Raw genomic sequence first — 72,089 nt, forward strand, 5'->3', positions numbered from 1 at the left:
TAGTACATTATTAACATATATTCACAATAATTGTATTGTCACAACCATTTCATTATAGCGAATGAGCAATCTTATATTTTATCTATATAAATATCTTATTTGTACATTGAATTTTGTATTAAAGACTTCACAATCATTAAAGCTATCAATTTGGCTTTAATACACTGACTTCAAATAGACTTAACAAATATACTATATTGCTAACACACAACTCAAATATTATATATATAAAATTAGTATATAATACAACAGTACAGTGCAAAACTATTTCTAATTTAGACATTTATTTTAAACTCTGAGATCTTTTACAACAACGGCAAATCATTCCATTTAAAAGGGTAATGGGTGAATTAACTCAATCAGTGTTGCCAACCTTAAAACATTTAGCCTCGAAATAAAAACACCTGTTAAATCTCGTTGTTGCTGGCAGGTTGTCCATTATTATTTTTGTAAATATTTATATTATTTCGTTCTGTCTTGCGAGCACTCTTGAGAACTATTTACACGGTAAATTATTACTGGTTTTTTAATAATTGCGTAGTGGTCCAGTCACAATTTGACTCTGTCATCTTATTATATTTTGAGTGGTTTCCCTATGTCAAGATATCGTATAGACTTCAAATACAAATCTCGTACTTCTAAGAAGTTTCTCGTACGGTTGGCAACACTAAACTAATTTTTGAGGCAGACAATGCTTTCTGCCTGTCTGTCATATGCATGTATTATAACATAATCATTAATATATATGTACCCCTTAATTTGAGTTTAAATTAATCTTTTAAATGGAATAATTTGAATAAAATTCACATAACAGTCCTAATAGGCTAACTCAGCTCCCCAAGGTCTGTATGGTTTCGAACTGTTCTGTGAGTACTGATGATGTGTTGGATGGTGAGGGTATGGTGCTGGGTAATGAGGAGCTGGTGGGGCAGGGTGCGGACCAGGGGGCGCCGGAGGACCTGGAGGAGCAGGGGGGTAATGTGGATAACTTGGAGGTGCTGACAACGGCGCGGCTATCGCTGTGGGTGCTGCAACCGTCGCTGATGCTGTACTGGTAGCTGTTTCCTGCCTATGCCCTAGTTCCGTATACCCATGCTGTGTCTGAGGTACAGGTGTCGAGGGATATTGAGGGTAGCCCCAATTGGCAGATTTGGCAGCCAACTCCCGCTGTGCCGCGAAACATTGGAGGTGGCTCATTAGCCTGAGCCGCAGAGGATCCTGAATGTCCAAACCCTCGCAGCTGACTAGATACCTGGCGACTTCCGCAGCACACTCCCTGAACCCGATGCTGTGGTAGTCCATGGCGTATCTCTGAGGGTCGTACGCGAATGTGTCAAGTCCTGTAACAAGAGAGACGGAAATATAAATAAATAGTCTTTCACCATCCAAGAATTTAAAAAAATACAATATTTTTAACGTGTATAAATGTCATATAAAATTAAACGATTAGAGTAATTATATTTTAGTCTTCTGGACTAGGAACGCATGAGTAGTATCGTATCACATGACAACGTGATGTCGTGAACGTGAACGTATATATATATATATGTATGTATACTAACTACTCGCCCCATATTCGCCTGGGTGTACATGTATTATATATATAAACCTTCCTCTTGAATCATTCTATCTATTAAAATCCGTTGCGCTTTAAAGATTTAAGCATACATACGGACGGACAGACAGCGACAGCGACTTTGTTTTGTACTATGTAATGATGACCAACAGGTAGGACGTAAGCTTATATGTCATTACATTAAAAAAATTGACTTGAATGAGAAAGCGAGAGACTGAGAGAGAGTGGTAATTTTGTATTTTCTGTGTATGACAGGTTTATGAAGCTACTCTGTCCGGAACAACAGTAGGTAGATAGTTGAAGAATTCTTCCAACATTTAATAGGTGGATAGACTATTGTAGTCCATTAATAAAAGCAAGTAAAGTTAAAGGGGCTACTAATTAATTTATAAAATATACAATAGAAGAATAAAAATGTAAGGGCATAAATATTATACGAAAAGGTCGAAATTAAAAGGTATAAATTGTTTCAAATTATTCACGTTTAATAAGTTTGTGTTCTTTTTTAACCTTAAAAAAGTTAGCTATTAGACTAGTATGTCTCTTGAATATACTATATTTACTACTTAATCTAGACATATAAATAAAATTGGAGTGTCTGTTTGTAATATTGAAATAACCGTTTTTACTACATGCATATGAATATACATACGGTACATACACCAAAATAACTTTTTTCTCAATTTTTGTCTGTCTGTCTGCCTGTCTGTATGTTTGTTATAATTACTTTACAAAGAATACATCCACGCATGTCGTTGAGATTTACACACACGCGACTTCGTCCATGTGGAAAGTAACTTTATTTTTCCAAAACAAAATAAATTTTCTAAAATAAAAGTAGCCTAAGTTACTCCTTATTATATCAGCTACCAGCCAACAAAAGTCCCGTCAAAATCGGTCCAGCCATTTTAGAGATTAGCCGGAACAAACAGACAGGCAAAAATTGTAAAAAATGTTATTTTGAATTTTTGTACCGTATTTATATTCATACGCGTGTAGTAAACAACGGTTATTTCAATATTACAAACAGACACTCCAATTTTATTTATATGTATAGATATTAAGGATACACTATAAAGACTTACAATAACTGCAGCCGTGATAACTTGTTTTTTATATGAACATATAAAATTTACAATGCAAAAACTTACACGACGTTACATAAGCACACGTCGCGAACAATGCAATTCAAGAAAACGAGACACCAACCATTTAGCCCTCGTGTTACTACCCTTACGCAACAAGTGTCAGACAGAGAGAGACACAGCTGTCAGAGAGAGATGGATGTTGACGTAACGGGATGCCCAAGTATCCGGAATTCTTGTTTAGGGACGAGCCAAGCCAAATAAGATGGGTCTGGCAATCCCTTCGTAAGTTGAATAAGATCATTCAAGAAATCCGACGTTGTGTAGTACATGAGAGGTCTAAGTTAGTTGGTTTTGAGAGTAGGCCACCGGGCCATATGTCGAAGGGTGAAGATGCAGCCATAAATGTAGTTATTGAAACTTTATTCCTTCTTATTGGTATTTTTATGAAAATTGTTATTCAATATAAAATATTTACAATTTTTTTTTATTATTTAAGTGTTAAACATCTGTTTATTATATTGAATTTAATGCTAAATCATTAGTACATATATATATATCATATACTAATCTATATATATAAATAAAATTGAAATGTCTGTTTGAAATATTGAAATAAACGTTTTTTACTACATGCATATGAATATAAATACACCAAAATATTTTTTTTTACAATTTGTGTCTGTCTGTCGGTCTGTTTGTTCCGGATAATCTCTGAAATCGCTGTACCGATTTTGAAGCCGGGGTGGGTAGCTAGTAGGCAATAAATTTCATGCCAGTGAAACTGTGAGTTAATTTTCACTTGTAGTACTGAGATCGGGTTGTGAGGAGAACAAGATGGTCTGTCCAGATTTTGGAGTGCGTTGCATGATTTATCTTTTGATTTTGCTTATACTGTGAATGAATTTGCTTGAACTGTAATGGAGTGGTTTGCAGCAAATGTTCAAATGCACTTTAATAACTGGTTATAAGTAGCAGGACAAACTATGACTCAATATTAAACTATATTTGCTATTACATAGAGGTTTTAGTTGAATGGTAGTGGCTCGATAAATTTTACGGAAATCAAAGCACACGTCTTGCTTACTTTGTGGCTCAGACGAGACTGCTGAGTACAGCTAGTGATTTATATATTTGAGCAATATTTGACTAGTATGTACTTTAAATTAGTACATAAAGATTTTACTTTAATAAGTTCTTCCGAGAGACTAATTGGGATAAAAAAATCGAATCATTTTAATGATAACACTTAAAAATATCTTAAGATACCATTGTTCGCCCCTTACTTCCGTCTTCGCCCAGTTGGTTGCAATGATTATGTATTTTTTCTAACGCAGGTGTGACAACCCTTGCTCAGAAGTATGTTCCGCTTCCGCTTGTCATTTGGGACAATAGAATCACGTGATCGGTGAATGCGAATGTAGATTAAGGCATTGGGACACTTTTTACTATTTACAAATGAAGTAAATTTAATTTGAACGCTTCAAATATGTTAATTTATTTAATTATATTTTATTTATATGTATACACATATAAATAAAATTGGAGTGTCTGTTTGTAATATTGAAATAACCGTTTTTACTACATGCATATGAATATATATACGGTACATACACCAACATAATATTTTTACAATTTTTGTCTGTCTGTCTGTCTGTCGTTCCGTTTGTAATGGCTAATCTCTGAAATCGCTGGACCGATTTTGATGGCACTGTTTTTTGGCAGATTAGATTAGCCATTTCAGTGCATTATTGGATGTAAAAAATGTTTATTTTATGTTTATTTTTTAATTATGGTAAATTAAGTTTAATTATATGTACATTTTATTTGCTCTTTTTTTTTCGTTTGTTGTTTATATTGTATTTTTTACATTGCACTAAATAAAATATTTTTCTTCTTCTTCTTCAAATAAACGTAGAGCGTAAAGTCAGTATATTGACAGCCATTTTGGTAAATTTATTTTTAAAATCTGTTAATTCTATCAAAACTGCTAGTATTCCGTTAAATAATATAAAATATTTTAAACAACATCAATTTACTTTTGGACCAGACAACAATGTAAACAATAGTTATTTCTCAGGTATCAACAAACTCAGGTTAATTGTCGATCGCTAACTACCTTAGCAAATATACTGCGATACAGTTATCTACACTATCAATCAGTTTACATCGGCGTTTATCAGTCCGTATGTTTGTCCAGGATAGCGTGGGAAGCGGGCGCCCTCCCTCGTCACACCCCGACTGTACGAGGGTGGTTTACCCTCCCGCAAGTCAATAGCTTACTTATTGTCCGTACGATATGATTTTACTGGTAGTATGTTTTTTTTTTCAGTAAATTTAACAATGTTGAAGGAATAAATATACGTTTTATAATAAAAAAGGTTTTGTTCGCGTTTCATTTGTTAGAGTATGTTATATTAACAGTATGTTAAATAAAGGCCTTGGTTGTATAACGGTTTAGCACAACGCCTTATGGTCGCGGGTTTGATTCCTCGCACGGCACAAACATTTGTATTCATGAGTATTTATTTATTTATTTAATTAACACAATATAAACTTACAGCTAATTGCCAACACGTTTATATTTTAAAACTATTATTACTACTTAAACTATATAATGATAAAAATATTCTTATTTTATTTATTACTAGCTCTGCTCCCGCGACTTCGTCCGCGTGGATTTTAACTTTATTTTTCCAAAATAAAAGTAACGTAAGTTACTCCTTATTACATCAGCTACCTGCCAAAAAAGTCCCGTCTAGCCATTTCAGAGATTAGCCGGAACAAACAGACCGACAGACAGACAGACAGACAGACAAATTTTAAAAAGTGGTTTTTTATGGATGTTTGTTGCTCTTTCACGCAAAACTACTGAAAGGTTTTTAATGAAACTTTGCAGTAGAATCAGAATAATCATAGGCTACATTTTTTATTGAAATTTAACGCGGGTAAAACCACGTGCGCAGCTAGTATACTATAATATAATAATTTACGTACAGAAGGAATATATATATAGTGCTGTTTTTTATATATTGTGTTACGTACGTAGTCATTTATTTGGTTTCTTATATATGCTCTATTTCAAACACTCCACATTGTAATGACAGAGACAACAAGCTGTCTCAACATTGTTCCATCTCCCTTATCTGTATCGCTTCCTGTGTTTTTATCGGCGCCAGGTGTCCGACTGTCTGTCCTACCTGGCTTAGTAACTGATACTCAGCTGATCGACTTTTAATTGTCTGGTCAAGTTTTTCTATCCATTTGCGGCCAGCCGATTGTAATTGAAAAAATCTTATAACATTAATACATTCAACTTTCTTTGTGGGGACTGGTCTGTTCGGGTTACGAACACTGATTAGACTATTTGCTTTTGCAATAGCATATGCTGGTGGTCACTCTATTATCCCAAATTTGAATTTCAAAATGAATCTGTATTATTGTAAACATGTACAACATTTATTTGAAAATAATACGAGCTGAGTTTCTTGTCAGTTCTTCTCATCTCGATATCATTCCGAACTGACGGTAGATTTGACATATCATAACTGTCTGCAGTAGACCTACATGAATAAAGATATTTTGAATTTGTGATACTAGCGACGCACCTCGGTTTTGCAGTATAGTTTCGGGTAAGTACTACATTAATGTATGAAACGGAGATGAAATGACTCTATGTACTATCTGTAACCGCGATTACATAGGTGTGGAATTAAATAATAAAAAATCTAAAATATAAGCAGCTTAAGATACTCCATATAATATTAGCTATTTGTGAGTGAAAATTCTATTAAAATCGGTACAGACGTTTCAGAGATAAACACGAACAAATAGAGACAAAAAAAATTATAATAAATTAATTTTTGCAGTAATTACCGTATATACTGTCATATTCCTTTAGTGAAAATCTGTTAATTTGAAATTACAAACAGACAGTTAAATTTAATTTATTTGTATACATATAAATCTATAAACTTTCAGGAAGAAATGTTCAAAATACTAAAAAGACACTCAAAAAAAAAAGAAAAAAATTGTAATTACCGTATCTGCATTTCATATTCATTTAGTGAAAATCTGTTAATTTAAAGTTACAAACAGACACTCCAATTTAATTTATTTCTATACATATAAACCTATAAACCATCAGGAAGAAATTCTCAAATCAATAGTGAAAACCGTTTCAGTCTGCCGCGTGGTCTGTAAACCGAAATTACGATGTTTGATGAATAAGATGGTCTGTCTCTAATTAAACCGGAAACCGGATATGTCCATACCATGTGGTTTCGGAATCAATGAACACGCGGTTAACGTGGCATATATACTATAAACTGAATCTGGTTTTACACAAATTAGTGCAGCCGATAGCCTTGTCCGGCAAAACCACTAATTGGGAACATCCTCGTGATTTTTTTCGGTAGAATAACTTCGGAAGGAAGAGAAATTAAGGTTTTTTCCCCCTTTCATATAAAACGTGCCACTATGAAAATTTTCTACAATAATTAATTAGAGACGATGAACTTATATCTGTAGTATAAAACAACTGACATAAACGTTATAGACAGATTTTCTTTAAACAAGTTTGTTTTAGAATTACACGTGTTAGAGTTCACATCAATATTGTAGAAAAAATCCGATATTTTAGAAAGATATTAAAAAAGGTAGTTTGTGTTTAGTACTAATGAAGTACCCAATGTAAGGATTATTACAAATATTGTAAATAGCGCCATCTAGTATTTATAGACCGACCTACTACATTGACTTCGGTCTATAGTCTATAAATACGGAGGTCGGTAGTTGAATAATTCTCTTTCGTTGGGTGATCCGCGGCATTTAGTCGACGAGCGCAGAGCGTGCCGGTTGTGTTTTGGATACTAAAATGAATTGTATTAGGAATGGGTTTATCCCGGTCTTAGTTGGGCCTGGGGGGAAGCTGTAAGTAGTGAAGGTGAGTTTTAATGGATTCCAAAAGGACCTTTTAAACCTACACCCGTGTCACAAGTCACGGGCGCTACTTGGGGTTTCCCTTGCGGTAGCCGGGTTCATAGCCTAAGTCGTCATGGTTTCATAGTGCTTCTTACACACGTAACTGAAAACCTCTATTTTCACCAAAAAAAAGGATCTATCTTAGTCTAATACGCAAGAAAAATCCAAGACAGTATAAAATTGAAAAAAAATATGCAATGTATAAATATATATAATGAATTTTAAGTATAACGAAAGAAATATCTTTATATTTACCGTAATAAATATTGCTAACTTCTTTCGAAATCATTACATAGTATAAAACAAAGTCGTAGCTGTCTGTCCGTCTTTGTCGTGTCTCGTCTGTTCTGTACTTTTGAGATATATACTTATTTGTTAAAAACTAAGTCCAGTCATATAAGCTTACTAATAAAGTTTAACTTACAAATAACTTTATAAACAGTAGTCTCATAATCGGGAATATTATTCCCAAATTCCAACATTCACAAATGTCGGATAAAAAAACGGGTCCACCTGTCGCGTAGACCCGGAAGAGAGACCCGCGTGGGAACTAGATCCATCAGGAGTAGGGTTGCCAACCACACTTTATAATAACGTATCCTACTTTATTTTTGGTAATTATACTTTATGCAAAATACTTTATTTTCAACCTTTACTGTGATGCGTAAAACAAAATACTCATTATAGGTACTTAACGATTTATAACTACTGAACGAAATGTTAGATGTCAATGTGAGTTGTGACATTTGTCGCAGCTCTAGTGTTAAAAGCCCACAAAAATACGTGTTTAAAGCAATAAAAACATGAAATTAAAATTATACTTTATTTTTTTCTAATAACTAACTAACTTTATACGTTTTTTGTCAAAGAAAGTTGGCAACCCTAATCAGGAGGCGCGTGACGCGGCGTGACGCGACGTGCTATATTACGGCACGTATGACATCCATGAAATGTCGTATTGTTTTTTTCAATATTGTATCTAAACTAATATTGCGAAGAGAAAATATTTTGATTTAAAGAACATAATAATAAAATATAAAATAATATAATAATCTCAGGACAATTCACACAGCGCTATCTAGACCCAAGTTAAGCTAGTTAAAGCTTGTGTTATGGGTATTAGATAACTGATACAAATACATACATATTTGACATCATATGGGCATGACATAATTGATACAAATACATAGATTTCTTTCATAAATACATACATATTATAGAAAACATCCAGACCGATACAAACAATCATGCTCATGAATACAAATGTTTGTGCCGTGCGAGGAATCGAACCCGCGACCATCGGAAGTAAGACGGCGCCGCGGCGTGCTACACCACTAGACCATCGAGGCGTCATGATATAAATCCCTTATTGTGTGATTATTTTATATGTATTTTTAATTATCTATATGGTAAATATATACATTTTATTTAAGCTTTTTTATTTCGTTTGCTTGTTTTTTATATTGTAACATTGTTGAAAAGCACTAAATAAATATTTTTTCTGTCTTTCTTTCTTTCTTAGTAACTCTTTTAATTTTTTTTACTGTAATAACCAACATACAGTCAGTAACTCATTATAAAAAACAATTATCAAATAACACAGCTCATCGCATAATGGTTAACAATCATAATGTAACAAAGACTTTTCTTTGTCCTTAACTATTGCATAGACAATTCTTATCTTAAACCGGGAATATGTAGTATGCAATTTCTTTTGTAACGTGTCGCCTGGCGTGGAGTTTATCGATATTCACCGTTACAATTCACTTTTAACGTTTCAAATGTTTTTTTTTAATTGCAGGAAACGGAAACGTGCAGTATAGAATAGAATAGAATAGAATAGAAAATCATTTATTCAAATAAACTTTGCTCAGTAAATGTGATTTAGCAGATGTTTTGAATTTATTTAAGGATAATTCCAGCCTTTGGTATGTTATTGTAAATTTTTATTCCTATTCCCATAAACGACCTATTGACTTTTTTTAAACGATACTTGGGGACAGCAAGTTTGTCTTTAAATGTAGAAGATAAGGGATAAAAAGTAGGTTCCTACCTTTTGAATGTAACATCTTCAAATGGTCAACAGTGAGTTGGAGAATCTCCGCTTTCTCCAGCTTGGCGCTGCCCTGCTTCTCACAGGCAGCGGGCACCAGCCGCTTCAGTTCAGTCAGCGAGGTGTTGATGCGGTCTCTGCGCTTCTTCTCTATCACGCCCCGCCGTCGCTTCCTCGTCATCAGCTGACAGGAATCACCACCTGGAGATCTGTAAAGTGAGACAGTTTAATAAAAATATAGAAAACTGTCCCGGCAAACGTTGTTTTGCCATATAAATTAATAACGCTATAAAAAAGTAGGGGTTGATGATAGAAGGGTGAAAATGTAAGATTGTATGTATTTTTGTATGTTGTATCATAAAAAAATATAAACTAAAAATTTTGCCTAAAAAATAATAAAAAAAAATTTAGGAGTGGACTACCCCTAACATTTAGGGGGATGAATAATAGATGTTGGCCGATTCTCAGACCTACTCAATACGCTCACAAAATTTCATGACAATCGGTCAAGCCGTTTCGGAGGAATATGGGAACGAAAACTGTGACACCAGAATTTTATATATAAGATATTTCATTATTTACATTATATATGTACATTACAATCATGTACATTATATATGTTTATGGATCTTACAATATATATGAGGCTCTATTTCCTTTTGTCACTGCATGATGCATGGACGTCTGGACTGATTTCGCTGATTCTTTTTTTGTTGTTTATTATTGTTATCAGAATAAACTTATGAAAGAACATAAAAAAAGTTGTTTTTTCATTATTTATTGTACAAGTTTTTGACGACCTCGGTGGTATAGCGGTCTAGCACACCGCTTTACGTCCGATGGTCGCGGGTTCGATTCCTCGCACGGCACGAACATTTGTATTCATGAGTATGATTGTTTGTATCGGTCTGGGTGTTTTCCATGTATAATATGTATGTATTTACGAAAAAAAAAATCTATGTACTTGTATCAGTTATCTAGTACCCATAACACAAGCTTTAGGTAGCTTAATGTGGGTCTAGATGGCGCTGTGTGAATTGTCCTGAGATAAAAAAAAAATATTTTAGAATAATATCTTTTTTTATTATAGCATAGGGGCTACAAACGAGCATGCGGCTCACCTGATGGTAAGTGATTACCGTCGCCCATGAGCACCCGCAACACTAGGAAAATTGCAAGTGCTTTGCCGGCCTTTTAAGAAGGAATAATGAAGGTTTCAATATCGTATTGATTCGAAAATAATATTGCTGGAAGGTGATTACACAATTTGGTTGTAGAGACTAAAAGTTCCATCTAACATACATACAACATTGTATTTCCATTTGATTACAGATTCCAAAGACAAATATTAATAATTTATAAGTACATATCAATTTATATTCAATATGTTTCGTAATTCCGTCTGTTATATATTTCCTCAAAATATTTGCGAAATCGGTTTTATATTATGCTCAGATTTATACAATGAATACTTAATAAGCAAAGTCTGAAGGTACGTAATAGGGGGGAATAGAATTGTTAGTAATGTGCACTTATGACCCCATTACTAGCAATGTACCATGTCAGGTTGACCTCCACGCGGTTCCCCTGGAAACCATCGTGATAAATTCCCCGTGAATTTGTCACGATGGGCTAACTGACCTGATTTCATGTTCATCTTATCATCCTGCACTGGTGCCCCGCCAGCGTAAACCGTTGGCGCAGGCGGGTGTACCATTCCATTATCATCCATATAAAAAAAAGGTACGTATTACATTTAGACTTGCAGTCAACCTTTAACATATCACTCGGCGCCGTCTAGAACAAACTAAGTGAACATGTACTAAACAACCGATAAAATCACCTAAATAATAATAAATTACTTGGTCAGTATGAACTGTAACTCTAATTCATAATACCGTGGAATTTCGAGAATCCTTCCCAATATTATTAATGCGAAAGTAACTCTGTCTGTCTGTCTCGCTTTCCCGTCAAAACTACTGAACCGATTTAAGCGAAATTTGGTACACAGATAGTCTAGACCAAGTAAAGCAAAAACAACAAGATGACCGCTTAAACTCCTTGCAGTTTGTCATAGACCCCTGGGGGTCGATATACACCACTTGGGAATCACTGTTCTAGAAATTTCTTTAATTTGTCTATTGCTGATTACTCGTAAAATAACACAAAATAGGGCCTTGACTAGTTGTGTAATTTTTGTGAACGTAACAATTCTTTGCCTTTAGTTTCCTTTCTCTGTAATTACTTTTGACATACATATATATATATATATACTAGCTTTTACCGGCGGCTTCGCTCGCGTTAATTTATCCCCATGGAATTTATCAACATCCTTTCTTAGGGGATGCGTACATCATAGTAGCTTTATGCATGCAGAGTCTCAGCCCGATCGGTTCAAAATTGACAAAGTTTCATACAAAGTTTCATACGCTATTTTATCCCCTTGGGTGTAGAATTAATCAAAATCCTTTCTTAGCGGATGCCTACGTCATAACATCTACCTGCATGCCAAATTTCAGCCCGATCCGTCTAGTGGTTTGAGCTGTCCGTTGATAGATCACTATGTCAGTCACCTTTGAGTTATATATATTTAGATATTATATATATAATTAGATATATATAAGATAAGTACATTTATTTTTATACATTGACTCGTCAAACTGCAGAATAGTTTGTTGGCAAGATATCGCTTAGTTTTTTAAATATTTACCTACCTATATCCATATAAATACACGTTTTTAGAAAGAAAGCAAGAAGTTTTTAGTAATTTAGCAATAATATATATATATATTTTTAAACTATCTAAATGTACACATTTTAATTTCGACTTCAGTACTGCTCTACTTAAATTAGAATTTCATTGTAACCCATCTAAATTAATTAAAAAACCCCATTGTTCTTTCCCCGTAATAATTGATAACTCTCGGTTAAACAAATTTACTCTGCGTGTTATTTCTCGTATTGTAGATATTTTTTAATACAATTCTAACATTTACCTATAGCTATAGTGTTTCGAGAAACTTTCACACCGCCACTTAGATATTTATTACATACTCGAAATATGTAGGCTCAATAACATGTCATAGTTAGTTAAAGGAGTCAGATCTCGGTGGTCTAGAGATTTAGCACATCGCTTTATTTCCGAAGGTTGCGGGTTCGATTCCTCGCACGGCACAAACATTTGTATACATGAGTGTGATTGTTTGTATACTATATATGTTTCTGAAAATATTTAACCAGACTGGAAGTGCATCATTCAATTGTATTATAGTAGACAATTATGTATTTATTTGTATGACGCGCGAGGTCCCACAACACGTGCTACGCGCCTACGCGTTACGTCATTACTACGAGACAAGATGACACTTGACTAATCAACCTGATCTCGTTCCATACAAAAACTGTATTGGCTGTCATATGAAACGACCAAATACAAGATAGACTGTTAGGTATGATAGTACGGGCTGTATTTACATTATTTGTTATACTGTATGTATATAAAAGTAGTGTGTATATTGAAATAAAAATTAATTACAGACATAAATAGTATGTAGAACAGTATAAAATAATTAAGAATTAGGAGCGCAACAATTAATCAGTATATCTGCAAAAGAAGCCATTTTGTAGTTTAAGTTTTTTAGTTTCCCGCGCAAACGTAATGCGTCACAGATACAGAATATTGCACGGCGCGCAGTCGCCGTAGGATGACGAGCGCGTCATAGCTGTATGCGGATGTTAATACTATGAGTATGTAATATTATGTTATCTGTGCTATGGGTATTAAACACAGATCATAATCTAAGCAATAATCGTGCGTTCAAAAAGTATGAAACAGCATGTATTATTAAAAAAAAAACAATTTTTTAAAACTGCATGTATTCAACTCCTTTCCACATAAAATTTAGTATCTTAATTAATTTTGCGTGTAACGAATAAATACATAGAGTAAGCTGAGTAGAAAGAAACATAAATCTTAACTACATATTTTCATATCTCAAATTTCACAGGAATGATAATGTAGAATCGACCTTCTCTTGTTTTATACAGATATGATTATTGTATTATTTTTTTAAATAGAATACGACTTATATTTATTTATTAAAAAGAGTTTTTAATCAATTATTTGTTTGACTTTATTAATACATCACAAAAAAAATCTTATTTAAAATAGAATAGAATTGAGAATTGTTTATTCAAATAAACATAAATTTAAGAGCTTAGAAAACTGTATGATTATTCAAGTCATTTTTTTTATCTACCGGAAAGCTGTCTCATCACAAGTCTTACTTGTGATGAGACAGCTTTCTGGTAGCGGTAGCTTCCGACTTGCGTGTTGCTCTCTTAAATGATTATTGTAATTTTATAATATTATTAGGTAATAATATTAGTTCAAAATGAAGTGCATGTCCTCATGTACCGGTCAGGGATAGTGTAGGTATAAAATGGCAATACTCTAACAAGATTCATATCGGAAACTTCTTGAAAATGCTAAACCAATATTGACAATGTCTCTTAGCTTTTTGAAATTCAGGTTGAAGTTTTGGAAAATTTCCTTTAGAAAACATTGTAGAAAAATATTGTTTGTATTATAAATGTTTCATATTTATTTTTGAATAAGTGTAGGTCATTTTTGCGGATACATATTATTTCTTATATGTACATTGTTGGTAAATTTAATATATTTAGTTTCTTGAAGAGATTACTGATGCTGGCAGCTTGTATAACATCTTTTAATAAACTTTGTATGTTTGATATGTCACTTTTGTCTTCGCTGTGAGCTTTTTTGGAAATATACACAATTATCACTATTATTCTGTTTTTAATAAAATAGTCGTTGTCGCCGCTTCAGTCACAATTACAATATTATACAATGTGTACTTACTGCGCATCCTTACTGCTTTCTTCTGAAAACGCGTCGTCCTCACTCTCCGAATGGGTTCTTTTATTCCGTTGAGCGGGCGGAGGTGGCGCAGGCGCTGGCGCCGGAGGTCCCCATCCGTAGCCCCACTGGGGCTGCCCCTGATGAGGTTGGAGTGATGAGCTGGACTCCATGTGACGGTGATGATATTCCATAATCACTATTTAATTAATGCCACCAATATTTATTTTCACCAATATTTAATTTATTTTCACCAATATTTAATTTATTGTCACCAATATTTGATTTATTGTCACTAATATTTAATTTATTGTCACTAATATTTAATTTATTGTCACTTGTTCGTTAACATAAGGTGCATATTAAGGCACATCTTATCGATGTCTTGAACACACTTCGGGTATCTGGAGGCGACACGTGCGTGCGTGTGGGCCGACGGCGCCGGAGTGTGCTGCCGCGTGCTAACCGTGTGCCGGCACCCTTAGCGCTCGCCCTGTGTATACCACACTTTATTTTTCCAAACATATCCCACACCCATTTAAACGATTGTGATATTTATTCCTTTGTAATAACGGTTATTAAGTACGCTATATAAAAGTTGCAAATTATTTTTTACACAGATTTGGGACTGCAATTCTAGTGAGCGAATTTATACTTTATTATAGTTGTGTTTAAGGTTATTTAACTGAAATTTGGGGGGTCAAACGCCACATTAACTATTACGAATGTTTGTTCCTATACCGCGTATTACATTTTAATATTTATACAGTAAGAAATAGGGTCGATAATGCAGATTTTTTATGATACTGGGTGGTTAATACTGCCGCGTGTCGGGCGTACGGTGGGAAAATGAGTAACAATTAGGAAATGCAATTTTATTCGCCGGAGTGTATGTGTGAATGTTATCTCCATGAAGGGGTGGATTGAGAAGCGTGGGACCAACTGTAGGTATATTGGGATTTACTGACTCACTGAGTTAGTACCTAACGGTTTATTCATATTTCGAGTACCCCTATATACTGACTGTTTTTTACTAATGACGTATAAACTTACAACATTGTTAATATTAGGTTATACTCTTTTTGGAAGTTCGCAATATATTTAATAATAGCTGTTCCCGCGACTTCATCCTCGTGGAAAATAAAAGAAGCCTAAGTTACTTCCTTTTACATCGGCTACCTGCCAAAAAAAGTCCCGTCAAAAACGGTCCAGCCATTTCAGAGATTAGCCGGAACAAACAGACAGACAGACAAAATTTGGTGTATGTAGCGTATATATATTCATATGCATGTAGTAAAAAACTGTTATTTCAATATTAGAAACAGACACTTCAATTTTATATATATAGATAATAATCTAGTAGAAGTTCGCAATATATTTAAAAAAATGTTATTTTGGTGTATGTAGCGTATACATATATATTCATATGCATGTAGTAAAAAACGGTTATTTCAATATTAGAAACAGACACTTCAATTTTATTTATATGTATAGATTATTATATTATTATAATATTTAATAATGAATTAGTACTACTTGGTAGTTTGTATTCTCATATTTCAACATAAAAATGTAAAGTTACAACATTAAATTATTTAAAAGAGCAACACACAATTTTCTTGCTCGTTCTTCTTGCGATGAGACAGCTTTCCGAATGAGCGGTAGAATAAAAAAAGTAATGACTATTCTAAAGTGCTTCAATGTAAGTTTATTTTAAAAAAGCATTTTCTATTCTATTCCATTCTAAAAGCGGAAAGTAGTCTCTCTCATAAAACATAAACTTGTATATTACGTTGACATTAAAAAATAAAGAAATATGCTATTATACAATTTGACAGGCATTGCAATATGTTCCCGAATATAAGAACATTATAACTGTTTCAAGTATATGTAAGTAGAAAAAAGTTTTTGCTTCTTCAGTATAAAACAAAATCGCTGTCGCTGTCTGTCCGTCCCTACGTATGCTTAAATCTTAATTAAACTACCCAACGGATTTTGAAGCGGTTTGTAATAGATAGAGTGATTCAAGAGGAAGGTTTATATATATAATACATTGACGACCTCGGTGGTATAGCGGTCTAGTACACCGCTTTACAAAAATCACACACGGCACAAACATTTGTATTCATGAGTATGATTGTTTGTATCGGTCTGGGTATTTTCTATGTATAATATGTATGTATTTAGGAAACAAAATATGTATGTATTTGTATCAGTTATCTAGTACCCATAACACAAGCTTCAGCTAGCTTAACTTTGGTCTAGATGGCGCTGTGTGAATTGTCCTGAGAATATTATTACTATTATATTAGGTACAACCGAACGAAGCTGGACGAGTAGCTAGTTCTTTATATGAAAACTTAAAAGGAAGCTTGGCGGTAGAAATAGTCGAGACTGACAGTAGACAGATGTCTTTGTACATACTCTACCTTAAGTTAATTACATTAATATCAATCTATTCGACAAATAATCACAATTGTCGGGTGATTTTTTGCATAAATCGAATTACCCCAACTGTAAAACATGTTTAGTGTGGTGGTTATCCTCACCACTTAGCGTTATATATGTTGTGATGTGATGAGGTGTCGCTATTTAATATATTTTTGAAAAAATTGTCGAGCGATTGTTGCACACGTCCAGCATACGCCCCGGAAGTGGTTGAATACCGTTGTCCCGCCGCGCCGCCTTGCGTTGTGCGGCACAAACTTCAGAATACTTAAAATTATCTTTGTTTTATATATGTGTATTATATACATGATAATAATTATTAGTAAAATAATATGTACCTATTCTAATATGACAGTATGACACATCCTGTACAATAAAATCGTGTTTTAAGCTGCACCGTCAGCTATAAATTCTTCCACATGCAGTTTCACTGACGATGCAGCACTTTCTTATTAAATGTGAAAGTATATTTTAATATAATTATAAGAATCAGCCTCCATCGAGGAGCTGCCATTGGTGTAGTAAGTGTAAATATATTGTAATAAAATTATATTTTTAGAGACAAACGAACTTGCTGCTCACGTGATGGTAAGTGATTACCGCAGCCCTTGAGCATCCGCAATACCAGGGGAATTGCAAGTACGTTGTCGGTCTTTTAAGAAGGAATAAGCTCTTTTCTTTAAAAATATTGTATTGGTTCGGAAATACCACTGCTAGAAAGAAGGTGATTCCACAATGTAGGATGCGTGGCAAAAGGTTTGAAAGCCGATTTTCTTAACCATCATATAAATGATAAATGTGTATTTACAGCCTCGGTGGTCTAGTGGTTTAGCACACCGCTTTACTATCCGATGGTCGTGGGTTCGATTCCTCGCACGGTACAAACATTTGTATTCATGAGTATGATTGTTTGTATCGGTCCGGGTGTTTTCTATGTATAATATGTATTTATTTACAAAAAAAATGTATCCATGTATTTATATCAGTTGTCTAATACCCGTAACACAAGCTCTGCTTAGTTTGGGACTAGATGGCGCTGTGTGAATTGTCCTGAAATATTATTATTATATCTGTTTGTTACAATTTAATGAAAGGGCTGAATAAATTTTAATGAAATTTTATGTAGATTTTATCTCTAGATAGGACTTGGAAAACGAAGAGAAATATGGACTGAAAGTTTATGCAGGTAATTATAACCTAAAAATGTATCTGTTATTATTATATACATCTAAATGAATGGAATATACCATTCGTATTGTAAGAGTTCTCTATCTATTATAGTTACCTATGCATTCACAAAAAAATGTACTGTATAATTAAGTATTTATATCAGTTGTCTAGTAACCATAACATAAGCTCTACTTAACTTGAGACTAGATAGTGTTGTTTGAATTGAACTGGGTCATATTTATTTAAAGATTTATTTTAATCCATCAAGTATTTGACAGTATTTTATTAAAAATTTTATCTTCCACACATATCAATGCCTTACAAGATCTCGTAAGATATGCTATATGTAGAGTACAAAAAGCTGCCGAAAGTCATGCCTCGCTTGTTTTGCGTGCACACATACGTTTTTAACAATATGTCTTTTAACAAAAGTGTCGCGTATATACTTCAGAGGTTTAATCCCATCAGATTTGTTGTTAAAAGAGTCAATCCTATAGCAGGCATTGTACCGGCAGTAATCCGTTCAGAGCTATCGTCTTACGATGAAGTTAGTAAAAAGTGCCGTTTTGTTGGCTCATAATGGAAGCATTGTCAGCGATTTTGAAGCATTATTTGTGACAGAAGTATATTTTTGTTCCGCGACTTTGTTCGTGTGGAATTTAACTTATTTTCTTTTTTGAAATAATTCACTAAAATAAAAGTAATCTAAGTTAATCCTTATAATATTAGGTATATGCGAGAGAATGTCCCGTCAATAAGATTAGCAAGAACTATCAGCTAGATAGACAGACAGAAAATATTTTTTTTTCATTATTTTTTTTTATATAAGTACTGTATACTCTTCCATATGCATTTAGAGAGAAGCTGTTAATGTGATATTACAAACAGATACTTTAATTTTATTAATTTGTATAGATTTGACTCGGTTTCAAAAAGAAGGTTTTCGTTTCATAGTATAAAACAAAGTCGCTGTCGCTGTCTGTCCGTCCCTATGTTTTAAACTACGCAACGGATTTTGAAGCGGTTTTCTTTAATAGATAGAGTGATTCAAGAGGAAGGTTTATATATATAATACATGTACACCCGTGCGAAACCGGGGCAAATAGCTAGTATTTGTATAATTCAGAATCATTATACATACTGATTAGGTCGCAGGGACTGACTATACAATAGAAACACAGCTATGTATGTATTTCTGAATTATAGCGCCACCTAGTCCCAAGCTAAGCAGATCTTCCGTTATAGGTACTATACAACTGAAGGATATACTCAGATGTTTTGTTTTTGTAAATACATATATAATATACATAGAAAACAACCAAATCAATACAAACAATCAGATTCATGCAAGGAATCGATACCGCGCGAGGAATCGAACCCGCCACCATCGTAAGTGCAGCGCTGTGCTAACCCGCTAAACTACATGAGTTGTTGAATTTATTGACAGTATTTTAGCTCCAGGCTGGTAAGCCACTGTTGGTACCATAAACAAGCATCGCTTAACACAATCTACTTGAGGATACAAAAAGTTAAGGGCTTTTTTTTTATATTTAACCCGTTTTTTTGTGGGCGTGAGAAGAAACGGTGGGATACTGGGACAGGTGGTGGCGGACGGCACCATTCATTGTGGTATACCATTGTTCACGTACGTGTCGCGAAATTGTGTGCCACACTGGTTTTCTATGCGAAAGGAAACCTTTGTTAGTTTATGGGAGTTTGATTAGCATTCGATGTTTATGAATCTGCCAATCTTTATTTAATATTATGGAGAGGAAAGATTATGCTTTTTGTATGTTTGTTTGTTGTAGTTTTATTTTATAAACTATCTGTACCCGCGACTTCGTCCTCGTGGGAGATAACTATGTTCCGTCGGGACTGTACGCCTATTTCCCGCTCTTCTTTCATATCGGAAAAGATAAACCACTTCCCACTTCTAATTTTTTGTAAAGCGATATACCGATAGCGACATACCGATTAGTACAAATTCAATTAAATAATCAATAAAAACGCACTAATTTATTAGAGTCAAAATGACTGAGTAACTAAATAAGACTAAATAATTTAGTACTAATACTAAATATTTAGTCTTATTTAGTTACTCAGTCATTTATGTGTATTTAATATTTTGACTCTTGTTTTTGTATCCAATTTAAACTTCTCAAAACCATGCTCGCCTCGAAGTATCTCAAACCAGTTGTGAGACGAGTTAAATTCAGTAATATTATAAACAGTTGAAATAGAAAAGAATAGAATTTATTAACTCGTTTTTACAGTAATAACATAAGAAGTACAAGAATAATTTACACATTAAAAAACGGAGTCAATGTGGACCACACCACAGCATAATGCTGGAAATAGTTTCCAGCGCTGATTTTCAGTTGTACCCTCAGTAGGAACATATTACAATTAAAAAATACGTATACATAAATTAAAAAATACGTATATATTTAGGACTAGAAATAAAAAAATATCAGAAACCCTCTTTATCTAAGATTATTTTATACGTGTCAGCTTTATTAGAAAAAATAAAAAAAGTTATTTTAAGTTTTTACCTTATATTTTACCTTATAAGTGTGTAATAAAAAGACATGGCAAATGACAGGTATGTATAAAAAGTTATAGTTTATTCGTGAGTTGTTTTTTTCTGTGTTAATGTCTAGTTGATAACCTTAACTTTTGTACTAAATAAATATTCTAGCAAAATAATATAAATAAATTACGTATAACTTGTTACAAATACTAGCGTACTATATATAGGACAGTAGGATAATATACATGATTTTAGTACAATAATACAACTTTTTCTTTACAGACCGTTAGCTGCGCATGAAATTTTAGATGCTTTAGAAAATGTTTTTGATAATGAAGAAGATTATAGAGAACGACTGATATGTATTCTACCTCCTCCTGTTGATCCTGAATGTCTCACTGACGAAGATTCGGGTGAAGAAGATAATGTAACTTTGAATAATTTGCCACGAAACATTCTGCTTCAACCGGCTGAAGTAATGATTCAAGGGCAGATTATGGTGAGTGATACAGAAGAAGAACCTTCTGATTCATGGAGAAAACGGGACTTGGCAAAAAATCCCGTGAATTGGCCAGATGTTCAAGGCGCTTGCCAAGATAAGCGCCCAATTGAGTGGTTTGAAAACTTCTTAGATGAAGATGTTATTTCGTTGTTGGTGTCAGAGAGCAATAAATATGCTGTCAAAAAGAATTTGAATGGAGACATAACCACTGAAGATATGAAATGTTTCATCGGCATATTGTTGGTTAGTGGTTATTCACTACGTAGAAGAATGTATTGGGAGTCGATTACAGAACGACACATGACAACACGTTCATTATTGCTAAATGGCATGACAATAATATATTCAGTATTGCTTCAAATGCTGTAGGAATAAAAAACAATCTGCCAAACGCTTCTCACAAAGTGAAAAGAGAAACATTCTCATAGAAGAACCACATATGGTGTCCATCTATAACAAATATATGGGAGGAGTGGATCGGTCTGATGAAAATATTTCACATTACCGAATTGGTATACGAGGTAAGAAATGGTACATGCCGTTGCTCACACACATGATTGATCTTGCAGAACATAATGCATTGCAGTTATATAAAATAAATCATGGAAAACTGGATCATCTTGGCTTTCGCAGTGTGACAATTGCTTTGATTGAATCAAACAGAAAAAATGCCAAAAGAGGGCCTAGCCGACCCTCCGATCATGAACATGCTGATAGTCGTAAAGACCAAATGAATCATCTGGTTATTCCTCAATCGAAGCAAACACGCTGTAGTCAATGTCAAAAAAATGTTTGACACGTTGCAAGAAATGTGATGTTGGAGTGTGTGTCAAGTGTTTTGAAACATATCATTCATAAATAGTGTTAATCTAGTAAATTACATATAACAATGGGTAATATAATCAATAGTTATCTAATAAACTACACTTTTTGATTACATTCTGTTTTGTCATAAATGGTCTTTTATTTCCTCTTATTAACTGTCCTACATATAGGACGGCTGTTTTGAAAGCCTTTTAGTTTTTTTTCATAATTTTTTTTATTTATAAGATCTAATAAACTAAATAATGTAACTTTTTTTCAAAATTTTCAGAAAATTTTAGTTTCCGCATGGTTAATAATTGATATATTATACAATTAAAATAAAAATAATAATATCAAGAGAAAAAGTATATAAATAATGAAAAGTAAAATTATAATAATCGTAAAACATTATATACGTAATGGATAAAAGAGAAAATAAACAATTATAAAGAAATAAAAAAAAGAAAATACCCACAGTGATGCAGCACATTTCAAATAAGATCGTAATATTAAAATAAAAATATCCATAACACTTGCTTTCTGGTACCAGCAAATAGTTTCAGCCAAGGAAAATGTCGCCACCCACGCGATTTTATCGTTATTATCAATTATTTTTATATTCAAATGTAGTAAAAAACGTGGTTATTTCAATATAACAAACAGACACATTCGTTTTTATCCTTCATATGTATAGATGACTTTGTTAGAGTTATTTTAAATTATACATCAAGTATTATCATTAATTCGAGCCTCAAACAAATGCACAATGCACTATAAAAAACATTACGTACACATTACTGTTTGATTTCTCGAAAACAAAGTCATTATTTACGACTACATACCACTTTATAACAAAGTATTAGGGTGCAATTTTGCTGTTATCGATAGTAAAATGTTTGTGGCGTATTCGGTAGGTTCCCGTGTGACAGCGGGGTGGATGCGGCGGCCCATTGTGGGGTAACTTTATCATTTGCTCCCGTATTTATCAATCACTTTAATTTTTATTTCAACCGATTAAACAGTAACTTTGTGTAATTAAATATAGAGCAGTCTGTATAAGTCCAAAAAAGGGAACAAGTTTAAATTATTTGTCAAAGCAATGGAATTTAGCTTTTACTTTGTTTTACAATTTACTTTGTTTTATATTATTTTACAAGCTGTACCTTCGACTTCGTCCGCGTGGAATTTAACTTTATTTTTCTAAAATAAAAGTAGCCTAAGTTACTCCTTATTACATCAGCTACCTGCCAATAAAAGTCGCGTCAAAATCGGTGCAGCCATTTCAGAGATCAGCCGGAACAAACAGACAAGAACTGTAAAAAATGTTATTTTGGTGTATGTACCGTATTTATATTCATATGCATGTAGTAAAAAACTGTTATTTCAATATTCCAAACAGACACTCCAATTTTATTTATATGTATAGATGTAATACTAGACAACTGATATGAATACTTAGATACAATTGTTTTTTAGAAATACATAGAAAACACCCAGACCGATACAAACAATCATATTCATGAATACAAATGTTTGTACCGTGCGAGGAATCGAACTCGCGATCATATAATGTAAAGCTGTATGCTAAAGCTGTCGTAATTATTATGTATTCTATTATATAATTATTTTGATTGATCTTTCTATCAACAAATACAAAAGGAAAACGATGTCAAAGTGAGATTTATTTATTGTTATGTACCTACCACGGGTAATAGGATATTCAAGTGAAACTTCTATATCGGCGGGGTGTGTTAGGATTTTTCAGTCACGAAAAAGCGGTACTATCGCGAGGAGAGCTGGTGGTGGCAGAGAGAGAACTTCGGCAGCCGCGAGGATCGGACAGCGGAGAGTCCGCCATCGTGTTGTGAAAGAAAGAAACTTGTCTGTTGAAGTTTTTTTTTAATTGACTTGCTACTCGCCCCTGCTCGCACGCGTGTACATGTATTATATATAGAAACCCTCCTGAATTGAATCTTCTCCTCCCCTCTTCTCCTTCTCATCTCCTCTTGGATTCCTCTGTCTATTTAAAATTTGTTGCGTAGTTTTAAAGATTTAAGCATACTTAGGAACAGACAACGACAGCGACTTTGTTTTATACTATGTAACTAGCTACTCGCCCCTGCTTCGCCCGGGTCGTCAGCTACCTGCCAAAAAAAGTCCCGTCAAAATCGGTGCAGCCATTTCAGAGATTAGCCGGAACAAACAGACCGACAGACAGACAGACAAAAATTGTAAAAAAAAATATTTTGGTGTATACATCGTATCTATATTCATATACATGTAGCAAGAAACGTTTATTTCAATATTACAAACAGACACTCCAATTTTATTTATATGTATAGATGTATAGATGATGGTGGTAAAGGAATTTTGCACCCGCCTTGATCATTGGTTTACGGTGGCAGGTCGTCTAAATATAAATAAATAAATTATGTTACAATTTATTTATATAAAAATCCTTCAAAGCTCCACTCGTCAAGTTATAAGAACGGACAATACCTACCTAATACATACATCTCGGACATGTACTTGTGACGTGGGTGGATGCTGCAAGCCGTCCCACGCCGTCTTTCTAGTTTGCCTACACGTGCTCCACGTCTTGGCATAATGTATATTTCTAAAATATTTACCCTGTAATAGACAGGACAGAGATGTGTCAGCTCGAGTTGCGCATAATTCGAGTTAACTCGAGTTGGAAGAATTCAACTGGTAAATGAATGAATCAAGTGAAAGAGCGAGAGCATGATTCTGTCATCGAACAGACAATGACATGAAATTATTCGATCATTACATATCATACAATTTTCTCTCGTCACAAATATTGCGCATAATTCGAGTTAACTCGAGTTGAATTCTGCCAACTCGAGTTGGAAGAATTCAACTGGTAAATGAATGAATCAAGTGAAAGAGCGAGAGCATGATTCTGTCATCGAACTGACAATGACATGAAATTATTCGATCATTACATGTTATACAATTTTCACACGTCACAAATATTTCAATATTGATTTGAGGTTGTTTCATCATTTTTTTTCGCATATTCATCCGATTGTGTTATCACAGATAACACGAGTCAACTCGAGTAACCTAAATTTTAACTCGAGTTAACTCGAGTCATGTTTATTACGAGTTAGCACATCTCTAAGACAGGACTCACAGGATTACTCCCTCGTATCCTGTATCACAGAAAATATAATAATAGCCCGTTTAGTAAAAGAATTATAATCGAGTTTCTGACCAATTCGTTTTGGTTGTCACTATTTTTTAGAATACAAAGATTGAGTCATACTTGACATATATATGACTGTATAATTTAGTAAATAAAAATCTCTTTGACAGTTTCCACTTATGCCAATAGATGGCGTTACTATGCAATTTAAAACGCGCTATTAAGATTTTTTTTGTGTTTTTATATAGTCAAACGGAATCTTCGACCGCCCCCGGGCGCCCCTCCGATTGATCCCCCGTCCATTTCAAACGGGGATCGAAATTACGACGGCGTGAGCCGAGGTTCGAACCCCTAGTAGTGCCCTCAGACTAAAGTCGTATCCGTCAGGCAGGAGTTGACCTTCAGCCGCTTCATTAGGCCTTCCGTGGGTTTCCAAAGTCTAAAGCGTCTGACAATAAAAAGTATACATATATAAATATATATACCATTATTATCATTATCATATACATTATACTATAGCGGGGAGTCTATGATACAATTATAAATAAATCTCCACATAATAATCGCTTAACAACATATCAATTTACCACCTTATCATTGTGTTATCTCAATAAATCTTTTTGTTATGTTTAAGATAATTCTTTGTTGTTTGCGACGTTTGCATGACTTTTACTTTATTAATATATATAAATATAAATAAATATGTTTACATATATATTTATTACGATATTTTCAGGTATCTAGTTCTGTCTAGTAATAGTTTCTAAAATGGTACATTAGTATCAATAAAATTACAAGTCTTTGATACAAAATGTCATTTTATAGTTTTTTTAACATTTCACACAACTCCCTCTAGTCCCAAGTTAAGCTAGCTAAAGCTTGTGTTATGGGTACTAGATAACTGATACAAATACATAGATATATTTTTTATGGTAAATATAAAATATACATAGAAAACACTCAAACTGATACAATAATACTCAAGAATACAAAATGTTTGTGTCGCGACTGGATTCGAACCAGTGATCATCCGATATAAGACGGTGTGCTAAACCACTAGACCACCGAGATCATCGTTTTCATCAAGTGAATCTTTACTGTAACTCGAATACGTTTAAAATAGATGGGTACCTAAGGCTAAAATTGAAGATAGATGGATGGAAAATGATATATGAGATGGGAACGCTTGACAGGAGATAATATATTGCGTCGGCCCCAATTAATGTCACGAGATCGGAGTCATGGCGACGATGATCTTGCAAAAAGAATTCGCATTTGCCAAGAAAAATCTTTAAACTTCTGTGTTTAGTGTACATTATTTAAAGATAAAGAATGAATAAAGATAAAGAATCAATACATTAGAGGAAGTATGAAAGTGGCACCAGTGTCAGAGAGGTTGAAGAGTAATCGTCTATCATGGTATGGACATGTAATGCGTAGGAACGAGGATAATATTTTAAGAAAGGTGTTACATATGAATGTGGATGGTTATAAGGGCAGAAGGCCGAAAAGAGATGGATGGACTGTGTGAGAGATGATATGGTAAGAAAGGAAGTAAAACGCGATGACTGCGAACAGTGATGAATGGAAGCGAAAAACATATTACGCCGACCACAAATAAATGGGATAAGGAAGAAGCAGATGATGATATTTAAATATAACCGGGTCTAAACACGAATAATTTTATAGCAAATAGAGATATTTACACGTTACTCGACGTTTCGACTAGGTAGCACTAGCCGTGGTCACGAGCTGACTGGAGTAACAGCGACGTCGATGTAGATAGGTGATAGCAGTTTTTTCTTCATCTACCGTCACTAGATTGTTCAACGAAAGTTTGCGACACAACACTCACGGTATCCGTGACATTACATCGCTGTTTGCTAACCTTTCACGCAAAAACTACTGTATGGATTTTAATGAAACTTTACAATAACATAGCTTATACATCAAAATAAAATGTAAGTTACATTTGGGGGTGAAAACGCTAGTATGAAATAAAGTTTAATATTAAAACATCTTTATAACCTCATGGTACAAGTACCTACATGAATAATTAATAATAAAACATTTTTTTTGGCAAATAATGAGAATAACAGATTTAATTATTTATATATATTTAGTTCTACCGTCGACTCAGTATTGTTTACTAACTAGCTACACTCCCGACTTCGTCCGCATGGAATTTAACTTTAAGTTTCTAAAATAAAAGTAGCCTAAGTTACTCCTTATTACATTAGCTACCTGCCAAAAAAAACTCTGACAAAATCGGTGCACCCATTTCAGAGATTAGCCGCAACAAACAGACAGACAAGAATTGTAAAAAAAAATATTTATATTCACATGCATGTAGTAAAAAACGGTTATTTCAATATTACAAACAGACACTCCAATTATATTTATACGTATAGATGTGGCTGTAATCGTTACACTATCCTACTTTGTAAAATATTATTTTTGAGTTCCAATTAAGAAATATAATATTGTATTATATTAGAATTTCACGCAGGATCCCAGTAGCTGTACCTAACAATAATAGTAAAATTTCACGGCGACTCATTCCCCCACCGAGGCGTGTCCCCTCACAAGGCACAAGGATGCGACGCGTGCGCAGCGCGTGTGAGTGCGGGCGCGCGTGTGCTCACACGCCGCCACAATTGGTAGGAAATCGTTTTGTTTACCTCGATGACGTATGACAAGGCGACAGGTCATTTAATGTATTTAAAAAAACCCTCATATAATATATTAAACTATATTATATGACGACCTCGATGGTCTAGCGGTCAAGCACACCGCTTTACGACCGATAGTCGCGGGTTCGATTTCTCGCACGTCACAAACATTTGTATCCATGAGTATGATTGTTTGTATCGGTCTGGTGTTTTCTATGTATAATATGTATGTATTTACAAAAAAAATATATCTATGTATATGCATCAGTTATCTAGTACCCATAACACAAGCTTTTGCTAGCTTAACTTGGGTCTAGATGGCGCTGTGTGAATTGTTCTGAGATTATTATTATTATTATATGAGGGTTTTTTAATGAATGATAATGAAATGATGCACCTCCCTGCGCTAACGGTATATGCTAGTGGATGAAACACCAGTGGATGAAATGAAATGAAATGATTTTATTTTGCGAGAAATGTGGTGTGCACAGATGTTATAGATGGATAACTTCCACAAAGTTAATAATAATATAAATAATAATATTTATTTACTGCCAGAACAAAAGATATACATACATTTGAGTTCGTACAGTTTGTTGAACAAAAACTATATAAAAAAATGAACCTCTTAAACTACGTATAAAATAGCAACAGTAGTACCTCATACTGCGTATTCTGGACAAAAGGGGCTGACTCAGCTGACGCTGTGTGACTCTTATTTCAACTAAGTTCTCGTTTAATTTGGGTATCTAGTAATTCTCGTTTCAAACTATATTTAAAGTCAAGTGATTGGACATCACTTGGAGTAGAGTGCATCACTACAGCAGAAAGCGTCGCTTATTGTGTACAATCGAATAGTTCATTATTATTATAAAGAATCACTGCTTTTTTCACTACAATTATAATTTTTAATCACTATGAATTAGTCAGTTAGCCCATTGTGATGAAGTCGCTTAATTTATAGAGAATACCGCGTGATACATAGCTAGTCTGATGTAGTATTTTTATAATTTACTACCTACTCGCCCCGGTGTACATGTATTACATATATGAACGTTCCTCTAAAATCACTATATCTATTAAAAAAAACCGCTTCTAAATCCGTTGCTTTAAGGATTTAAGCATATATAGGGACGGACAGACAGCGACAGCGACTTTTCGACTATGTAGTGATGATGATTGACAATCTCTTTCCCCCACGGTGATTTGAGTGTTCGGAAGGGGTTAGACCCAAATGAAATTAGTTCATACTTATGACGGCTTCGATAGTCTAATGGATTAGTAGATACCCGCTTTAGTCCCGAGCGTAGTGCGTTTGATTCTGTATGTATTTACTAAAAATGTATGTCCAGTAATTCTACCAGCTGTATCGTACTCACAAGCTTACCGGGGGGAAGGGGATTGATAGTAATGGGAACTAGGAGTTACTAGTTCCATTGCTAGCAATGTTATGTGTACTAGATAACTGATACAAGTACATTTTTTTTATTCGTAAATACATACATATTATACATAGAAAACACCCAGACCGATATAAACGATCATATTCATGAATACAAACGTTTGTACCGTGCGAGGAATTGAACCCGCGACCATTGATGGTGTGCTAAACCGCTAGACCACCGAGGCCGTCAAAGTTATCTATAGTCGTATTTTTAATTAGACGAAGCTAGCTGACAGTAGCTAATGTCACATTGTAAAATAATGTTGCCATATTTAAAGTAATAGTGATGCGTTCAGTTCTCAGTTAGATGAATGAACAATGAGTGTGAATAGTTAATCATTACAAACTACAAAAGAAAATTGTATAAAGATTTTTATAATACTAGTAACTACAATTATTTTTTTTATTACAAAAAAGTGCCAACACAAATCAACGTCGCGAGCGTTTCGCCATTTTGTTCGTAATTCGGCTTTAACCTCTGGTCTGAGAGCACCAATGTTTTTTTTTGCGCTCACGCTGTTTTATTAAGTTTTTCCTCATGTTGTGTTTGTGGTAATTGTTGGGTATATTGTATATTTACTATATGGTTTCATACAAACAATATGGATCCTCAACCAAGCACGTCAAGCTAAAGCTTGTCTCCAAGAAAGACGTTACCGAAAAGCTTATGATACACAACGTCTACAAATACGTATTTGAGAAAGCTGCTTCACTATTACCTATTGAGGCTCCCAAAAAAACAAATGTATTTCGAAAACAGCTGACATTTTGGGAATTGGTGTGACCTCAGTCTACAATGTATTAAAATAATACAAAGTGAACAATTTCAGTCTCCGGAGAAACGTGGAGCGAAACACTGTTTCAAAGATAAATTATTATCAATTTTTAGACAGATTTATAATTAATGTCACTGAAAGCGACAATGATTTTTTTATCTGATGATGAATAAAAACAAATTTTGTAATAAGCGCAGTTTTTTATTTTTATTATAACTATATTATGTTATATATTGTTATATTTTGTACATCTATAGATTCAATTACATTATGAATTGTAATTAGGACAGTCTTAAAAGTTTCACGCAATTTTTTCTTTACGTTTAAAATACTCGGTATTCAGTATAGGTAGATACAATGAACATAATCGTCGTAAACTCGTTGGTATGTATAAAGCACGGCTAAAATTCAAACCCCGTACCCGATATCGGCAGTTCGGCACATATGATGAACTATTCACTAGACGATCGAGGAAAATTCCATTAATTCAGGAGTTTTTTCAATGATTCACTTTGTCACAACACTATTTTTATTTCATCAAATACTGACAACACAGTAAACGTCAGTTGACTTCGTCTAATTAAAAATATGACTATAGCATTACACTACGAACGATAGGAACAGAGCAGCAATGTGAAAATATTGCAAAATGGAGGAAAATGTGACATATACGAATAGTCGAGTCAGCTAGTAAAAAATGAAATAGATTTTTATATACTTTATTTTATTCTTTTTATACAAAAATTGTAAACAATCACTTCCGTTTCTCTATTCCTTGCAATTATTTGTCGTGGCTTGATCTCGAGTGTAGTATTTATCATGAAGAATGAGAATGAAGAATGAGAATGAAGACTGAGAATCATTCTCATTCGTCATTCTCATTCTTTATTATATTTCTTCAGTCTCAGTCACCATTCTCATTCTTCAATCTCATTCTGAATGAAGAATAAGAATGTTGAATGAGCATGAAGAACGAAGAATATGAATGACGAATGAGAATGAGGAATATGAATGACGAATGAGAATGACGAAATAGAATGAAGACTGAGAATGATGACTGAAAATGAAGACTAAGAAAAAAGAATGAGGAGGATTAGGATGAGAATGAGGTGAGTATGAGGATGAGGATTCTCATTCTTCATTCTCAGTCTTCATTCTCATTCGTCATTCAGAATGAGATTGAAGAATGATGACTGAGAATGAAGAATGAGAATAATGACTGAGAATGAAGAATGAGAATAATGACTGAGGATGAAGAATGAGAATGACGAATGGGAATGAAGAATGAGAATGAAGAATTCCTTGTCCTCCTCATTCTTAGAGAATGAGGAGGACAAGGAATTCTTCGTTCGTCATTCTCATTCTTTATTCTATTTCTTCAGTCTCAGTCATCATTCTCATTCTTCAATCTCATTCTGAATGAAGAATAAGAATGAAGAATGCGAATGTTGAATGAGAATGAAGAACGAAGAATAAGAATGAGGATTGAGAATGACGAATGAGAATGAAGAATGAAAATGAAGAATGAGAATGACGAATGAGAATGAAGAATGAGAATGAATAATTCCTTGTCCTCCTCATTCTCTAAGAATGAGGAATATGAATGACGAATGAGAATGAGGAATATGAATGACGAATGAGAATGACGAATGAAGATGTGTATGAGGATGAGACTGAAGAATGAAGACTGAGAAATGAGAATGATGAGGATGAGGATGATTTTCATTCTTCATTGTTATCCTTCATTCTCATTCTTCATTCTCATTCTCATTATTCAGTGTCATCCTCATTCTCACCTCATTCTCATCCTCATCCTCCTCATTCTTTTTTCTTAGTCTTCATTTTCAGTCATCATTCTCAGTCTTCATTCTTATTCATCATTCTCGTTCTTGTATGAAGAATGAGAATGAAGAATTCCTCGTCCGTTCGTCCGTCCGTCCGTCGAAATTCTCGCTGTTTGTGTATGAAGAATGAGAATGAAGAATTCCTCGTCCTCCTCATTCTCAGTCTTCATTCTCATTCTTCATTTTCATTCGTCATTCTCATTCGTCATTCATATTCCTCATTCTCATTCGTCATTCATATTCCTCATTCTTAGAGAATGAGGAGGACAAGGAATTCTTCATTCTCATTCGTCATTCTCATTCGTCATTCACATTATTCATTCTCAGTCATCATTCTCAGTCTTCATTCTCATTCTTCATTCTTATTCATCATTCTCGTTCTTCATTCTCAGTCCTCATTCTTATTCGTCATTATCATTCTTCATTCTATTTCTTCATTCTCATTCTGAATGAAGAATAAGAACGAAGAATGAGATTGTTGAATGAGAATGAAGAACGAAGAATAAGAATGAGGAATATGAATGACGAATGAGAATGAGGAGGATGAGGAATTCTTCATTCTCATTCTTCATTCAAATTCATCATTCTTATTTTTCATTCTCATTCGTTTTCTCATTCATCATTCTCATTCGTTATTCTCATTCTTCATTCTCAGTCATTATTATCATTCTTCAATCTCATTCTAAATGAAGAATAAGAATGAAGAATGAGAATTTTGAATGAGAATGAAGAACGAAGAATAAGAATGAGGATAGAGAATGACGAATGAGAATGAATAATGAGAATGAAGAATGAAAATGAAGAATGAGAATGAAGACTGAGAATGAAGAATGAGAATCCTCATCCTCATTCTCACCTCATTCTCATCCTAATCCTCCTCATTCTTTTTTCTTAGTCTTCATTTTCAGTCATCATTCTCAGTCTTCATTCTATTTCGTCATTCTCATTCGTCATTCATATTCCTCATTCTTATTCTTCGTTCTTCATGCTCATTCAACATTCTTATTCTTCATTCAGAATGAGAATGATGACTGAGACTGAAGAAATAGAATAAAGAATGAGAATGACAAATGAGAATGATTCTCAGTCTTCATTCTCATTCTTCATTTTCATTCTTCATTTTCATTCTTCATTCTCATTCTTCATTCTTATTCTTCGTTCTTCATTCTCATTCAACATTCTCATTCTTCATTCTTATTCTTCATTCAGAATGAGATTGAAGAATGATGACTGAGAATGAATAATGTGAATGACGAATGAGAATGATGACTGAGAATGAAGAATAAGAATGAAGAATGAGTATAATGACTGAGAATGAAGACTAAGAAAAAAGGATGAGGAGGATGAGGATGAGAATGAGGTGAGAATGAGGATGACACTGAATAATGAGAATGAGAATGAAGAATGAGAATGAAGAATAACAATGAAGAATGAAAATCATCCTCATCCTCATCATTCTCATTTCTCAGTCTTCATTCTTCAGTCTCATCCTCATACACATCTTCATTCGTCATTCTCATTCGTCATTCATATTCCTCATTCTCATTCGTCATTCATATTCCTCATTCTTTGAGAATGAGGAGGACAAGGAATTATTCATTCTCATTCTTCATTCTCATTCCTCATTCTTATTCTTCGTTCTTCATTCTCATTCAAAAATCTCATTCTTCATTCTTATTCTTCATTTAGAATGAGATTGAAGAATGATAATAATGACTGAGAACGAAGAATGAGAATGACGAATGAGAATGATGAATGAGAAAACGAATGAGAATGAAGACTGAGAATCATTCTCATTCGTCATTCTCATTCTTTATTCTATTTCTTCAGTCTCAGTCATCATTCTCATTCTTCAATCTCATTCTGAATGAAGAATAAGAATGATTATGAATGACGAATGAGAATGACGAAATAGAATGAAGACTGAGAATGATGACTGAAAATGAAGACTAAGAAAAAAGAATGAGGAGGATTAGGATGAGAATGAGATGAAAATGACGATGAGGATTCTCATTTTTCATTCTCAGTCTTCATTCTCATTATCATTCAGAATGAGATTGAAGAATGATGCCTGAGAATAAATAATGTGAATGACGAATGAGAATAATGAATGAGAATGAAGAATGAAAATGAAGAATGAAAATGGATAAATGAGTTTGAAGAATGAGAATGACGAATGAGAATGAAGAATGAGAATGAAGAATTCCTTGTCCTCCTCATTCTCTAAGAATGAGGAATATGAATGACGAATGAGAATGACGAATGAAAATGAAGAATGATAATGAAGACTGAGAATGAGGAGGACGAGGAATTCTTCATTCTCATTCTTCATTCAAATTCATCATTCATTCTTCATTCTCATTCGTCATTCTCATTCGTCATTCTCATTCTTCATTCTCAGTCATTATTTTCATTATTCATTCTCATTGTTCATTCTCAGTCTTCATTCTCATTTTTCATTCTCATTCTTCATATTCATTCTTCATTTTCATTCGTCAATTCATATTCTTCATTCTCATTCATCATTCTCATTCGTCATTCACATTATTCATTCTCAGTCATCATTCTTCAATCTCATTCTGAATGAAGAATAAGAATGAAGAATGAGAATGTTGAATGAGAATGAAGAACGAAGAATAAGAATGAGGATTGAGAATGACGAATGAGAATGAAGAATGAAAATGAAGAATGAGAATGAAGACTGAGAATCATTCTCATTCTTTATTCTATTTCTTCAGTCTCAGTCATCATTCTCATTCTTCAATCTCATTCTGAATGAAGAATAAGAATGTTGAATGAGCATGAAGAATGAAGAATAAGAATGAGGAATATGAATGACGAATGAGAATGACGAAATAGAATGAAGACTGAGAGTGATGACTGAAAATGAAGACTAAAAAAAAAGAATGAGGAGGATTAGGATGAGAATGAGGTGAGAATGAGGATGAGGATTCTCATTCTTCATAATTATTCTCATTCGTCATTCTCTATCCTCATTCTTATGTTCTTCATTCTCATATTCATTCTTCATTCTTATTCTTCATTTAGAATGAGATTGAAGAATGATAATAATGACTGAGAATGAAGAATGAGAATAACGAATGAGAATGATGAATGAGAAAACGAATGAGAATGAAAAATAAGAATGATGAATTTGAATGAAGAATGAGAATGAAGAATCCTCATCCTCCTCATTCTCATCGATTCATATTCCTCATTCTTATTCTTCGAGATCTCATTCTTCGTTCTTATTCTTCATTCAGAATGAGAATGAAGAAATAGAATGAAGAATGATAATGACGAATAAGAATGAAGAATGAGAATGACGAATGAGAATGAAGAATAAAATTAAGAATGAGAATGAAGAATGAGAATAGTGACTGAGAATGAAGAATGAGAATGAAGAATGAGAATGAAGACTGAGAATGATGACTGAAAATGAAGACTAAGAAAAAAGAATGAGGAGGATGAGGATGAGAATGAGGTGAGAATGAGGATGACACTGAATAATGAGAATGAGAATGAAGAATAAGAATGAAGAATAACAATGAAGAATGAAAATCATCCTCATCCTCATCATTCTCATTTCTCAGTCTTCATTCTTCAGTCTCATCCTCATACACATCTTCATCTTCATCCTCCTCATTCTCATTCTTCATTCGCATCCAACATTCTCATTTCTCAATCTCATCCTCACTTTCATTCTTCACTCTCATTCCTCATTCTCAAATGAGGAATGAGAGTGAAGAATGTTGGATGCGAATGAAGAATAAAGAACTCATTCCTCATTCTTCATTCGCATCCAACATTCTCATTCTTCAATCTCATTCTGCATTGTTATTCTTCATTCTCATTCTCATTATTCAGTCTCATCCTCATTGAGAATGAGGATGAGACTGAATAATTCATTCTCACCTCATTCTCATCCTCATCCTCCTCATTCTTTTTTCTTAGTCTTCATTTTCAGTCATCATTCTCATTCGTCATTCATATTCCTCATTCTTATTCTTCGTTCTTCATTCTCAATCAACATTCTCATTCTTCATTCTTATCCTTAATTCAGAATGAGATTGAAGAATAAGAATGAAGAATGCGAATGACGATTGAGAATGAAGAATGAGAATGACGAATGAGAATGAAGACTGAGAATGAAGAATGAGAATGAAGAACGAAGAATAAGAATGAGGAATGAGAATGAAGAGAATGATCATTCTCATTCTTCATTCTTATTCTTCATTCTCATTCTTCATTCTTATTCATCATTCGCAGCCTTCATTCTCAGTCTTCATTCTCATTCTTCATTCTCATTCTTCAGTCTCATCCTCATTCATATCTTCATCCTCATCCTCCTCATTCTTCATTCTCGTTCTTCATTTTCATTCTTCATTCTCATTCGTCATTCTCAGTCTTCATTCTCATTCTCATTCTTCATTTTTAGATAAGTTTTCATTCGATTTAGATCATTATCTCTAATACCATAATGTTCGAACTCTTACAAGTGTTTTATGATCTACGCAATCAAACGCCTTCGATAAGTCACAAAAAACGTCGAGAGATCCTGTGAGTTCTCCCATGATTTGAATATATGTGTAATAAGCGCTACACCTGCATCAGTAGTAGACTTGCCGGCAGTGAAACCATATTGCTGACTGTGAAGCAGTCCGTTATCCCTGAAGTATTTTATCATTTGATTAAACACAATGTTTTCAAATACTTTACTTAGAACTGGCAAAATAAAAATTGGTCTATAGTTGCCTAGCTCAAATCTATCTCCTGATTTCATTAAGGGGGTCTTCCTATGTGACGGCCTGTTTTTTAGGGATATTTTAGGATTTTTTTTCTACGACCAGTAAATATTTAGAGCTTCAAGTTTTTTATCATTTATTAACACATATTTGGACAGTATAAATATAAAATTTCAGCTAAAAATATTCAGTCTTCATCTGAACACCCCCGCCTCACTTCCTTCACGATTCCGGCTGATCGGCTTATCTGAAAAAAAAAAAAAACGGCGTTTTAATTTGTAGACCTATAATCAAATGAATATAAAAAAAATTGGATTTTTGATAGACATTTGAAATAAAAGTTGCAAATTAGGCGTTTTTTTTTTTTGTTTTTTGGTATAAAAAAATCGAAGTTTTGAAAATTTTCGTTTGATAATAGTTCATTCCTTGCATTTACATATATTGAGTGTGCCCTGTAAATTTCAAGTAATTCGGTCCAGCCGTTTCTGAGATACAATGGAGGAAAGTTTGAAAAACACAGTTTTGAGAAAAACGCGTTTAAAGTTTCAAGTCCGTTAAAAACTATTAAAATATCAACTTACTCTCAATCGGCGATGCCTGGTCCATAGAGTATTCCTTCCTCTTCCTCGTGAAACTCTTTTAAAGCAGATTGTTCAGCTCTTGAGTCAATCCTGGATTTAACGACATCATTACGCGCCGCTCTAAGATTCGCTTTTCATAATGTCTCAACATACTTGGGCTTCACGACCAACAGGGCATCCCATAATCGACATAACTTTTAAAATATATGAAAACCTTCATTAAAGATAATAACTGCTAAGTAGCTAGCAATTTCAACAACTTTGGGACCAGAATGAAGATGTTTAGGAGCGAAAGTCCAAATCAAAGAATTCAAAGATTCGTTATTGTTTTGTGTCTCTGCTCCTAAACAACGAATTAATAATTCGTCTTTCGATAAACCATATTGCTGACTGTAGAGGTGGTTTATCGTGATGAAATTGGTCCAGTTCAGCTTCAGCCGCCATTTACACCAACTGTTTCTTTTTTTACTACGACCAGGATGAACATTTTAACATTTGATTAAACTAAAACAATGTAAAATTTTCAAATTTCTGTTTAAGTCTGTAGAAACGTGTCTAAACTTGTATAAACAAATATATTAATAAAAAAAATAAAGCCGTCTATAGTTGCCAACTCAGCTCGAATCTATCTCCTGATTTAAAACGACTTGGAATTAAAATTTTACTACCGTATTCTAGAATTTCAATTTATGAAAAAAAAAAAATCGATTTTTTCAACCCATCACATAGGAAGACCCCCTTAATTGAAGAAACACGCCATTATCAACACATTTATTGAAAATAGTAGCTAGATAAGGAGCAATAATATCTATGAATGAACTAACTACTTTAACTGACATGCCCCAGAGATCTTTCCTATTTTTTGAATTTAACTGTTTGAATATTTTTATTATATGAAAAGGGCTGACATGTGAAAATTTAAATGTTAAAGAGCAAGGGCTGACATTAGCCTCCAGTAATGTTTTTGCTCGAATTGGAGATTGAGTCTAGAGAAAATGTAATATCAATCGGAATATTAGCAAAAAATCTTGGAAAATATGAACTATATCTTTTGTTGTTATTAACATATTGTCATAATTTAATGAGAATTGATTGCAGGCTTTTTCGGACCTTCCAGTTTCTTTGTTTATAATTCCCCAGATGGTCTTAATTTTGTCAGAAGACTGATTAATTTGTTTATTTATATAATTAGATTTATCTGCAATACAAACTTGTTTGAAAAATTTTAATAATTTCTCACATAAGTCGTAAATTTGTCATCAAATCTATATTTTTTTTGATCATATAAATCAAATAAAATGTTTCTACTTTTAAGTATTCCCACTGTTGCCCATTCTGTAAATTTAGATTTAACACAATATTCTTTTTTCATGAAAATATTCTGTTAATATAATAAAAAATATTCTTTTGACAAAAGACTAATTAACTTGGTGTAAAGAACTACACCAAGTACTATCGCCCGTGACACGGTCTCGGCAATGGAATGTTATGATGTACTGTATATATTTGTATAATAATCATTTCACATCATTACGTCTTTTCATGACAACTGGCCGCTTACACACATTCCATATTTCACCTATAAAATATTCTCACTTGCCTTATACAGCTCTGTTCCATATATATATATATTTTCTTCAAGATAATTTATTGTTAATATTATATTCTTTTCAATACACTAATTATTAGTTGAGGGTCTATTTTATTTGTATATTTATTCTTACCGACCCCACAAGCATTACGCTACGAACAATAGAAACAGAGCAGCAATGTGAAAATATTGCAAAATGGAGGAAAATGTGACACATACGAATAGTCGAGTCAGCTAGTAAAAAATGAAATAGATTTTTATATACTTTATTTTATTTTTTTATACAAAAATTGTAAACAATCAGTTCCGTTTGTCTATTTATTGCAATTATTTGTCGTGGCTCGATCTTGAGTCTAAATCGCTAACGGTGTCGCGTTGTTCGTGCATCTCCAACTCGAAGTCATCAACCGCCATTGGGGTATCTGTAATACATAACATGTTTTAGAAATTACTTAAAAGGTGGTGTCAGTGTTGCCAGGTTTCTTTTTTCCAAATTTTCTTTAAAATTTAGAGTTGGAAGAAAAATCACAAAAATGGGAGATAAATTTTCAATCTGCCATTACTGAGTGCGGAGGCGACCTAATTTGGTTGGGTGATGACCTAGCGTGGTGATGTTGAGGTTTCAATTGACTTCTATGTAGTAAATTCATTTTATTTTGATACAAATAAATCGATCATTCAAGTGTCATGTGTGTCACGTGAGTGTTGGGGGCGGGGTTGTCTATATAATACGTGGTTACGCGAGTCACGCTAGCACGGCGGGCGTTGTCATTTATGTATCACGTGCACACGTGTGTTACGACGTCACGCGAGCGCGGCGGACAGACATGCCACGCAGGTAGGCGGCCGAGTCTAGGACTCTGCATTGAGTGACGCGGCGCCGGCACGCGGGCGGCCATGCCGCGCAGGTGACGGCCGGGACCCTACACTGACCGAGGTGCGCGAGCGTGACGCCGGTGGCGCGGCGCAGCGCGGCCCGGGTGGCGAGCGCGGCGGGCGGCACGCGGGCGGCCATGCCGCGCAGGTGACGGCCGGGACCCTACACTGACCGAGGTGCGCGAGCGTGACGCCGGTGGCGCGGCGCAGCGCGGCCCGGGTGGCGAGCGCGGCGGGCGGCACGCGGGCGGCCATGCCGCGCAGGTGACGGCCGGGACCCTACACTGACCGAGGTGCGCGAGCGTGACGCCGGTGGCGCGGCGCAGGCGCGGCGGCAGCGGGCGGCCATGCCGCGCAGGTGACGGCGACCCTACACTGACCGAGCGCGGCGCGGCGGCGAGCGCGGCGGGCGGCACGCGGGCGGCCATGCCGCGCAGGTGACGGCCGGGACCCTACACTGACCGAGGTGCGCGAGCGTGACGCCGGTGGCGCGGCGCAGCGCGGCCCGGGTCGCGAGCGCGGCGGGCGGCACGCGGGCGGCCATGCCGCGCAGGTGACGGCCGGGACCCTACACTGACCGAGGTGCGCGAGCGTGACGCCGGTGGCGCGGCGCAGCGCGGCCCGGGTCGCGAGCGCGGCGGGCGGCACGCGGGCGGCCATGCCGCGCAGGTGACGGCCGGGACCCTACACTGACCGAGGTGCGCGAGCGTGACGCCGGTGGCGCGGCGCAGCGCGGCCCGGGTGGCGAGCGCGGCGGGCGGCACGCGGGCGGCCATGCCGCGCAGGTGACGGCCGGGACCCTACACTGACCGAGGTGCGCGAGCGTGACGCCGGTGGCGCGGCGCGCGCGGCCGGGTCGCGAGCGCGGCGGGCGGCACGCGGGCGGCCGACCGAGGTGCGCGAGCGTGACGCGGTGGCACACCAGCGAACGTTGTTGGCGAGCGCGGCGGGTCATCGGGCGACCATCGGAAGTGAAAACGATACATAGACCGAGGTGCGCGAGCTGACGCCGGTGGCGCGGCGCAGCGATGTAAATCTATTCGTGAAAATTGTAATAAGCGCAAGGGCGTTACCTGTCTCTCTGACGGCCTTCTCCACACTTGACCAGCGAGTTCGTGACGTGTGCTTGCAGCGCGGCCGGTGATGCGAGCGCGGCGGGCGGTAGTCATGCCTGCAGGTGACGGCCGGGACTATGTCCTCTTCCACGTCGTTCGGCGCAAGTCCACATCGAGCGCAGCTCGGACAACGGCGGCCATGCCGCGCATGACGGCCGGGACTTTAGTTTTAGATATGTCCTGGCGCGGCGCAGTTTATACTGGCGAGCGCGTTGGGGAAACGGGACCAAAGCCGTCATTACCGATTCTCACAACAATAAATAAGTTTATGTGCTATTCTGATGTATAAACTACTACCACTTCATGCCGTTTATAAAATAGAAACCAAATAATTACGTTTTCTTCTTTGGGCGATGCAGCTTCTGATTGTTGTTTCCTATCAGGTGAAACATTGACCGAGGTGCGCGATGTCGTAGAAGAGATTCCACGGTGAGCGCTGCTGCAAAACGCAGCATCCGCGCTCAGGCGGCCTGGCCCGTCTCTGATCCGGCGCTGTAGATGACAATGAGAATGACAGTCTTTGTTCAAAACGTTATTATATAGATATATAGACAGTAAAACTGCTTATTGGCTAGTACCGAAAAATACACAAAAGGTAATAAGTCAAGTAGTGACGTCTCTCTGCTCCTTCTCCATGGAATATTAATGTTGGTCTCGAACCGGCGACCATTGCTGAATAAAACTATGTTCAAGTTTCCACGTCGTTCAGGAAGTCCACATCGATGCCCAGTTCGGACAACGAGCGCAGCTGCTCTATGTCCACTTTAGTTTTAGATATGTCCTGAAAAGGGTTAGTTTATACTTAGAAAAGTTGAAAACGGGACCAAAGCTTAAGTCATTACCGAATTCTCACAAAATCTGCAACATACAACAATAAATAAATTTATGTGTTATTCTGATGTATAAACTACTACCACTTCAAGTTTATAAAATAGAAACCAAATAATTACGTTTTCTTCTTTGGGCGATGCAGCTTCTGATTGTTGTTTTCTATCAGGAAACATTGCTTCCATGTCGTAGAAGAGATTCCACGGTGAGTCTGCCGCAAAACGCAACATCTCCTCATTGCCCTGGCCCGTCTCTGATGCTGTAGATGACAATGAGAATGAAAAATTCTTTGTTCAAAAGTATTATATAGATAGATAGACAGAACTTTTATTGGCGTAAAAGTATACACAAAAGGTCATACAGTGTGACGGCCTCCATGGAATATTAATATTAGTATCGAAGCAGCGACCATTGGAATAAAGCGATGTTCAAGTGTTCAACAGCTAATCCACCAAGGCAGTCAGGTAGGACGATCTCTATGTACAAACATTTGAATTTTACGAGCATAAATATTTGTATGTACGAGGAATTGAACCCGCAACCATCAGATGCAAAACGGTTTGCCAAACCGCTAGTTAGTGTACTTACGTAAAGTGTGGTATAAGAGATGCGACTCCTCCTTGGTGAGCGTTCGAAGGTTTGTCGTAGGAGGGCTTTTAGTAAATGAACGGACCGTAGTTTTGTTCACACCCTTGGACATTTCAATAAATAATCTTGAATGAATGAATGAAAGTATTATCATTGTATCATACACATTGTTGATATACCGTATTTAAGGCTGTCTGTGAGAGATTGCTGCAAACGATAAGACCAAAGTTAATAATGTTATATTAATATCTTATATATAAAATTCTCGTGTCACAGTTTTCGTTCCCATACTCCTCCGAAACGGCTTGACCGATTCTCATGAATATTTGTGAGCGTATTGAGTAGGTCTGAGAATTGGCCAACATCTATTTTTCATCCCCCTAAATGTTAGGGGTAGTCCACCCCTATTTTTTTTTATTTTAAGACAAAACAACGTGTGGTATAGTGATGCAAATCAGCACGTTCAGTAAAAGATTGTGCGAGTGTACGTTTTGTATAACGACACGTAGGTCACGCAGTACCTCATATATATAGTTTATGTAATTAGTGTAAGCTAGAGTAATTCAAGATGTAACAGTTAATATACAAGTTACACCCTACTGTGTGTGTTTACTCTCACCACCGCTCCTGTCATCACAAACGTTTGCCGGGACAGCTAGTTATTTAATAACTTTTATCCAAGGCCAGTATTATCTCTCAATTTTGAAAAACTATTAAAAAAATTTTCAATGTATACTTGCATATTACTTTATTCAATTATATAAAAAAATCTATATATTAATACGTTAAGCAAAAACTTTTTAAACCTTGTCTTTAATAGTCGTACTGAACGTTAAATTTATTATGGTCAAATGTCGACCACTGTGTGACCAAACGAGATGCATCTTATTTTTTTCTCTCCATTTCCATTTGATATTCATTTTAAATTCTTTCTTTATGACATGCTCTTTGCTTTATTATTTATTATTGTTATTTTTTTTTTATATATATTATATATCTCCCTTTGATGGGGTGTTAAACTTATCATTGCGGTTGAATATCACCAAACAATGACAATTATAAAAGAAATGATTACGATGAGAAAAATTTGCGGAATATTCTACAGGTGTTTAGAATTACTGCTTTTTGGAGAAGTATGAAAGTAAGTGGGTGAAGCTGTAATATTCTGAGGCTAGAGTGTAAGGATTTTGGAATTATTATTATTATTATTATTTTATATAACACAGGGGACAAACGAGCAAGCGGCTCACCTGATGGTAAGTGATTACCGCCGCCCATGAGCACCCGCAACACCAGGGGAATTGCAAGTACGTTGTCGGCCTTTTAAAAAGGAATAAGCTCTTTTCTTGAAGGTTTCAATATCGTATCGGTTCGGAAATACCATTGCTGGAAGGTGATTCCACAACGTGGTTGTGCGTGGCAAAAAGTTTCTAGAAAACCGCACTGTGGAGGACCACCACTCATCCAGATGGTATGGTATGGTATTTTGGTTTCTGGCGGGTGGTACGGTGGTGAAACTCAGCAGCTGGTATTAATCCGAACAATTCCTCAGAACACTCCCCGTGATATATGCGGTAGAAAATGCACAGAATTGCAATATCTCGCCGCAAAGCCAATGGGTCGAGTCTGTCACATAGACGTCGATTACCAATGAATCTGGCTGTTCGGTTCTGAATGCGGTCAAATGGATGTAGCTGGTATTGTGGTGCTCCCGCCCAGAGACGAGAACAGTATTCCATATGCGGCCGGGTCCTTGTATAATGATGTATCAGTTACTTTTAAAACTAAACTATGTCTGATTAGCTGTTCACCCTCGAGAAATTTACAGTCTATCTGATATTCTGATGTATAACCTATTATTATTGTAAACTTTTGTAAAAATCCATTTAGTAGTTTTTGCGTGAAAGAGTGACAAATATGTATCTAACAGTTGGAACCTGAAATGTTATATGTGGTACTAACTATGCAATGAGCCGGTGCCCTGCGTCAGCTTTCCGATGTACCGGCCCAGGGTGAGGGGCTTCTCCTCAGCAGTCGCGTCCACCGTGTGGGTGACCAGGCACAGTGTCGTTTTACCCTCAGAGTCCATACGTGGGAATGCTGAAATTAGTTTAAAAAGGCATTAGAAGTGTTTTAGAAAGATAACAAAAACAGACTAGATGGTCTAGTGATTTAGCACTTACACACCGCCATACTTCCGATGGTGGGCGGTTCGTTTCCTGGGCTGCAATTAATTAAAATAGTGTTTTAGAAAGATAACCAAAACATAGACTCGGGGTGTAGTGGTTTAGCACACCGCCTTACTTCCGATGGTCGCTGGTTCGATTCCTCGCACGGTACAAACATTTGTATTCATGAGTATGATTGTTTGTATCGGTCTGGTTTTCTATGTATATATAAAAAAATGTATCTAAGTATTTATATCAGTTGTCTAGTACCCTATTAGCTGTTAATCTAACTGGGTGAATTGTTCAGGATTATTATTATTTTTATTTATTTATATAACTTTAATGCACACAGTACAAAAGTACAGTACATTTGGCGGACTTAACACCATGCGGTATTTTCTACCAGTCAACCATAGGCAGTGCAGAGAAAAATTGTTGGCGGTGCAAAAATAATCATAACAAAAAAATCAAGGCATAAAAAGTGATATAGTAATATTTATACTATTACATTTATAATAATACATAAATATATACATATACATAGAAGGAATATATAATATGATATACAAATACATACTTATACACAATACATACACAACTATATGAATACATACCAAACCAATCTGACAGTTAAACAACAGAGAGTAAAAAGAAAAATATAAGGTAAAGAGAAACAAGAGAAAAATAAAAAATAAACAAACTTACGAATTCAGATAGGGTACTGGCACCAGTAGTCAGCCTTTTAGTGGTAAGTCTGGGTTCAAACTTATATAAGAAAATATTAGAAAGAGTAAATTGAAAGTCTTTTGTATAATTTAACTTACTTATTTATTAAACTTTGTTACAAAATTAACAAAAATTACAAATTTATCCTTTAATAAAGTGAAAAATACTTTTTAACAAAATAAGGCACTTTTCACCAGTGCTCAGCCGCCAAAAACTAGTTCATAACCAGTGGTCAGCCTCTCTTAAGATCAATAGTTTCAATTAAAGATTAAGAACATTAATAAATAATTAGTCCGGTCATAGAACCTAAAAGGACTTAACTGTGCCCTAACAATCACAACAATCAAATACCTATCTAACTTATATTTAAATCAGTCGGAAACTTCTTTAGTAACATCAGTATTTAAAAAGATTTCAAGTTCTTCTTCTTTCTAACATGCGATTAACAATTTTTTTGGAGCTTATCTTCCTTACAGGTCCTTCTCCTTCTGTGTCAGGAGTTTCAGGATATAGAAGTATATTACTGAGAATTTTAATTTTATTTTGTTTTGAAATCCAATAAATCACACTCTGTCTTTGTGCATTTTACGCTCAATTCCTAATTATAATCATAATTTTTCTTCTTTATAGTCTCCTTCACTTTACTTTTGGTAGAATCTAGACTGCTTTTTTTTCTTTTTTTGTATAAAAAACTATATAAAAAACAATTTAAATATGGACGGTTGAACACTGGGTCTACTGTCACCAGTACTCAGCCATGCAACAAACTCTAACTATTTAAGTGGTGTATTGGGTTTTTGACAAACAGCGTTAAAACCAGTAGTCAACCAGGGGTGGTTGATATATATATATAAAAATGGGACCCAGTAGTCGGCCACTTCATTATTTAATAATTCATTAAGAAAAACATGATACTTTTCATTGATTACAATGCCAAAACTATTAATTAATGTAAATTTTAATACAATGTGGCCTAAAATTAACAAAATAATGAAATAAATTACCGTTTCTGTGAACGCTTTCACTAATAAAAAAATGGCGCGCAAATCGCCTCGTCAGCCGATGACGTCGAAATAGATTCATATTTAATTCGCAGCCACGTAGCTATTATATTGGATTTAATTATAGCAATATATTCATAGAAGCTATTTAAAATAATTTGATTAGGTATTTTCTATTATAGCGCTATTCCTATTGGTTTTAAACCGAAAAAGGCTGAGTACTGGTGCGGGGCCGACTACTAGTGCCAGTACCCTACTAGTCCCACAGTTTACGTTTAAAATAAAATCTACTCGTGGCGGTCTTGATATTAAGGGGTAAGTCATTCCACAGTTTAATAGCCTGAACGGCGAAGTAATAGTGGACGAAAGCAGAGATGAGCTGGGATATGAAGTAAGAATTTTCGAGTTGAACGAATATTGGTGTTGTCCCAAAGGAAATTAAATCATTTATTATCTTCATTTAAGAAGCTTTGAACACGTTTAAAAGTTTTAATCGCGTTCAGTTCGAACTAAACGCGACCAGTTTCTTTGGTGCAATCCAACCTAAGTCGTTTCAAACTTTCAGTGTCAGCTCACCTTTCTTGGCAAGTCTGCGCCGGTGCTGCTCCCTGGCGGCCTCCATCTGTATCTTCACGCTATCCCCTGAGTCTTGACGATCCTGTCCATCCGACGCCACTTCCGCCTCCGACCCTCCACTCTTGAGAGGACTGCTGCGTTTTAACACCTTGTGCTGTTGACATAAAGTACAATTTCGCTTCACTTTGAATTAGTAACCTCAGTGGGCGGGAAGGTTTATGAGCTATTCATAAATCAACATATTAACATAATTTCAATTAAAGAATAAAACTATTGTGTCTATGGTTACTTGTCTATGATTATGTATAGCTCAAAAACCCAAATCCAGGCAATTCACACATGCACTATGGGAAAACGTGACGCGGCTCCCTCGTTTTTTTTATGTATAAATCCACAAAACAACACTCATACCTCGTAAAGCAAAATGAAACCACTAGTTTTACTAAATACAGACACTACGGTATTCCTAAGTGTAAAATATTGCAAATTATCACCTTTCGGCCGTACGTCCGAAGTTGCTGCGTTGCAAAAAGTGTGTATTTAATGTTTTAGTAAAAATAGTAATGCAAAATATATATAACAAAATGAGGGTAGTTCAATTATTTTTAGCAACAACTTATGCTGCACTTTATAAATCTGTCATCTTGTACATTAACAATTATTTACATTTATAACAGTAAATATTATGAAGTTAATAATAATAATATTAATAGATATATTAATGTATTTAACAATATATATTCATATGATTAAAACATTGTCAGATTAATCGTAAAAAATATATAATTAAATAATTTTGTTTTTTTTAAATAATCATAGGTAAAATACAAGATACATTTATTTTTTATTAAAAAAATTAATCAGTTGATCTGACATAATAAAGAAAAATGGATAAATTGGTTTTGTTTTATTATATACCCTATAATAAGAAGATTCTTCCCAAATGTTAAAGGGTACTGGAATAATAATTAAAATACCATTTTCTTATATTTCAATAGAAATGAATGAAATACATTTTTTTATAAGATTATGTATGTATATTTAGAGGTCCAAGACTTACTTGAACTTCTAAATATAAATATATGAATGGAATATATTTTAGGCGACCTAGCAAGAAAATTTCAATACATTCTGACAATAATAAATTTATTTCAACAAATAAAATAAAGAACAATGGCCATTTACACTTTGATTTCCAATATATGCTAAAATGTTCAGACATATAATTTGGACACAATTTTGTGAAATGTAAGAATAATAATAACCCTGGACAATTTACACAGCGCCATCTAGTCCAAAGGTAAGCAGAGCTTGTGTTATGGGTACTAGGAATATTTTTTTTTATTATTTTTTATCATTCATTACTTTTAATTTGGATAATGGCCATTGTTCTTCTAATACACCAAATATATATAATATAAAAAAATAAAACAAAGTACCAGACAACCACACCAATTGCCTGGACATTTTAAGATAACATACACTATGATATAGACAAAATTTTGATAATACATTATAATAATGATGATAATTTTCACAAAACTGTCAACCAATTTGAGAATTTCACTAGACTCGTCGTAGAGGAAAATCGTATTCACGATTTTGAAGAGAAATTCGACCGACAAGATGGTCGCTCTTAAATTATGAAGGAACTAGCTGTACATTATTTCAATTATTAACCGGGTCTTAACACGAATAATTTTATGGCAAATAAAGGTATTTACCAATAGTCAATAAGTGTACGGATACCGTGAGTGCTGTGTGTCGCGAACTTTCGTTAAACAATCTAGTGACGGTAGATGAAGAAAAAACTGCTGTCACCTATCTACATTGACATCGCTGTTACTCCAGTCAGCTCGTGACCACGGCTAGTGCAACCTAGTCGAAACGTCCAGAGAGGTAAATACCTTTATTTGCCATAAAATTATTCGTGTTAAGACCCGGTTAATAATTTAAATAATGTATATTAAACACGAAAGTTTAAAAGGAACTAGCTGTGCCAGCGATTTCATCCGCGTGAATTTTATAGCCCACATATTATTCTGATGTATGAGCTATATCACTGTAAAGTTTCAACAAAATCCGTTCAGTAGTTTCTGCGTGAAAGAGTAACAAACATACTTACAAACTTACGCATTTATAATATTAATAAAATGAACTACAGTCAAACTCGAAATTATCATAAACTAGCTACTCACTCCGGCTTTGCACGGGTGTACATACATTATACATAGGAACCTTCCTCTTGAATCAGTCTGTCTATTGCTAAAAACTGCATTAAAATCCGTTCAAATTCAAAGTCAATTTAAAACCACAAATTATTATTAGTCGCTTATGAACGTCAAATTTTTTAAACAACAGACAGACAGACAAAAATTGTAAAAAATGTTATTTTGGTATATGTTCCGTATATATATGCATGTAGTAAAAACGGTTATTTCAATATTACAAACAGACACTCCAATTTTATTTATATGTATAATCTATACACTATATATTTCACGCTGAATCCACTATACATTTAAACATTTACTTATGAGTATTTTTTTTATTTAACAAACATTTATACTTGTATGCATAAAAAATTTATTGTATCACAAAATTGTGTGATATGTAAAAACCTCTAATAAAAAGAAATTTCAGAAAGTTTCATTTTAACTACGTTGACTATTAAAAAAAAACTATTATTGTCTACACAGGGGTCGCACATATTAAAAAAAAAATGGGGATCCAAAATGAAGGTGGTTGCGCACCACTGCTCTAGAGGACTGAGACAGCATGCCTTGTATTCTGTAATTTTAACCTATTTAGAATGGAGAAAGGATCTCCTTGATGTGAATTTATGGACTGCGAAGGGAAATCAGTAGAAATACAAATAATCTTTATTCAAATAAACTCATTACAAGCACTTTTGAATAGTCATTTTGATTATACCACTCATTCGGAATGCAGATTCATCACAAGAAGAATGAGCAAGAAACTTGTGTGTTGCTCTTTTTAATAGATGTTTTTTTATATAAATAATTACAGTATAACAAGTAAGAGGCATGCGATAATCAACATAGAAATCGCTACGCACTCATTATTAGTGTAATCAGATAATATTGTCAGTGCTATGGATTTAAAGTTTTTCTATAAAAACATTATTATCGTTAACGAATTCTTCAATTTTATAGTATATATCAGTATATGATATAGTCATTATTTATAGGTATTTTAATCCACTTACTTGTATACCTATAACAGTGTAGTGTATATTGATTCGGATTATACATTTGAATCATGAAATCAATTATTTTTATTCATGTAGATCTATTACTGACTTTTATAAAGTCAAATCTACCGTTCAGAGAGCTCTCTAAGAACTGACAAGAAACTCAGGTATTATTTTCAAATGATCTTGTATATCATTACAAAAATATAGATTCATTACTAAATTCATATTTGGGAGAATAGAGTGACCTCCAGGATATGCTCTTGCAATTTTGTCAACAGAATTGAGTCTAATCAGAGTTCGTAACCCGAACAGACCAGTCCTAGCAACACCCGTTTACAAGTATGACAGATAGGCCAATCATTGCACTCAATATTAGAAGGACCACTTTAACCTGGCCTACCACGCCGCCTCGAGTTTGAACTTTATAGCGAGAATGACTATTCCAAGTTATTACTACATTTAGTCATACTTAAGGTCTCTCTTAAGGTGAAGATTAGTAGGTGGCTTACGACAATTCAAAACAAGTCTATCAGTAAGATGTAACTATTAATGTTCCTAAAATAAATAAATAAATCTTACCACATCCATTTTCCCGATATCGAACCCCAACTCCCGTATCGGTATCTCGTACATGTATGTCAGTATGTCGCCCAACGGACGCAGTTTCTGCGGCGTGAGCTGCTTCAGTCCAGCGTGGAGGAGCCTTCTCGCCGCTTTATGGTACACTGTACCGGGCTTGTTGTATTTCATAGCGTTATTACACATTAATTTGAAGTCACTCTGTAGACAAAGTTATTACATTAATAATAATAATAATAATTTCTCTCCCTGGGGCCCTGAACCCCGGCCGACTGTGCTTCTGCCGGGGGTATGTTGCCATCTCCTCTCCTTAAGAGAAGAGATGAGAATTTTTGGGAAAAAAAAAAAAAAAAAATTTTATTTTGCATCCAATATTTACAATTTAAATTGTTCCCTGGTACCTAAACTAAGTAGAAACTTGTATGTTAGGTACCAGTTCCCTCCTCTTACAATTCACAATGTTTGGAATTACAATTTATAAAAAGACAATTAAATAATTTATACATACATATTATAAAACAAAGTCGCTTACGCTGTTTGTTTGCTTATATCTTTTAAATTAAGCAACAGATTTTAATGCAGTCCTCAACAATAGACGCGAGTGATTCCAGAGCAAGATTTAGTATCGGCGTCTTCTATACATATAATATATGTTATAGTATACTTAACTAACAAACGTGCATGGCAATAGTTGATCATGTGCGGGATTTTCATTTAATGTTAGACAGACCTATATAAATAACCTTCGATTTGATTTATAGAACGAGCCGAGAAATTCAAAGGTGTTTAATGGATGTATTATGTAGTATATTAATAGGATGTAGTATTGCGAAGCTGGGACGGGTGGTTCGTAAGATTTATTTTATTTATTTGTACATTTTATTACACCGTGCATATTTAAATATACAGACAAGTATTATTATTAAATGTTTAAATAAAGAATTGACAACTGTTGCGGGTAATAATACTATATTGTTGGTCGAGATGATGTATATTACAGATGATAATAGACTGACAATATGTACATAGATATAATGATCTTATATACTAAATAACAATAGGAAAATGTAAGGTGGGGTGACACAGTTTAGACACAGCAGTGCCTAGTAGACAATATTGAATTTGTCTTACTAGACATTATTAAATGCAATTATTATTTTAATATATCTAGGTAACTGTGTCCCATAACAACCTTTCGATAGAAGATAAAGATATGACAAGCACAGGAGAGTATGTGGTGCACATAACAACACAGATGTGCGTGTAATGTTTCTTTTATTCATTTAATATATTTTTATACATAATTTTCGAAACAATATTATTATTCTGCTCTCCTTCTCTCTATCTTCTCTCCTCCTTATATAAACTACACGTGTGCAATATTTCATACTCTCCCGTCCGCTGAAGTTTCGTAAAAAGGGGTACGAAGTTTTTGCTTCGCTTATTAATATATACGTAAAAATACTTACAATAAAACAATTAAGTGATTTATAATCATTGTCATCTATCTTCTGTTTTATGCTGGAGAAATCCATAGGCCTCTTGATGATTGTGGAGTAGCCTGGCGCAAAGTTATCATTCACCGGCCACGCGAAGAACTGGTGAGGGTCCCGCTTCTCCAGATTTCGTAGCAGCTGTTCCAGGAGCCGCGACAGTGGACGCCGTTTCTGACTTGCCTGTACAAGGTGAAAAAAATGAACTTTTGTATATACTCAACATAGAATAATGACAAATAAATACTGTTTAATGTGTTTTTTTGGATGTTGTTCACTGGAAAGGCCAGTGTAAACCGTTAGCACAGACGAGTGTACTGCGGTAACGGCTTACGCTGGTGCGACACGAGTGGAGGATGATCGAGAACATGCGGTCAGGTCAATTAGCCACCAATTTTTCATGGTTTCCAGAGGGAACCATATGTAGGTCAACCTGGTACATTGCTAGCTATGGGGTCAAAAGTCCTTATTCTCCCTCCTATATTGAGTTATTGTATGAGTATATATCATAGTTCCACAGATTATTAATACCTTCAATACACAAGAACGAGGTTCTCTGTGCGATGCGGGGGAGTTTGGTCCTGGACTCAATCGTCGAATCAGCTTTTTGGCCAACCCCTCGTCATCAGTCTCATCATCATCAGACAATTTTATCTGCAAACAAGTGACTCGATGACAAATTAACACTAACGGTCACAACAATAAGGTTGCAAATGAAAATTCAATTTTATGGATGTTGAAAAGGCTAACAATATTGAAATGAATATGAAATAAGAAGGTTATGTGAAAATAATAAATATACATATGGTTAGACTATTAAAAAAGGTTAGTTATAAATGTATACCAAGTTTAGATATAGTACTCGAGGAACTGAAATAAATTCCCTAACAAAAATAAAATGAAAAATTTTAATGATTTTTATAGTAATATTTAAACCACTATGGTGGCCATATGAGTTTAGGGCAAAACTAATGGTACACTAACACCATAGATACTAATGGACGCCAGAAACACCAGGGGTATCAAATGCAATATTTTTTCAGGCCTTAAGTTATAAATCTTATACCCCTCTAAAAATTCCCATGCTGTAGTCTCTATAGGGTAACATCAATTTAGTATGAAAATTTAAAGTTACAATAACAATAAGAACCAATAGTCCCAGACTAAAGAGAACCTATGTTATGGGTACTGGACAATTGATACAAATATTTAATTTTTTTTTTGTAAATACATATGTAAGATAAAAATAAAAGCACCCAGACTAATACAAAAGAATATACTCAATATACTCAAGAATACAAAAGATCTATACTGTGAGTGGAATAAAATGAGGTCAAAAATCTGATTTAGAAAGAAAATATTGATTGATTGATTTCAACTTTCTTACAACACTCTTTATTTCACTCTTTATTTTGCTTTTAGCTTGGTATACCATTTATGACTAAGTTTGAATGAAGAAATTAATTATGATAAATATGAGTTAAAAAAAAAACTAGATGATGATAGAATGTAATGATCACATGAGAGACCTCTGTGTATTTTATAAAAAAAACATAATATAATTTATTCTAAAATAATCCTAAAATAAATTATATTAAAATGATAATTTATACAATTTTTAAAAGGTTGTTAGCAAAAAAAAGCAAATAAAAAAATGCTTGTGTTTTTCACTACTACTTGCTGTGTCTAGGTAAAAAAAAGAATAGAAATATTGAAATAAACTTAATATAAGTAAACACATTTTTAAATAACATTTAAAAGAGCAACACACAAGTTTCTTCTTGTGATGAGACAGCTTTCCGAATGAGCGGTAGATAAAAAAAAATATTATGACTATTCAAAGGTGTCTAAATTAAGTTTATTTGAATAAATTATTTTCTATTCCATTCTATTTATTTTTTATTCCTGGTGGTCATAACCCTGAGAGAAATCTACAAAGATTTTTTATTCTACCATTCATTTGGTTGCAGATTCAACTAATAATGAGAAAAAATCTAGCTCAGTTAAATTAATGTTATACAACTTAAACATTTATGTATTTTTAATTGGATTAGTTGTTATTTTAAAGAAATCCATTTCATTACTTAATAGATTTATATTATTTTGTTTAATACCATATGGTGGTCAAGTTTCTGCACTGAATAGTTGTGGTCACACATATGTTAATAATAGTGTATTTTCTTTTTCTTCAGTGTCCATCTTGCAATTAGGTATATTATTTTGTTTAATTCTGCTACCATTTAGCCTGTGTGAGACCATACGGTGGTCAGGTTTTCGCACTGAATATTTGTGGTCTCAAGTTTCTGCACTAAATATTATATTATACATGCTAATAGTAGTGTAATTGTTTTTTGTTCTTCAGTATCCATCTTGCAATCAGTCAAGACTATGAACAGTTGCGGGTAGACTGTGATTACCAGTACAATTAAGTAGAATAATTGTTTCTTCAGATGAAATAAACAAAATATAATAAATTCATTAAGTAATTAAATTTTTATTTAACTTCAATGCGCACAATATACAAAATATAGTACAGTACATTTGGCGGACTTAACACCATGCTGCATTTTCTACCAGGCAACAATAGGTGGTGCAGAGAATAATTTTGGCCGTGCAAATATATAAAATAATCATGAATTCTGAGTAACATATCTATACTAATATTATAAATAGGTAGTGTGTCAGAGACAAAAGATGTTCAAATAATTCTATTCCTACTACTGATTCAATATAGAAACACTTTTAATGTTAGATAGGCAATCTAACAAGGATATAGGATATAGGCTATAGCACAACATGTAACAACCAATAGAAATTTTGTAAAACCGGGTAAAATGCAGAGGATGATAAGCGGGATATCTAGTTAAATATATATATATCAGTCACTACACTATTGTAAATATCGTTGTTTCTATGTTCTTATTTAATAGTAAAAAGATTTTGGCATTTTACTGTGATAAATACTTCATGCCTATACTACGTACCATATCTATTTCACGGCGTCTCCGCTTCTTCTTCTTCGGCTTGTCATCGGTATCTTTGTGTTCATCATTGGCAGAATGTTCCAAGTCGCTTACATCTAATATCTCTTCTTCTAGAACAAGGGGTGAGGTGATAGTAATTATTTTAAATTAAATTAATGTATTACGGCAAAATTGTTTACACGATTTAATGGAGACAATTGAATCAACTCACTACAACTCAGCTTTTCTATATCGTCCATAATTCTTTCTGTATTCTATTCAGTGTAAAAAAATAATAATATTCGTTAATTCCTATCTAAATATATAAATATTGTTTGATCAAACATTAGTTTCAGTTTACCGAACAACAATCGGATTCTGATTTTTTTATTAATATGTGTTACGGCTCTGGATTACCGACCAGTGTTGCCAAAATTTAGATGTTTTTTCCTCGTACGAAGGAGCTAGAGTGATTATGGGATTTCTTGACACGGGCAGTTTCTTGACTGATTAATATTATTAAATGATTTCATGAATTTAAAACAATTAGATATCTATTAATACACAAAGATTCAAATTCTGTACAGTATGGCGTACAAAATTTGAATCTTTGTGACATTATTAGAAAGAAATAATTCAATGGTCTGTGAAATATTGAGATGTTAATTGTTGCATTCATGGTAAATGCAGTAAAAACCCCCTTTAAGTAAAAAAAAAGGAAACGAAACTTTAAAAAATAAGAGAGATATTAATTATAATTGCTATGTAGCAATAGGTAATGTGATTTTAATAAACATTGTGATTTAGATAAAATATACATAAAATAGAAAAAGGTTTCTTATAAGAGAAAACTCTGAATAGATGATTGAGACAATAACAATAAAATGCCTTTAACAAATTTTTGCTCTATAATTATAACCTTAATAGAAGGGTAAAAAATCGTATACTAGTAACACCGGGCATTTGACAGCTCAAAAATACTGACGCAAAATTTGATTGGTGAAGAACATATCGCCTGCTGTCAATGATCGTAATTGACCAATCAAAGTTGTTACTTTTAAAATGTGAGTGGATACTATGTTTTGTTGTTTTAATAACCAATCAGTTTCTTACGTTAAAACCATTTCGCTTCGTTTTAAGCAGTAATTATGCAGTATGAAATACAATTTAGTATTCTTAGATATTTTGATACTTTTCTTTTATTTCATTTTTGTCACACTAACTGAAGTAGTTTATTGTATAAATGAATATGTAATGATAATATCTCGTCATGCTGATGAATTTGCCACAACGGGGATAGGTCAATAGGTCTGAATCATTACGTCAACTTTCACTAGCACCCAAATATTTTTCCGGATGATAATGGAATGGTGCACCCGCCTGCACTAACGGTATCCGCTGGCGGGGCACCAGTGGAAGACGATAAGATGAACACGAGGTTAGGGCAGTAGTTCATTATGACAAATTCACCAGGAATTTATCACGATGGTTATGAGTCCAAATTACTGACAATCCCATTCCCTCGGCGCCTACATTTCATCATATCATAGATACTGATTAGACTAATACTTATAGCAGTCTAGTAAGTACCAATATTGTTCAAGAAAAAAACAGGAATATATCTTTATATATAAAAATTACGTGTCACGTTATTTGTCCGCGATCGACTCCTAAACTACTGAACCGATTACAAATTTGATTTGCACATTGTGTGCAATTTGATCCAACTTGATCCAGCTTATATGGGACACAGTTACCTAGATACATCAAAATAATAATTGCATTTAATAATGGCTAGTAAGACATTCAATATTGTCTACTAAGCACTGCTGTGTCTAAACTGTGTCACCTTACATTTTCCTATTGTCATTTAGTATATAAGATCAATATTTTTATGTACATACTGTCAGTCAATTATCATCTGTAATATACATCGTCTCAACCAACAACATCGTATCATTTACCCGCAACAGCTTACATCTCAATTTATAGTCGCAATATTATTTTATTCAAGAACCTTAGCCACAGCAACGCGTGGCCGGGACTGCTATTATATATACCTGCTTATTCAAATTCAAAAATCATTTATTCATGTAGGACATTTTAGCCGCTTATGAACGTAAAGTTTTTACATTATAATTTTTTTTCCCTACCGTCCAGTTCGGTATATAGATCCAATTGAGAAGAACTGGCAAGAAACTCAATTGAATTACTTTTTATTTTTTAATCCAGTTTATTTACAATATATATATATGTCTTTGTCTAACATTCAATGAAAATCCCGAACATGAAAACTATTGCCATGCACGGTCGTCATTCAAGTAATCGTGTGAGTAATCGTCTCTCATCGTTTTGAATATATATATATTAATATATATATATATAACTTATATATATATATATATATATATATATAAGTAGGTACTTTTATACACGATTACTACGCTCCAAATGGTTCCAAATGCATCGTCCATTCAGCAAAAGATAATAAAAAAGTAAAGTAATGCGATTACTGGCCAGTAAGCGAATTAATTCGCTTTGTGCCACTCTGTCGACTCTATTTAGCAATTGGAGCGGCTATTAGCATAATTATTATAATCAAAACGGCTCAGTAATTTTATGTTAACAATAAAAATTTATACTGATAATATTGAAACACTAGCTGACTCCACAAACGTTGTTTTGCCATATAAATTAAAATCGCTATTAATAAATAGGGGCTGGTGATAGAAGGGTGAAAATTTAGGGTTGTATATATTTTTAATCCCATATTATTTTATAACATGGCATTAAAGATATATACAAAATACAAAAAAAAAATATGTCCAAAAAATAAAAATTAAATGTTTGGGGTGAACAACCCTTATCACTTAGGTGTATGAAAAATAGATAGTAGCCTATTTTCAGATCTACTGAATATGCATATAAAATTACATAAAAATCGGTCATCGCCATTCCGGAGGAGTATGTTACTTAACTAACATTATGATACGAGAATTTTATAAAGCCGATTTTGGCCGATATTGACTTTGTAAAAGATCCTTTATAAAAACATAGAACAGACATCCTTGCGGGTTCCCTGTGGTCTACAGGTTTAGCAGGCCACCTTCCTTCCGGTGGTCGCAGGTTCGATTCCTCGTACAGTTCAAACTACTATTTCCATTCACGACTATGATTATTTGTATCTGTCTGGGTGATTTCTTTGTTACATTAGTTGTCTAGTATCCATAACACGAGCTGTGCTTAGCTTGGGATAAAATAGCGGACGAGTAAATTGTTCAGGTTATCTATACATGAAGAAAAACATCATCGTATACGCAACAAAAAATTGTTATTATTATTATATAAATAGCTAATTTAACTTTATTTTCCTAAAATAAAAGTAGTCTAAGTTACTTCTTATTACATCAGCTAGCTGCTAAAAAAAGTCCTGTCAAAATCGGTCCAGCTATTTCAGAGGTTAGCCGGAACAAACAGACAGACAGACAAAAATTGTAAAAAATATCTTTTTTTGGCGGGCAGAAGTGTTCGCGAGCCGATATCTCTACAGAGATGTAGGTAATGAAAACTGTTCTGCTATAAATGATATTTGATAAGTAAAATCAAACATGGATTTAATAGTTATTCAAAAATTGTAAAAAAGATATTTTTTACAATTTTTGTCTGTCTTTCTGTTTAGTTTGGTATATGTGCCGTATTTATTCATATGCAGGTAGTAAAAATTATTATTACAATATTACAAACAGACACTCCAATTTTATTTACATGTATAGATCTGTAGATTTTCGTCACAGCAACCAATTACAGTCTTCTAGAAGTCGATCGAAACTTGATTAATTGGGTGCCACTAACAGAACCGGCCGCCAAAATATATGTAATTGCATTACGTCATATTAAATAACTACGAGAAAGTGCGTATGAGTGTATTTGTTGATAAACCATAACGTAACGTTAGTAGAAAGTTTGTGATAATAAAAAAATCAAACACTTATCCATGGTATTGTTAGTTTATGTGACACTAGCTGACCCCGCGACTTCGTCCGCGTGGAAATTAACTTTATTTCTCTAAAATAAATGTAGCCTAAGTTACATTAGCTTCATTTTTATTTAAATGTGTAACGTGGGTGAAATCGCGGACACAACTAGTAATGAATAAACTAATCTATACATCTATACATATAAATAGAATTGGAGTGTCTGTTTGTAATATTGAAATAACCGTTTTTTACTACATGCATATGAATGTAAATATGGTACATACACCAAAATCTCAGTTTTTAAAATTTTTCTCTCTTGTCTGTCTGTCGGTCTGTTTGTTCCGGCTAATCTCTGAAATGGCTAGACTGATTTTGACGGGACATTTTTGGCAGGTAGCTGATATAATAAGGAGTAACTTAGGCTACTTTTATATTAGAAAAATCAACTTAAATTCCACGCGGACGTAGTCGCGGGATTAGCTTAATAAATAACTATTAAAACCATGTTTGATGAAAAATTCTTTTATTTCAAAAAAGAATTTTTTAAATTCCACGCGGACGTAGTCGCGGGAACAGCTAGTAATAAATAACTATTAAAACCATGTTTGATTTTACTTATCAAATATCATTTATAGCAGAACAGTTTTCATTACCTACATCTCTGTGGAGATATCGGCTCGCGAACACTTCTGCCCGTCAATTAATTTCGAGATGCTTCGTTTTCGAGATAACTGCAGTAACTGTTATAAGACTGTTTCTTACAATAATAGTTCAGTTTCTATTACAGTTAACATTAGATTATAAACTACCTACCCGCCCCGTTTGGGGCGATGACGGGGCACCAGTGGAGGGTGATAAGATGAACATGAGGTCAGGTCAGTTAGCCCATCGTGACAAATTCATCAGGAATTTACAACGATGGTTTCCAGGGGGTACCGCGTGGAGGTCAACCTGACATGGTACATTGCTAGCAATAGGATCATCAGTTCACATTACTAACAATCCTCTTTACCTCCTATATAGCTATTTTTTTATAGATGACTAGCTGTCCCGGCAAACGTTATTTTGCCATAAATTAAAAAAAAATTTAGAGGTGGACTACCCCTAACATTTAGGGGGATGAAAAATAGATGTTGACTGATTCTCAGACCTACTCAATACGCTCACAAAATTTCATGAGAATCGGTCAAGCCGTTTCGGAGGAGTTTGGGAACGAAAACTGTGACACAAGAATTTTATAGATAAGGTAATGGAATGGTGCACCCGCCTGCGCTAACGGTTTACGCTGGCGGGGCACCAGTGGAGGATGATAAGATGAGCATGAGGTCAGGTCAGTTACCCCATCGTGACAAATCCACCAAGAATATATCACGATAGTAATATGGCCAGGTTGACCTCCAGGCAGAACCCCGTGGAGGTCAACCTGACATGGTACATTGCTAGCAATAGGATCACCAGTCCACATTACTAACAATCCCCTTTCCCCCCTGGAAAGGGGATTGTTAGTTGCAGCTGGTTGACCTCCAGGCGAAACCCCGTGGAGGTCAACCTGACATGGTACATTGCTAGCAATAGGATCACCAGTCCACATTACTAACAATCCCCCTTCCAGGGGGAAAGGGGATTGTTAGTAATGTTATATGACGTCAAATGCCTACATTACATTATCGTACATTAAAAGTACGCAGTGTATTTACAACTTTCTAGCTCTCAAAACGGCGGGAAAACACGAAAGTGCAATAAGAATGGCGAAACACATGTTCTGAGGGCTATGCGAGGCATGCGAGGTGCGCCTCTACTCCCAATTAGCATGCACTACGATATACGTACGAGTATAGTGACGAACAAACAATATGCGACACTATTCAGATATATACGATAATCTGCCCCGTGGAAAGCACATAACTCTCAGTATTTTATATACACCTCGGGGAATATATTATATCAAGTGTATTTGTATTACGGACGCTATATTTGATATTGCTCTATGATTTGTGACATAACAGAATTTACTGTTATAAAACTTGTATTTATATAACACTAGCTGTCCCGGCAAACGCTGTTTTGCCTTAAAATAAAAAAAAAATTTAGGGGTGGACTACCCCTAACATTTAGGGGGATGAAAAATAGATGTTGGCCGATTCTCAGACCTACGCAATACGCTCACAAAATTTCATGAGAATCGGTCAAGCCGTTTCGGAGGAGTATGGGAACGAAAACTGTGACACGAGAATTTTATATATAAGATTTATATTGTTTCGGATGATGTACAAAAACAATTATAAACATAAAATATTAAAAATTAAAAAAATAAAACAATCGATATAGTTGTCACGCAACTTTAAAGGAAATACAACTAACTGGAATGATAATAATAACCCTGATAATGCTGATAAAACCCAATAGACTCTTTTACTATATGTAGTATATAGTACAACTGATGTAAATATTTAAATACATTTTTTATATGTAAATATACATAGAAAGATGTAGATATCCAGACTAATACAAACAGTAAAGCAAAGGTTTGCACTGTGTAAGGTAGCCCGCGACCATCGAAAGTAAGGGATGTGCTAAATCACCGTGAACCACCACCGTGAACGCCACCCAGTGAATTAAAACTAGTACTATTTTTTTTAATATTTCTCAATTTTGAAGTTAGACAATGCGACAAAGACATTTTCAGTCAGTTGCAGACTTCTAGAAAGAGTAATGTCGGATAACCTTATATGTACATATATTACATTATGTGATGAATTGTATTATTTATTTTGTTTATTGACTCAGCTTACAACATGAATCATTTTCTTTACATTTTTTTATTGCTACAATGCCTAATAATTAATATTTTAATTTTTGCTTTATTAATTTGTATTAAAACAGTACGGTACATATATTATTATTATATATTTTCTTAAAGTCAGCAATACAACCATACTGATATTATATATGCGAAAGTATCTTTGTCTGTACGTTTGTTTTGTTAAATTTTTGCTAAACGGCTGAAAAATTTATGAAAATAGACCGTTATGAGATTTTTCATAAATATATCTTAAAAAATATTCGACAAACATGTAATAGTATATAAAAGTTTCTGCAAATAATGTAACGTGTTACTAGTAAAAAATAAACAATATGGCGCCTAGTAACAAAATAGATAATATATAAATGGCGCCATGAAAGGTACCAAATGAGCCGTCCGCAACCAGAGTGCTCCATTAACATGACATGCCTTCGTAAGACCAGAACATTCCAGTCCCTTTTAACTATTATAATTTGGTCGTTTACAGAATAAAGATAATCAAGTCCTTTGTTCGAGCCCGTCATAAAGATACCTGCTAAGTTATGAATGCAGTAAGAATCCGCGGCGGTAGGAATTCCTATCACAACACAATTTATCGAGCCTCGATTCGCAACTGATAACAGAATCCTAGCAATCCGGTAATAATGTAACAAACATGTTAACACTGAACATGCGCTAGGTAATTCTACACAATTTGGAAGACAACATGTCATATTGTAATAACAATTTGTACATTTTTTTCTTATGGATGATAATGGAATGGTGCACTGCCTGCTCTAATTGTAAAGGGTGGGCTCCAGTGGAGGATGATGAGATGTGTATCGTATCAGATCAGTTAGCCCATCGCGGTAATTATTATTTATTATGGCATTATTGATTAAATGTATTTTTATGCCTATTTAAAAGAACATATAAACTATAAGTGTGCTAAATATCAAGGTTCTTCGTCAGAGTAATTTACGTAAATGAAGATGTAGAGTTGTATATATAACTCTACAAATGAGAGTTGAAACTAATGCATTCGTCTACTGATATAAAAATGAGCTCAGTCGATAGTCCTCTGGTGCCCCGCCAGGGTATACTGTTAAGCGTACAGGTGCACCATTTAGAGCTGCCAGATTTCTTTTCAGTCTATAAGAGGCAAACACTTAAACAGGCAGAAAAATCGGGACTTTAGTTTTTAACCCGGGACAAATAAAATTATAGAGTGACTGTCTTTTTTTTTATACATTTTTCTGAAGAGCAAGTTAGTTTTAGCATATCTTTATTGGTGTTAACATATTTATAAAAAGCAATATAATCGTAATTAAAAATGGCCATTAGCTCGCTTTATTAAATTAGAGGTACGAACGTTGCGCGCGTGAATAGTGTTGTCTAGCGTAGATCGATCGATTTAATAATAAGGAACTGAGTACGAGCCTAAAATACGGGATGTCCCGGGAAATACGGGACGTCTGGCAACACTAATTATATTCATCCTTAAAAAATATAAATCATCATCATCATCATCATCGTAGCCCTGAAGACGTCCACTGCTGGACATATCCCCAAAGATCTCCACGACGATCGGTCGTAAATATATATAAATAACTGTTTAGTAATAATACACGCTCCTTCCTACTTTTTAACACTTTATTGTCAGAATAGAATAAATATAATGATGATTCAAATGATCTTGGCGTTTCGATGTGGTTGTAAGACCGAGTAAGACCTAATTATCAACATAAATAATGTGTAAAAACACCATACCGGCGCCCCCTGTAGACCCTCTGATCGATTCCTCGTCTGATTCCAACGGTGGTTCGAGTTGAGGTTCGAACCCCAAGAGGTGTCGGTGTAGACCTTTCGGCGAAGCTATAAAGGTTAGCTGCGGCCAACAGCATTAAAGTAATCCTAATAATAGAAGAAAGTTTAATGATAACTATATACTAATACTAGCTGGACTAACGTTATTTTGCCATATAAATTAAAATCGCATTTAAAAATTGGGGTTCATGCAAGAAGGGTGAAAATTTAGGGTTGTATGTATTTTGTATTTGTGGATATCCCTTACCACTTAGGAATAAGAAAAATAGATAGTAGCCGATTCTCAGACCTACTGAATATGCATATAAAATTTCATAAAAATCGATCAAGCCGTTTGGGAGGAGTATGGTAACTAACATTGTGACACGAGAATTTTATATATAAGATAAGCACTTTTGAATAGTCATATCTTTTTGATTCTACTCATCCGGAACACAGACTCATCACACGAGGAACGAGCAAGAAACTTGCGTGTTGTTTAGATAAGTTACATTATACCTCTGTTATCTGTGTCTATCTTGTATTACGTCGCTTCATTATGACAGCATTCTAAGAATGTTTCATCCTAAACAACACTCTTTATTTTTATATTTAACAATAAAATGCATTCCTGTTATTCAGGTTTCATCTACTGCGTTGATGACTTCAAATTTTTTTAAACTAGTTTTAGGGTCTGTACCAGGGGCGGATCGTGAATTTGTGGGGCCCTTGGCTAAATCTACTTAGGGTCCTACCTGATTATATTACTCAACTAAAAAAACAAGGGACCGGAAATTCCCCGTTCCTTTCGATAGACGCGCACTTGTATGTGTTGATTGATCTCAGGGTAGCCAAACTTAAGATAGATTTTTTAACATTCTAGATATTTTTTATATTCTAAATATCATTTCAGTGGGGACTAGGGGCCTTTTTTATCCTCGGGGCCCTGGGCTGCAGCCCAAAAAGCCCTTAGGTAGATCCGCCCCTGGTCTGCACCAATGTTGCATCAACAATTATTATTTGTCACGACATTGTACTCGTATTTTGTAAACGAAGTGGAATCTTTACATACTACAAAATAAAGTCGTCATCGCTGTCTTTTCGCTTATATCTTTGAAATTACGCAACGGATTTTAATGCAGTTTTCAGTAATAGATAGAGTGATTCAAGAGGAAGATTTATATATATAACATGTATGTTGTAGTATAGCACAAGCCGGGAAATTCAAAGATTTGTAATGCATCAGAGAAGTCGGGGCGGGTCGCTAGTATATTTTTTTTGTTCCTGGTTTATCCGAGTACAATGTCTACTATAATCGGATTGGTTGGCAAATGGCAATGAGAGTCTGCAGTTCATTGAGTGCAAGACTTCTTATTTAATGACGCCCTCTGGCATACATTCAGGAATTAAGAACTGGAGTGTTGACGACCTTTTGTTGAATTAAGAACTGGAGCTTTACGACCAATGGTCGCGGGTTCGATTCCTCGCACGGCACAAATATTTGTATTCATGAGTATGATTGTTTGTATCGGTCTGGGTGTTTTCTATGTATAATATGTATGTATTTAGAAAAAAAAATCGATGTATATGTATCAGTTATCTAGTACCCGTAACACAAGCTTTAGCTAGCTTAATTTGGGTCTAGATGGCGCTGTGTGATTTGTCCTGAGATTACTAAAAGATTACTTATCCAAATCCAGTAGAAATGTTCTTTTCAGGCGTTTTGGGGGGGTTGTCAGTTAGTAACCTCTGATCTAGTTCATTGGGGTGGACACTCAGCGGAACCTTGTATTTTGAGCATATGCTAGGTAGCACCTCTCGTACTGTGGGTAAATTCGAAAGGTGATGTATTTCTGAGTTGGATATAAACTTTGGTGCCCTAAGAATGGTCTTCTAGATCGCGTTCTGGGACCGTTGGAGAATATCGATATTGAATACTAGCTATTCCCCATAGTTGAATGCCATAGGTCTAAATCAGTTTGATGACTACCTCTAGTATATTCATTCTAATGCGTGAACATTGGCACTAATAAAAGAAACATTTAAACAAATCAAATATATAATTAATATAAATATAAAACCAAAACGGTTAAGCAAATAAGCGGCAATTATTTAAATTCGCATTATAAATAGCGAGAAAGATCCGAGAAGAAAAGAAATTAGCATAAGTTTCTCGTGCGACCTTGCGTGCGTCCCGACGCATCAATATCTAAACACGAGCATGCCGAGAACAGGATATCATTCTCATTTCCCCTCCATTAATATTCTGTGTGTCTGTCAAGGCCAGCGAGGCTTCGTTAGCTGCATGCGGAATAGAAATAATCTGTATTCAAATAAACTTAATGGAGGAACTTTTGAATGGTCACAATTTTTTATTTTACCACTCATTCGGAACGCAGATTCATCATTAGAAGAATGAGCCACAAAGCTAATAATCATTTGAAAGAACCTTGGAGAGCTTTGTGATCGCATAGTCGTCGAACTATGACCATAATTAATTTAAATTATAAGTTTAAACGTTAAGGTTCTATTGTCAAAGCCTTGCGACATATACATACACCATATATAGACACCTATATAAATATAATTTGTAAATAAACTGGCTTTAAAAAAAAATACAATTGAGTTTTTTGCCAGTTGACTTCTAGATCTATATACCGTCTGGACGGACAAAAATTTAAAATTAGAAGGATATTCTTATAAGCGCTAAAATGAATAAATGATTTTTTTATTTCCTCAGGAAAGATTTGAATACATATACTTGATCCAAACCTCCATTCGCTGATTTGACAATTGAGATATTTTGTTTATGCATGAGTGGTCGACTACAACCTGAAGTAACAATAGGAGTAGTGTTCAGATGGCCCTTCTTCCCTACTGGGCACACTGAAGACGCAACGTGCCCAGGGCGGATCAACGATGTGGTCAAGATCGTTGGAAGGTGATGGATGCGAACAGCGCAGGACCGATCGTCCTTGTTCTGTGGACGTCTTCCAGGCTGAGATGATGATAATGATAATGATGAATATTGAAAATCTGGAGTCCCTAATTTTGCAACATATATACCATTACCAAACGATAACTGCCCAAAAAATAAAAAATATGCTACTCCTACTAACCGATTCTCGACTTACCTGAAAATCAGTCTTAACAAATGCTTACCGACTATGGTCAATTTGCTCATTTTTGTTATTTTTTTTATAATTTATGTCTAGCAAGAACTTGAACTCCTCATCACATAACGACTTTTTAAAATTATTTTTGCCTGGTTTGTTTTGAAGGTAGGGCATTTTCATATACATGTCTAAAGAGTCATGTTAAAAAATGACTAACAAAATAGTGCTTTATTACTATGGTCCTAGGGTCCCCATTATCTTAATGCCATCATTCACCTAGTAGGGGAGCTACTACGTGAAAGACGGCCCTAGTGGTGTTTCCCCTTTAGGTTAACATGTTTTGTCAACAGAAATACTAAAATCAATTTAGATAATAGAAAAACCAGATAAAATTTATTGAAATTTATATGCTGTGGGTGGGTACTTTTTAATCTTAGACATTAACATTCAGGGAAAGCTCCGTTAGAAAGTTCAGGGCCATATCATTACCATGTGTTGGGAGACAATGAAAGTTTTATTTAAAAGGCTTGTACCTTATTTACATAATTTATGTATTCATAAATCAATTAATAATTTTCTTATATAATCAAACAGGTGTAATCGTGATTTTTATTTTATATAAAAATCACTTTACGATTACATTGTATATAGTATATAAAATAAAAACTTCGTAGGCGTAGATTAGGAGTTTGGATAACATTTTTAATTATTTAGGCTAATTATAAAATGCCAAAAAAAAAGTTTTAAGCTTCTAACTTTAAAAATGACGCTCGGCTAAGGCAATTTGTTAACTGGTGAAATAATGTAGTAATTATTTTTAGGGTACAATGTACTTTAAGTTTTTACTAAATTCTCTAAAATTTTAATAGAACTAAAAAAATAACGATAATTACAATCAACCTTTAATCTCTCCTTCCCTCCGAAACGTTTGGACCGATAGACGGAAGTTTGATTCGCAGATATCTAATGTTGTAAGTAACTTAGACTACTTTTACCAATTTGACTTATTTAAATAAAAAAGGTAAATTTCAGGCGGACGAAGTCGTGGGTAACATCTAGTGATAAATTTAGAAAACATCCATAAGAGCAGAAATTGTAAATTTTGTAAATTTGTTTTAAAATCACTAGTATCCTGACGACTTAGGCGTAATGCCGGTTAGTCAGGGAGAGAAACACCTCAATGCCTACAATATTCACAATTACCTATCTCTTATTTGTTTTTATAATAATATAAACACTTTCGTACCAAAACTCCCGCTGCCTACGTTCAATCGTCCGTCATCAATGTCACATAGATTACTTTGGCTCTGGCCTCTGACGTTCCGTTTCAGGTTACATGATTATTGACTTTACCATTTTTAATTAATGGTGCGTCACACGATAGTTAACATTTGCTAACATCCAGCCGCGACCATCGGAAGTAAATTGAGATGATTTACTTCCGTTGCGGTCGCGGATATAAAAACATAAAACAACGCTTACATAAAAACTTTGCGTATACACCGATATACATTTCTGGCTGTTCTCCAGTTGGAAACTTCGATATCTTACTTATATTATAAATGCGGAAGTTTGTGAGTGTGAATGGATAGATAAATGGAAGTCTGTCGCTCATTCCCGCAAAAACTACTGAACTACTGAACGAATTACTGTAAAACTTGACGCGGTCATTATTTATACGTATATTAGTAAATATCGGGAACTCAGCAAATAAATATAAAACGTGGTAAGATCCCGTAATTTTTACTAATAACCCAATTACAAAATAACAGTATACTAATACTCTAGACCACTGAGACTGCGACTTAGTATAGCGCAACTCCCACGGACAGTTGGCGTAGACTAAACGAGGCACTGCGAACATTTCAATGAGCAACCCTTTAGCAGCGGAGCGCATTGTCAGGACGTTCAGCGAATCCTAATGAAGTATGAATTACTGTAAAGTTTCATAAAAACATTTTTTTGAAACTTTACAGTAATGTAGCTTATACATCAGAATAACAAATTTGCTATAAATATCACGCGGGCACTTCTAATCAATTTATATGTAAATATATAATATAATAGCCAAATAGTATAATACAAAAACAAAGGAAGAAATTCGCATTCTGAACGCAAACGGTTGTCAGAAACTTAACGGAAATCCGCCATCGATTTGAAAGACTATATGGTCACATTGTGACATAACAATTTGCACATTGTTATATGGATGTTTTTATATAGTTAACACACACAAATGATGCTGTATGGACATCCCTACAGTTTCTTTAAGTTCAGTAATACTGATACTGAGGTGAATTATGCACAGCACTTTTATTCAAATTCAAATTCAAAAATCATGTTTTCATGTAGGACATTTTAGTCGTTGTGGATTTTACACAGCGTTTTTATTCAAATTCAAAATCCAAAATCATTTTTTGATGTAGGAAATTTTAGCCGCTGTGGATTTTACACAGTGCTTTTATTCAAATTCAAATTCAAAAGTCATATTTTCATATAGGACATTTTAGCCGTTTTGTATTTTACACAGCGTTTTCAATCAAATTCAAATTAAAAAATCATTTTTACATGTAGGACATTTTAGCCGCTTATGAACGTGAAATTTTTTATATTATAATTTTTTCACTTCCGTTCAGTTCAGTATACAGATTCAATTGATACTCATATTTTTATTAATACAAAGCACAGTTCCGACCTCAGGTGGAATACTGTTTTCACCTCTGGGCGGGAGCACCACAATACCAACTACTTCCATTTGACCGCATTCAGAAGCGAGCAGCCAGAATTATTGGTAATCAACGTCTTTGTGACAGACTCGACCAATTGGCTCTGCGGCGAGATATTGCATCTTTGTTCATTTTCTACCGCATATATCACGGGGAGTGTTCTGAGGAATTGTTCGGATTAATACCAGCTGCTGAGTTTTACATTCCACCCTCCAGAAACTAAAATATCTGGATGAATGGCGGTCCTCCATAGTGCGGTTTTCTAGAAACTTTTTGCCACGCACAACCACATTGTAGAATCACAATCCAGCAATGGTATTTCCGAACCGATACGATATTGAAACCTTCAAGAAAAGAGCTTATTCCTTTTTAAAAGGCCGACAACGTACTTGCAATTCCCCTGGTGTTGCGGGTGCTCATGGGCGGCGGTAATCACTTACAATCACGTGAGCCGCATGTGCTGTAAAAAAATACTACTCATGACTACATTTGTTTGTACCGCGCGAGGAATCGAACCCGCGACCACACGGAAGCAAAGCGGAGTGTAAACCGCTGAACCACCGAGGTGAATGGCGTCGCATAAAAGTTACTATTAGCGTCACAATTTATTGTATGATGTGTAACCGTCCATTTCGGTCATCAGTTTGATTATCATTTTATAAAAAAAAAACTAAATCGAGGCCGGCATTCTTGTGAGTGCGTTTGTCACAATGGTGCAGCTGCTGACGCCGGGGTCGTATCCACTTTCGCTGCACGTTCAACAGCGAGATAACATCGACCATCTTCATTGATAACCTGTGTATATCAGAGACTAACATTAACAGACGATCATTTAGGCAGTAAACTTTTATTAATTTTTCATGGATGTTAATGGAATGGTGCACACGCCTGCGCTAACGGTTTACGCTGGCGGGGCAGCAGTGGAAGATAAGATGAGTATGAGGTCAGGTCGTGCTAATCGTGATTAAAAAAATCAGGAATTAACTACAATGATTTCCAGGGGGAACCGCGTGGAAGTCGACTTAACATGGTACATTGTTATGGGGACACTAGACCCTATTACTAACAATTCTCTTGCCCCTATTAATTATTATTACAAATTTAATCAGTTAAACGTATTTTCTAGTGATTGCATAGATAAATAGGTAGACTATACTTTATTGGTATCATTTCGTTAGAGAAAAGGGACTTAATTATGTAATTTTATTAGTTTATGGATCTTTTGTGAAGGTTGTTTCTAAAAATCGCATGTATCGAGTTGTCAAATGAGTATTATAATTTAGTGGCCATAAAACATAATAATTAAAAAAAAAATACATTTGCAAATATATTTAATTAAATGATATATTCTCAAATTTTAGATATTTCAAATAATTATTGCACTAGATAGGCTGTAACTTACAAACTTACTTATTATTACTTGCTTACATGTTGTGATATCTGTATAGTTTTTCTTTTATATTTGATCAACTCTTATAATATTGTAACTTAATATTATTTATCAAAATATAATAATAATAATAATACTTTATTTGCCAAATGTAGGTAAACAATAAGGTGTTAAAAATATGTTGTTGAGATCCGTACATTAACCTCGTAAGAGGTGTGCAAAATTTCAAATTGTAGGTACAATTAATGTTTAATGAAATAAAATCACTGTACTACGTCATCATACCGATAGTCATTAATCAATTGTCTTTACGTGAATGTATCAGTCAGGAAATCACCACCAGTGTAGTAAGTTTTACCAATCAGTATATTTCTAAGAGCAGTTTTAAATTGATGGATATTACCAATAGATTTTAATGCACTTGGAAGATTATTATATATTCTAGGTCCCATTCCTAAAATACTATTACACGACATAGCAGTTTTAGCCGGAAAATTACACAATTTATCATTATTACGTATTCCTTTGATGCAATATGATTGCAATTGCAAACACTGACTACATATATTACATACAAACGATTACATATGTAATATACCAAATATACATATGTAATTGTTGTATTATGCAGCAATTCAGTGTGATGACAAAATGATAGCTATTCATAACAACTTGAAGTGTACTATTTTTTGTTTTTATTCCTAAAATTAACAATTAATAGGCAATAAATTATATGAATACCATTCTGTAAAACAGTATTCTTTGACACAAATCGCGACTGCTTTCCACGGCACTGGCGCACCGATCCAAGCGCAACATAACGGAGCGGCACTCTGTCGTTTGCGCACGTTACTCCTGCGCCCGCGCAGCTCGACGTGTGTTTTGAGTTTTGTGACGAAACTGAGCAATCAAGTTTTCTGTGACTGTGTTTGTGTTTAATTGTTGTTGTGTATTAACCGATTGGAGTCCGTAAAGGTGAGTTTTGTTATACGATTGCCAAATCGGTCACTTTCATCTCATGTTTATAGGTATACTCAGCAATCGGATTTATCCAGATCGCAAGTACAGTTGTTTTTAAGTTTAATTACGTTTTCTGTAAATCGATGTAGTGTTTTTCCTTTGGTGATTAGAAATAATGACTTTATATATTAATTTACATGGCACATACAATCTGAGTACCTACGTAGTATTTCTAAATAAAATTTGAACAAGAGTTTTAATATAAAATATAGAAGACATTAAAGATCTATATAAATAAAATTGGAGTGTCTGTCTGTTTGTTACAACATGCATATGAATATAAATACGGT

The 72,089-nt window shown here is 34.6% G+C and overlaps 2 protein-coding genes across 2 annotated transcripts; both read right to left on the reverse strand.

Annotated features, from left to right (window-relative positions):
- Window positions 1–735: 735 nt before the first annotated feature.
- LOC131847538 (hairy/enhancer-of-split related with YRPW motif protein) lies at window positions 736–15,065 on the reverse strand. Its single transcript, XM_059197157.1, has 3 exons — window positions 14,580–15,065; window positions 9,698–9,906; window positions 736–1,340 (listed from the first exon to the last, which is right to left on the reverse strand). The coding sequence occupies exons 1-3, from the start codon at window positions 14,768–14,770 to the stop codon at window positions 817–819; spliced, it is 924 nt and encodes a 307-aa protein (XP_059053140.1). The 5' UTR covers window positions 14,771–15,065; the 3' UTR covers window positions 736–816.
- Window positions 15,066–39,102: 24,037 nt separating this feature from the next.
- On the reverse strand, window positions 39,103–55,346 carry LOC131849014 (bromodomain-containing protein 7). The gene is made up of 15 exons (XM_059199027.1): window positions 55,215–55,346; window positions 55,004–55,113; window positions 52,551–52,673; window positions 51,996–52,202; window positions 50,527–50,727; window positions 46,731–46,884; window positions 44,222–44,359; window positions 43,989–44,112; window positions 42,260–42,384; window positions 41,794–41,930; window positions 41,544–41,624; window positions 41,180–41,335; window positions 40,423–40,764; window positions 39,786–40,180; window positions 39,103–39,294 (listed from the first exon to the last, which is right to left on the reverse strand). Exons 1-15 carry the CDS (start codon window positions 55,240–55,242, stop codon window positions 39,180–39,182), a joined length of 2,436 nt encoding a protein of 811 aa, XP_059055010.1. The 5' UTR covers window positions 55,243–55,346; the 3' UTR covers window positions 39,103–39,179.
- Between the last annotated feature and the right edge of the window lie 16,743 nt (window positions 55,347–72,089).

Source organism: Achroia grisella, unplaced genomic scaffold (assembly GCF_030625045.1).
Source record: "Achroia grisella isolate CSIRO2021 unplaced genomic scaffold, CSIRO_AGI_Agris_v1 utg1056, whole genome shotgun sequence".
Lineage (NCBI taxonomy): Eukaryota > Metazoa > Arthropoda > Insecta > Lepidoptera > Pyralidae > Achroia > Achroia grisella.

What these genes read in the sequence shown, in the direction of transcription:
- LOC131849014 (XM_059199027.1), bottom strand. Translation starts at nt 55,242, where the DNA reads ATGGACGATATAGAAAAGCTGAGTTGTA. An exon ending in GACGCCGTGAAATAGATATG is followed by an intron (nt 52,674 to 55,003) that starts GTACGTAGTATA and finishes ACTTGTTTGCAG; the next exon opens with ATAAAATTGTCTGATGATGA. An exon ending in CGTCACGCTCGCGCACCTCG is followed by an intron (nt 39,295 to 39,785) that starts GTCAGTGTAGGG and finishes AAGTAATTTCTA; the next exon opens with AAACATGTTATGTATTACAG.
- LOC131847538 (XM_059197157.1), bottom strand. Translation starts at nt 14,770, where the DNA reads ATGGAATATCATCACCGTCACATGGAGTCCAGCTCATCACTCCAACCT. An exon ending in GAAAGCAGTAAGGATGCGCA is followed by an intron (nt 9,907 to 14,579) that starts GTAAGTACACAT and finishes CTCACTTTACAG; the next exon opens with ATCTCCAGGTGGTGATTCCT. An exon ending in GAAGATGTTACATTCAAAAG is followed by an intron (nt 1,341 to 9,697) that starts GTAGGAACCTAC and finishes CTCTTGTTACAG; the next exon opens with GACTTGACACATTCGCGTAC.